The sequence below is a fragment of the Nerophis ophidion genome, linkage group LG01 (genome assembly GCF_033978795.1).
Source record: "Nerophis ophidion isolate RoL-2023_Sa linkage group LG01, RoL_Noph_v1.0, whole genome shotgun sequence".
In the NCBI taxonomy this organism is placed as follows: domain Eukaryota; kingdom Metazoa; phylum Chordata; class Actinopteri; order Syngnathiformes; family Syngnathidae; genus Nerophis; species Nerophis ophidion.
The window spans coordinates 58755743-58827533 of record NC_084611.1 but is presented as its reverse complement, the minus strand read 5'-3'; the positions used below and the strand labels follow the sequence as shown (position 1 = coordinate 58827533).

The window sequence follows — 71791 nt, the reverse complement described above, 5'->3', positions numbered from 1 at the left end:
GTTCGTTTTTCTCAAACAGACATTTATTTTAGCCACGCCGCCTTCTCCTTAACAACGATGCCAACACAATGCCAAAATAATGCAGTCAGAACTAATGAATAAGAAAAAACAGAACTTACAATTAAAAGGGGCGGTATAGCTCAGTTGGTAGAGTGGCCAGCAATTTGACGGTTGCAGGTTCGATTCCCGCTTCCGCCATCCTAGTCACTGCCGTTGTGTCCTTGGGCAAGACACTTTACCCACCTGCTCCCAGTGCCACCCACACTGGTTTAAATGTAACTTAGATATTGGGTTTCACTATGTAAAGCGCTTTGAGTCACTAGAGAAAAGCGCTATATAAATATAATTCACTTCACTTCACAAAAGAAAAAACACATTATTTTCACATACATTATCACAAAGAATCATACCTCATTGGCCTCACAAACTCCAAGGGAATAAAGTTTCTTTTCAAGCCGAGACTCCATTAACCTCCTCCATCAAATGTTTGCTGTCTCATACTGCTTCCCTTATTCCGTCACATATTCATTGTCCCCTCAACAATGTGACCAAACAGGAACAAAAAATATGTTCCTCTCCAATTTACATGAGTTTTGTAACAAAAATAAAGTTAGCATATACAGTGGGGCAAAAAAGTATTTAGTCAGCCACCGATTGTGCAAGTTCTCCCACTTAAAAGGATGACAGAAGTGTGTAATTTTGATCATAGGTACACTTCAACTGTGAGAGACAGAATGTGAAAAAAAAAATCCAGGAATTCAAATTGTAGGAATTTTAAAGAATTTATTTGCAAATTATGGTGGGAAATAAGTATTTCGTCAACCATTCAAAGCTCTCACTGATGGAAGGAGGTTTTGGCTCAAAATCTCACGATACATGGCCCCATTCATTCTTTCCTTAACACGGATCAATCGTCCTGTCCCCTTAGCAGAAAAAAAGCCCCAAAGCATGATGTTTCCACCCCCATGCTTCACAGTAGGTGTGGTGTTCTTGGGATGCAACTCAGTATTCTTCTTCCTCCAAACACGACGAGTTGAGTTTATACGTAAATGGATACATGGATGACACACCAGAGGATTGGGAGAATGTCATGTGGTCTGATGAAACCAAAATAGAACTTTTTGGTAAAAACTCAAATCACCGTGGGAGGGGGTGGGGGCGTGGGGGTCAACCCACATCTGCGGCCCTCTCCAAGGTTTCTCATAGTCATCAACATTGACCTCCCACTGGGTTGGGAGTTTTTCCTTGCCCTTTTGTGGGCTCTGAAACGAGGATGTCGTTGTGGCTTGTGCATCCCTTTGAGACACTTGTGATGTAGGGCTCTATGAATAAATATTGATTGGTTGATTGATATGACTCTGGGTTAAACGGTTGCAAAATTAGCTCAAAAAGCTTGCACTTTAATGTTAGCATGTTTACTCTTGAGGTTAATTGTATTCAATATTTGCAGTACATATAACCTACTTACAGTTTAACTAATTATGTCAAGCATGTGTTAAATCCAAAGATTATTATCAAGGCTAAATAAGCTAAATATAAAAAATAGTACTCATCAAATATACTGCAAAGAAGGAAAACATAAACACTGTTAAAAATACATACAATTAAACTGTGCTAAAATAAATACATTCTAACTTCATTTTTATTCAAAATACCGCTTCAACATTTTAGTCACAATTTTTGCTCTCATTAAACTTCTCTATGGCTTTAATATTGTCATTAATTCCACAAGTGGTGGAAAACTAATTTACCACAGCTGAACATTTTTTGGGCAACCCAACAATGAGCCCCAGCCTTATGGGTAAGAAACGCTGGTCTAAATAATATGTAATGATGTATTTTTTAGTCAAAATTCTGCTGTAAAGACCTATCTTCAAGCCACTTTTTGGCTGCCTTGGAAAACAAGCTGTTTCGAAAGGCTGAATTGAAACTCAAGCTAACTAAACTTTCGTCCCCATGTTTATTAAGCGAGAAGCTTTTCGCAAGGTTCTGAAAAAAAAAATCTTATTTTAAGAATATTCAACTTTTGAGCAACATATACTACAAACCCTGTTTCCATATGAGTTGGGAAATTGTGCTAAGCCAAGCCACATTCAGCATGTGTTACAACAGCGTGGCTTCGTAAAAAAAAAAAAGAGTGCGGGTACTTTCCTGGCCCGCCTGCAGTCCAGACCTGTCTCCTATCGATAATGTGTGATGCATTATGAAGGGTAAAATACGACAGGGGAAATCCCGGACTGTTAAAATGATAAATAAATGGGTTGTACTTGTATAGCGCTTTTCTACCTTCAAGGTACTCAAAGCGCTTTGACACTACTTCCACATTTACCCATTCACACACACATTCACACACTGATGGCGGAAGCTGCCATGCAAGGCGCCAACCAGCACCCATCAGGAGCAAGGGTGAAGTGTCTTGCTCAGGACACAACGGACGTGACGAGGGTGGTTCTAGGTGGGATTTGAACCAGTGACCCTCGGGTTGCGCACGGCCACTCTCCCACTGCGCCACATAACAGATTTAGCCCTTTAGCTAGTCCTACACCCCAGTCTACTGGGCACAACGCTTTAGTCATAGGGGACTCCATCACCCGAAACGTAAAGCTTAGCAAACCAGCCACAATTAAGTGCCAGAGCACCTGACATTGAAGCTAATCTTAGGGAGCTAACTCGCAACAGGCCTTGTAAACACGTACGACAGGCTAATCGCACCACTAGTCATGCAAACATAGTTGTACACGTTGGTTCCAATGACACTAGGATAAGACAGTCAGAGATTACAAAGGGAAACATAGCCAGGACTTGTGATCTCGCTAGAAAGATGTCCAGGCATCGAGTAATTGTCTCTGGCCCCCTGCCTGCGAGAGGCAATAATGAGAGATATAGCAGATTAGTCCCGTTTAATAAGTGGCTGGCTAGCTTCTGTAGACAACAGGGACTAACGTATATTGAAAATTGGCCCTCTTTCTGGGGCAAACCTGGTTTGCTGATGAGAGACGGCCTTCACCCTAACCAGGAAAGCGCTATCATCTTGTCTAGAAACATAGATTTCTGTTTGAGTCACACTTGACTAACTTCACTAGAGCAGGCAATTACAGAGCCTGCTAGTCAGGGTGAGGAGTCAGTTAAATTAGAACTAGCCAGCGCCAGGCTGGATAATCCCTGCAAACATAGCAATTATCTTAGAACAGGGGTCTCAAACTCAATTTACCTGGGGGCCACTGGATGCAGAAATTGGTTGAGGATGGGCCGCAAGAAAAGATTTCTTAAAAAATCTAACATGCACTTTTTAATGAATTCACCTTCTATGAAGGGCTTTCCCGCCCTAGCAACATACTTGCCAATCCTCACGATTTTCCCGGGAGACTCCTGAATTTCAGTGCACCCCCCGACAATCTACCGGTGCAACAATTCTCCCGAACTTTTCCCAATTTTCACCCGGCCGACATTATCAAGGGCTGCCTTGACTGCACTGCCTTTAACATCCTCTACGACAGTGGTTTTTCAGTGATGTACCCCCTGTGAAAATGTTTTTAATTCAAGTACCCCCTAATCTGAGCAAAGCATTTTTGGTTGAAAAAAAAGAGATAAAGAAGTAAAATACAGCATTATGTCTTCAGTTTGTGATTAATGAAATTGTATAACAGAGCTAAATATTGCTCATTTGTAGTGGTCTTTCTTGAACTATTTGGAAAAAAAAGCTATAAAAATAATTAAAAAACTCGTTGAATAAATAAACAAATGATTCAATTATAAATAAAGATTTCTACACATAGAAGTAATCATCAACTTAAAGTGCCCTCTTTGGGGATTGTAATAGAGATCCATCTGGATTCATGAACTTAATTCTAAACATTTCTTCACAAAAAAAGAAATCTTTAACATCAATATTTATGGAACCTGTCCACAAAAAGTGTAGCTGTCAACACTGAATGTTAGATTTTTGTATTATTTTTCCACAGTTTATGAAGTTACATTCGTACTTTATTGAAGTACTATTCAATAAAACATGGATTTATGAATTGCTGCTGTTTTTTTTAGAATGTTTTTAAAAAATATCACTTGTCTCTTGGCATACCTTGGGGGGTTGGTGATAGCACGGGTGTGTATATTGTAGCCCGGAAGAGTTAGGGATTCTTGGTAATTGTTCTGGTGTGTTTATGTTGTGTCACGATGCGGATGTTCTCCCGAAATGTGTTTGTCATTCTTGTTTGGTGTGGGTTCACAGTCTGGCACATATTTGTAACATTGTTAAAAGTTTTTTTACGGCCACCCTTAGTGTGACGTGTGTAGCTGTTGATCAAATATATCTTGCATTAATACACGTGCGTCTCACATGGCCAGATGCAACATACAACTGGGCTTGCACGCTGTCAATTCAGGATGTAGGTGGCGCTAAAGGCAGTACCATTATGGCACCTCCTGAATATTGTTGATCTGGTAAAAAATGACAGGGGCTTCGAGAGAATTGGTGCCCTGAAATTCAGGGGTTCCCGGGGAAAATTGGGGACGTTGGCAAGTATGACACTGTCAAGCGCCGTTCATATTAAACTCGCTGGCTGCACCAACATTAAATTGTCATATCAAAGCGCGGGCCGCGTAATAACGTCTCGCAGGCCGCATGTTTGAGACCCCTGTCTTAGAATAATACACAACTCACATAATGTTTTTTCTGCTATGAATGTGTCAGAATTGGACATGCGTTCTACTGAGGTGACACATTATGATGCGTTCAGTTTATCGCAGCACCAAACAAACAATCCGAAAATACCCATCATATCAATTCCTAGATATGGTCGTAATTATTTTAAGTGCACTACGCATAATAAACGCAACATTATTAATATTGCTCGTACGGATAATTTGATCTAAAACTCCTTAAAACAGTCCACTACCTTTAATATGGGCTTTTTAAACATAGGATCATTGTCTACCAAAACGTTATAAGTTAATGAGGTCATTAGAGACAACAATCTTGACGTCATTAGTCTCAGCGGAACCTGGCTTACACCAGACAACTTTTTTGCACTAAATGAGAATTCTCCTCTTAACTATACGAATGCGCATATTACACCTAAAAGGGGTGGGGGGTCGCACTAATATACAACGAAAAATTTAACCTTAGTCCTAACCTAAATGATAAATATAAATCGTTCGAGGTGCTAACTATGAGGTCTGTCACACCGCTGCCTTATCAGTGAATTCTCAGAGTTTGTTGCTGTTCGAGTGACGCACGCTGATAATATAATTATAATGGGGGACTTTTATATCCATATGAATAAACCATCGGACCCACCGTGCGTGGCGCTCCAGACTATAATTGATAGCTGTGGTCTTACACAAATAATGAATGAACCCACACATCCAAAGGTAATATGATAGACCTAGTAATTGTCAGGGGTATCACCGTCTCCAAAGTTATGATACTCCCGTATACTAAAGTAATGTCCGATCATTACCTTATAAAATTCGAAGTTCAGACTTATGTTCGGCAAGCTAATAATAATATTTGCTATAGCAGCCGGAACATTAATGCTGCCACGACGACTCTTGCTGGCCTACTGCCCTCGGAAATGGCACCATTCCCAAATTATGTGGGCTCTATTGATAACCTCACTAACAACTTTAACGACGCCCCGCACGAAACCATTGATAGTATAGCACCGCTGAAGTTAAAAAGGGCTCCAAAAAGGCGTACCCCATGGTTTACAGAAGAAACTAGAGCTCGTAAATTATCATGTAGAAAGCTGGAACGCAAATGGCGCGCGACTAAATTTTAGGTTTACCATCAAGCATGGAGTGATAGTTTAATAACTTATAAATGCATGCTTACCTTAGCTAAAGCAAAAGTTTACTCAAATCTCATCCGCCTTAATAAAAATGATCCTAAGTTTTTGTTTAGTACAGTAGCATCGCTAACCCAACAAGGGACTCTTTCCAGTACTCCACCCACTCGGCGGATGACTTTATGAATTTCTTCAATAAGAAAATTGAACTCATTAGAAAGGAGATTAAAGACAATACGTCCCAGCTACAACTGGGTTCTATTAACACAGATACGACTGAATATACGGCAGATACTGCCCTCCAAAATAGTTTCTCTCGTTTCGATGAAATAACATTAGAAGACTTGTTACAACGTGTAAATGGAATAAAACAAACAACATGTTTACCTGACCCACTTCCAGGGAAACTTATCAAGGAGCTCTTTGTATTATTAGGTCCATCAGTACTAAATATTGTAAACGTATCACTTTCCCCGGGCACTGTTCCCCTAGCATTCAAAAAAGCGGTTATTCACCCTCTCCTTATAGGCCTACTGAAACCCTCTACTACCGACCACGCAGTGATAGTTTATACATCAATGATGAAATCTTAACTTTGCAACACATGCCAATACGGGCGGTTTAGTTTACTAAATTACAATTTTAAATTTCCCGCGGAGTTTCCTGTTGAAAACGTTGCGGAATTATTGACGCGTGTTTGTGATGTTATTGGTTGGAGGGCACATATTAGCCAGCACCACTTGTGGCTAAAAGTCGTCTCTTTTCATCGCGCAATTAGACAGTATTTTGGACATCTGTGTTGCTGAATCTTTTGCAATTTGTTCAATTAATATTGGAGAAGTAAAAAGTAGAAAGATGGAGGTGGGAAGCTTTAGCCTTTAGCTACACAAACACACGGTGTTTCCTTGTTTAAAATTCCCGGAGGTGAAGCTTTACTATGGATCAGAGCGGTAAAGCGAACATGGTTCCCGACCACTTGTCAACCGGCAGGTTTTGGTGAGAAAATTGTGGCAAAAAAGTCACCTCTTACAGGAGATCAGCGGAGCTCGCGCCGTCCATGCAGCTGCCGTGACTTCCCTCAGAGACTGGCATCAACACACCCGTGGACACACCCCTCCAAATATCAGGGACTATTTAACTCACTAAAACACTAGCAACACAATAGAAAGGTAAGGGAATTCCCGGAATTATCCTAGTAAATGTGTCTAAAAACATCTGAATCGCTCCCAATGCAATCGCCTTTTTTTTTAAACATTATTTTATTTTTTATTTTTTTCTAGTCCTTCACTATCAATATCCTCATTCACGAATCTTTCATACCTGCTCAAATTAATGGGGAACATGCCGCTTTCTCGGTCCAAATAGCTCTTGATGCTGGAGACTCACATTAAAAACAATGTGAGGATGTGAGGAGCCCTCACACTGGTGACGTCATCGTCTGCTACTTCCGGTAAAGGCAGGGCTTTTTTATTAGCAACCAAAAGTTGCGAACTTTATCGTGGATGTTCTCTACTAAATCCTTTCCGCAAAAATATGGCAATATCGCGAAATTATCAAGTATGACACATACAATGGATCTGCTATCCCCGTTTAAATAAGAAAATCTCATTTCAGTAGGCCTTTAAAAGACTTAACCTCGATCCTGACCTCATGGTAAACTACCCTTTATTTTGAAAATCCTCGAAAAAATTGTTGCAGTGCAGCTGAATGAACACTTAGCGTCTAACAATCTCTGTGAACACTTTTAATCCGGTTTCAGGGCAAATCACTCTACGGAGACAGCCCCAAAAGTGACTAATGATCTATTGCTAACGATGGATTCTGATAAATCATCTATGTTGCTGCTCCTCGATCTTAGCGCTGCTTTCGATACCGTCGATCATAATATTTTATATGAGCGTATCAAAACACAAATTGGTATGTCAGACTTAGCCGTCTTGGTTTAACTCTAATCTTACTGACAGGATGCAGTGCGTCTCCCATAACAATGTGACCTCGGACTATGTTAAGGTAAGAAGTAGAGTTCCCCAGGGTTCGGTTCTTGGCCCTGTACTCTTCAGCATATACGTGCTGCCGCTAGGTGACATCATACTGATGGATAATGATGACTCCTCCCTCCCCCAACCACCTGAGACAACCCCAGTGTGTCTGTCTGCAGAGCAGGTGAATGCAAAGCTAAATAGGTTACACACAGGCAAGGCCGCGGGTCCTTACGGTGTGAGCCCCAGGGTGCTCAAATCCTGCGCCCCACAGCTGTGTGGTGTGCTCCAGCACATCTTCAACATGAGCCTTAGACTGCAGAAAGTCCCCACACAGTGGAAAACATCATGCGTGGTCCCCATCCCCAAGTGCACGCGACCCAGCACGTCAAAAGACTACAGATCGGTGGATCTAACCTCCCATATCATGAAGACCATGGAGAGGTTGGTCCTGGTACAACTCCGCCCTAAAGTCAAGCCGCACCTGGACCCACTCCAATTCGCCTACCAGCCACGACTGGGAGTGGAGGACGCAGTCATCTACCTGCTGAACCGAGCCCACACCCACCTGGACAAGCCTGCGAGCAGTGTGAGGGGTCATGTTTTTTGACTTCTCCAGTGCTTTCAATACTATACGGCCTGGACTACTGGGTGTGAAGTTGGAGAAGATGCAGGTGGAGGCCCCCTTGGTGTCCTGGGTTGTAGATTACCTGACTGACAGACCACAGTACGTTCGACTGCAGGACTGTGTGTCTGACAGGCTAGTCAGCAACACTGGGGTCCCACAGGGTACAGTCCTCTCCCCCTTCCTCTTCACCATTTACACCACCTATTTCCACTATCAGTCAGAGTCCTGCCACCTTCAGACGTTTTCTGATTACTCTGCGATAGTGGGGTGTATTGAGGATGGTGATGATGAGGAATACAGGGCACCGGTGGAGGACTTTGTCACATGGTGTGGAAAGAACCACCTCCAGCTCAATGTGACGAAGACCAAGGAGGTGGTTGTGGACCTGGGAAGGAGGAAGAGTACCCCTGTTTCCATCAGGGGGGTCGATGTGGACATGGTTGAGGATTATAAATACCTCGGAGTACATATCGACAACAAGCTGAATGGGTCAAAACACGCTGAGGCCCTCTACAAGAAGGGACAAAGCCTCTTCTACTTCCTCAGGAGGCTAGGATCCTTCAACGTCTGTACAAAGATGTTGAAGATGTTCTACGAGTCGGTGGTGGCGAGCACTTTCTTGTATGCCGTGGCTTGCTGGGGCAGCGGGCTGAGAGTGAGGGACGCAAACAGACTGGACAAATTGGTAGAGAAGGCCAGTAACGTGGTGGGAGTGGAGCTGGACTCTCTGGCGGTGGTGTCAGAGAGGAGAAGTCTAGCAAAACTCCTAGCCATAATGGACAACACCTCCCACCCTCTACACTCAGACCTTGCGGAGAGAATGAACACGTTCAGTGGAAGGCTCAGACTCCCAAAATGTAACACGGAACGACACAGGAGGTCCTTCATACCGACAGCCATCAGACTGTATAATACATATGTTCCTTCTTGACTGCACTTACTGTAAATTTAGAATATATGTAGAATATATTTATATTATTCATATATTATATGTCATATATTATTTATTATTATTGTTATTATTGTTTATTGTGAGCGAACTGAGGTGCTGAAATTCCCCCAGGGATCAATAAAGTACTTGCTATTCTATTCTATTCATACGCAAATACGGTGTTAGCTTTCACTCTTATGCTGATGACACCCAACTCTACATGCCACTAAAGCTGACCAACACGCCGGATTGTAGTCAGCTGGAGGCGTGTCTTAATGAAATTAAACAATGGATGTCTGCTAACTTTTTGCAACTCAACGCCAAGAAAACGGAAATGCTGATTATCGGTCCTGCTAGACACCGACTTCTATTTAATAACACAAATTTAACATTTGACAACCAAACAAGGCGACTCGGTAAAGAATTTGGGTATTATCTTCGACCCAACTCTCTCGTTTGAGTCACACATTAAGAGCGTTACTAAAACGGGCTTCTTTCATCTCCGTAATATCGCAAAAATTCGCTCCATTTTGTCCACTAGCTGAGATCATTATCCATGCGTTTGTTACGTCTCGCATCGATTACTGTAACGTATTATTTTCGGGTCTAGCATTAAAAGATTACAGTTGGTACAAAATGCGGCCGCTAGATTTTTGACAAGAACATGAAAGTTTGATCATATTATGCCTGTAGTGACTCACCTGCACTGGCTTCCTGTGCACTTAGGATGTGACTTTGAGGTTTTATTACTTACGTATAAAATACTACAAGGTCTAGCTCCAGCCCATCTTGCCGATTGTATTGTACCATATGTCCCGGCAAGAAATCTGCGTTCAAAGGACTCCGGCTTATTAGTGATTCCCAGAGCCCAAAAAAAGTCTGCAGGCAATAGAGCATTTTCCATTCGGGCTCCAGTACTCTGGAATGCCCTCCCGGTAACAGTTCGGGATGCTACCTCAGTAGAAGCATTTAAATCTAATCTTAAAACTCATTTCTAAACTCGAGCCTTTAAATAGACCCCCTTTTTAGACCAGTTGGTCTACCGTTTCTTTTCTTTTTCTCCTCTACCCCCCTCTTCCTTGTGGAGGGGGTTGGGGGGTGGGGGGACAGGTCCGTTGGCCATGGATGAAGTACTGGCTGTCCAGAGTAGGGACCCAGGATGGACCGCTCGTCCAGAGTCTGGACCCAGGATGGACCGCTCGCCCGTGTATCGGCTGGGGACATCTCTGCGCTGCTGATCCGCCTCCGCTTGGGATGGTTTCCTGCTGGCTCCACTATGGACGGAATTCTGGCTACTATATTGGATCCACTTTGGACTAGACTCTCACCGTTATGTTGGATCCACTATGGATTGGACTTTCACAATATCATGTTAGACCCGCTCGACACTAATTGCTTTCGGTCTCCTGGGGGGAGGTCAAAGGGGGTCATCATTGTCACTGTCACCGACGTCCCACTGGGTGTGAGTTTTTCCTTGCCCTTATGTGGGCTCTGTACCGAGGATGTCGTTGTGGTTTGTGCAGCCCTTTGAGACACTTGTGATTTAGTCCTATATAAATAAACATTGATTGATTGACTATGGACTGGACTTTCCAAATAGACCAGACCTGGGCAAATTAAGGCTCGGTGGCCACATGCAGCCCTTTGAGCTTTTCAATGTGACACGCCGGATATTCCCGAATAATTATTTTAGTTTATTAAGATGGAAAGTGTAGCTGCCATTATGATGTGCAGTCATGTTTTTTAATGACCGTAAGTCTTCAACTATACTAAGTCTTTCAATGCTTGGAATATGCGTGATATACTATTTACTATGGTCATCTAATGAGTTACTATGGTCATCTAATTAGTTACTTTGGTCACTTTGAGATATATCAGATTGTAGGTGGGTTTTTTTTTTACCATTCGCGTTCATATTTCACTATGTTTGTTGCATTTTGGTTGTGTTTCGGTTGATTGTAAAATACAAACCCTGTTTCCATACGAGTTGGGAAATTGTGTTAGATGTAAAAATAAATGGAATACAATTCTTTGCAAATCCTTTTCAACCCATATTCAATTGAATCCACTACAAAGACAAGATATTAAATGTTCAAACTCAAACTTTTTTTTTTTTTTTGCAAGTAATAATTAACTTAGACTTTCATGGCTGCAACATGTGCCAAAGTAGTTGGGAAAGGAAATGTTCACCACTGTGTTACATCACCTTTTCTTTTAACAACACTCAATAAACGTTTGGGAACTGAGGGAACTAATTGTTGAAGCCTTGAAAGTGGAATTCTCTCCCATTCTTGTTTTATTTAGAGCTTCAGTCGTTCAACAGTCCGGGGTCTCCGCTGTCATATTTTACGCTTCATAATGCGCCACACATTTTTGATAGGAGACAGGTCTGGACTGCAGGCGGGCCAGGAAAGTACCCACACTCTTTTTTTAACAAAGCCACGCTGTTGTAACACGTGCTGAATGTGGCTTGGCATTGTCTTGCTGAAATAAGCAGGGGCGTCTATGAAAAAGACGGCGTTTAGATGGCAGCATATCTTATTCCAAAACCTGTATGTACCTTTCTGTTTTAATGGTGCTTTCACAGATGTGTAAGTTACCCATGCCTTGGGCACTAATGCACCCCCATACCATCTCAGATGCTGGCTTTTTTTTTTTTTCCCAAGATGGCGCTGCTGTAGTGGCTGCTGTAGGCAGGAGCTCTGTGCTCTTGTGTCATCCTTTTTTGCTTTTTGGTACGGGACTTTTTGGGACTGTATGACAAGAGGTGCCACTTTCGTGACCTCTGTGGTGCTTTTTTGGGGGACTTCTGGATCTGCCTCCCGGGAGCCTTTTGGCCATGGAGACCAGCTGCTGGGTGTCTGCCACACCGGACTCTGTTTGGAGGGACTGGAGGAGATGCGGATGAGGGGACAGGACTGCAGAGCTGGCACTGAGCGCTGGGACGGAGAGTCTTCGCGGCGTCTTGGCTGGGTGAGCAGGTGTCGGACACCTCAGTCACCTTGGACGTATCCTCGCTCATCCATGCGGACTGGACACTGGCCGAGAGTGGAGTCGGCTGTCCTGGTTGCTTTGTTGGGTCTGCTCCTGTCTCTGGCCATGCTCCCTCCTCCCCAGCAGACGATGGCGCGGAACACCGCAGAGGCCACCACAGTGGATATGTTTCTTTAACTTTTTATTCATAGCTGTATGTAGAAGTGTCTGGTTGTATCTGCTGCTTTAATGTCTTTAATGTCCTCTGTGTTCTTTGATGTTTCCCTCTTACACACATGTAAGAGGGATGTGTACTATGGCTATGAGTTGTTGTTTTTTCCCTTGGCCTCAGTCTGCACCTCCTCTCCAGGGCCCAGGCTAAGACCGATTTTTATTTTATTTTAATCTTCTATTTTTTTCTCCCATCCCCGCCCTCCCTTGTTTACCTGTATCTCATCTTTTTTGTAAGGGGCGCTGGAAGCCGGCAGACCCGTCAGCGATCCTGTTCTGTCTCCCTGTAATGTTTGTCTGAACTTTAGGAATTTGATGCTAGCAACACATGACAAAGAAGTTGGGAAAGGTGGCAATAAATACGGGTAAAGTTGAGGATTGCTCATCAAACACTTATTTGAAACATCCCACAGGTGTGCAGGCTAATTGGGAACAGGTGGGTGCCATGATTGGGTATAAAAACAGCTTCCATGAAATGCTAAGTCATTCACAAACAAGGATGGGGCGAGGGTCACCAATTTGTAAGCAAATTGTCGAACAGTTTTAGAACAGCATTTCTCAATGAGCTGTTGCGAGAAATTTAAGGATTTTACCATCTACGGTCCGTAAAATCATCAAAAGTTTCAGAGAATCTGGAGAAATCACTGCACGTAAGCGATGATATTACGGACTTTTGATCCTTTAGGCGGTACTGCATCAAAAACCAACATCAGTGTGTAAAGGGTATCACCAGATGGGCTCAAAAACACGTCATAAAACCACTGTCAGTAACTACAGTTGGTTGCTACATCTGTAAGTGCAAGTTAAAACTGTACTATGCAAAGCCAAAGCCATTTATCAACCAACACAAAAAAACGCTGGGCACGAGCTCATCTAAGATGGACTGATGCAAAGTGGAAAAGTGTTTTGTAGTCTGACGAGTCCACATTTCAAATTATATTTGGAAACTGTGGACGTGGTGTCCTCCGGAACAAAGAGGAAAATAACCATCCATATTGTTATAGGCGCAAAGTTCAAAAGCCAGCATATGTGATGGTATGGGGGTGTATTAGTGCCAAGGCATGGGTAACTTACACATCTGTGAAGGCACCATTAATGCTGAATGGTCCATACAGGTTTTGGAGCAACATATGTTGTCATCCAAGCAACGTTATCATGGACACCCCTGCTTATTTCAGTAAAACAATGCCAAGTCACGTGTTGCCACAGCGTGGCTTCGTAGTAAAAGAGTGCGGGTAATTTCCTTGCCCGCCTGCAGTCCAGACATGTCTCCCATCGAAAATGTGTGGCCCATTATGAAGCGTAAAATACGACAACAAGACCCCGGACTGATGAACAACTTAAGCTGTACATCAAGCAAGAATGGTAAAGAATTCCACTTTCAAAGCTTCAATAGTTTCCTATGTTCCCAAACGTTTATTGAGTGTTTTTAAAAGAAAATGTGATGTAACACAGTGGTGAACATGCCCTTTCCCAACTACTTTGACACGTGTTGCAGCCATGAAATTCTAAGTTAACTATTTGCAAAAAAAAATAAAGATTATGAGTTTGAACATCAAATATCTTGTCTTTGTAGTGCATTCAACTAAATATGGGTTGAAAAGGACTTGCAAAACATTGTATTCCGTTTATATTTACATACAACACAATTTCCCAACTCATATGGAAACATATGAGTTTGTACATGTACCCACATTAGTAGTTGGATGTACATAACCTTAAACAACACATCTCTCTTTGAAAATGTAAAAATAGAGATAAAGGCACCATATAATATAAAAAAAACACTGACACTGATACTATTAATGAACAAAAACACAGATATATGTCTTTAAAATATATAGATAACGTTTATCTAGAACATTTTTATTAGATATTACAAAATACAATTCACACCCCAACTGTTTTAACAAAATCAATGAGTAATCAAGATTAATGATCATATCAACATTGATGAAAATAATCATATTATTTTGCCCATAATCATGCAGTCCTATGTGTAAGACTAGTCCAAAGTGACATATTAAAGAATTTGGGTATTATCTTCGATCCAACTCTCTCATTTGAGCTACACATTAAAGAGTGTTACTAAAACATCCTGATTTCATTTCCGAGATATCGCTAAAATTTGTTCGATTTTGTCCACCTCCGACGCCGAGATCATTATTTATGCATTCGTTACGTCTTGTCTCGATTACTGTAATGTATCATTTGGTCTGGTCTCCCTATGTCTAGCATTCAATTATTAAAGTCTGCACCAAATGCAGCGGCTAGACTTTTGACAAAAACAAGAAAGTTTGATCATATTACGCCTATACTGGCTCACCTGCACTGGCTTCCTGTGCACTTAAGATGTGACTTGAAGGTTTTACTACTTACCTATAAAATACTATGAGGACTAGCTCCATCCTGTCTTGTTTATTGTATTGTACCATATGCACCAGTCAGAAATCTGCGTTTAAAGATTTTATACCAAAATGGATACATAGATGATACAGCAGAGGATTGAGAGAATGTCATGTGGTCAGATGAAACCAAAATAGAACTTTTTGGTATAAATTCAACTCGTTGTGTTTGGAGGAAGGAGAATACTGAGTTGCATCCCAAGAACACCACACCTACTGTGAAGCATGGGGGTGGAAACATCATGCTTTGGGGCTGTTTTTCTGCTAAGGGGACAGGACCATTGATCCGTGTTAAGGAAAGAATGAATGGGGCCATGTATCGTGAGATTTTGAGCCAAAACCTCCTTCCATCAGTGAGAGCTTTTGAATGGTCTTTCACAGTTGAAATGTACCTATGATGAAAATTACAGACCTCTGTCATCATTTTAAGTGGGAGAACTTGCACAATCGGTGGCTGACTAAATACTTTTCTGCCCTACTGTATGTATATATATACACAGTATTCATACAGTGAAAAAAATAAGTATTTGAACACCCTGCTATTTTGTAAGTTCTTCCACTTAGAAAAATCATGGAGGGGTATGAAATTTTCATGGTAGGTGCATGTCCACTGCATGAGAGAACCTAAAAAGAAAATTCCAGAAATCACAATCTATGATTTTTTTAACAATTTATTCGTGTAATAAAGCTGAAAAAAAGTATTTGAACACCAACATAAATATTTGGTAGAGTAGCCTTTTTTTGGAATTACAGAGGTCAAACGTTTCCTGTAGTTCTTTACCAAGTTTGCACTGCAGGATGGATTTTGGCATACTCCTCCACACAGATCTTCTCTAGATCAGTCAGGTTTCTGGGCTGTCGCTGAGTAACAGACTTTCAGCTCCCTCCAAAGATTTTCAATTGGATTTAGGTCTGGAGACTGGCTAGGCCACTCCAGAACCTTGATATGGTTCTTATGAAGCCACTCCTTGGTTTTCCTGGCTGTGTGCTTTGGGTCATTGTCATGTTGGAAGATCCAGCCAAGAGTCATCTTCAATGATCTGACTGAGGGAAGGAGGTTTTTGGCCAAAATCTCACAATACAGGGCTGCATTCATCCTCTCCTTAGTACAGTAGTCATCCTGTCCCATGAGCAGAAAAACACCCCCAAAGCATGATGCTAGCACCCCCATGCTTCACAGTAGGCATGGTGTTCTTGGGATGGTACGCATCAGTCTTTTTCCTCCAAACACGCATAGTGGAATTTTGACCAAAAAGGTCAATTTTGGTCTTATCTGTCCACAAGACTTTCTCCCATTACTGCTCTGGATCATCCAAATGGTCATTGGCAAACTTAAGACAGGCCTTAAAATGTGCTGGTTTAAGCAGGGGAACCTTCCGTGCCATGCATGATTTCAAACCATGACGTCTTAGTGTATTACCAACAGTGACCATGGACACAGTGGTCCCAGCTCTTTTCAGGTCGTTGACCAAGTCCTGCCGTGTAGGTATACTGTGCACGCACGCACACACATATATATATATATATATATATATATATATATATACATATATATATACACACATATATATTCACATATACATATATATATACACACATATATATATACACATATACATAAATATATACACATATACATAAATATATACACATATACATAAATATATATATATATATATATATATATATATATATCCATCCATCCATTTTCTACCGCGTATTCCCTTCCGGGGTCGCGGGGGGCGCTGGCGCCTATCTCAGCTACAATCGGGCGGAAGGCCGGGTACACCCTGGACAAGTCGCCACCTCATCGCAGGGCCAACACAGATAGACAGACAACATTCACACTCACATTCACACACAAGGGCCAATTTAGTGTTGCCAATCAACCTATCCCCAGGTGCATGTCTTTGGAAGTGGGAGGGAGCCGGAGTACCCGGAGGGAACCCACGCATTCACGTGGAGAACATGCAAACTCCACACAGAAAGATCCTATATATATATATATATATATATACATACACATATGTATATAAATTTAAAAAAAGCTTCCAAACCATAAACATCTTATAAGTAGGCGAAGCATTGGCTGCTGTGAAGCGAAAAATTCGGCCGCCATCTTAGTTTAGTTTAGTCTTTATTTGAGGGGACAATGCACATAAACATTAAGCTCAAAGACAGATATGTTCTGTACCAGATTATAGCTAAATAGGTAATCTCCACCTGCATTCCCTGGCTACCTGAATTAAAGGGATACAAAAATCATACCATATCACATAATCAAATCTTGAAGTGGGGATGAGGAGCAAATGAGCAGCCTAAACTGACAGTTGACAGGTGGAAAACAAAGATGCCGGGCTGGTGTTCAGTGCTTTCCTGCTCAAATGAGCGGACTGTTGAAAATAGTAACCGGGTGATTACTTTTCACAAGTAAGATTTAACATTAACGTACTAGTGGTTGTATTTTGTGAAAAGAATATTACCACAGAGTTAAGGAGGAGCAAAGATCTTCAATAGTACTGAAATCGTAGCCACTAGCAAACAAAAGTAGGACCATAATAGAATTGCTTGTCAATGAAATTAATTAAATATAAAAATGTCATACTTGAATAACAAAGTTGAAATAAATGATGAAGCTAAAGATTGTAAAAGCCAACAGGGGTAAAAGTTAGCACCACAGTCCAGATTGTGACTGATAAGTTAGCTAACTAGATAGTCTAGCCACTGTCCATCTGATTGTCTTGACCCAGCCACCAATGACTGTGATGCATACTCATTTTAGGCAACGTATAAGACAATACATTCTTAACAGTATAATTTTTACCAAGGATTAAGTCTTCAAATAACAATATTCAAATACAAACATATGTTAGGTAAGACAGAATTTGGTTTTACTCTGAATCCGGTGAAACAGATTGGTGGTTTTAGCTGATATAAAACCACATACTTAAACATATGTTTATGTTTAAGTATTTTATTCAAGGACAACATTGCAATAAGAATCGTATGTTTAATGTACAGTAACATTTTTATTGTTAAAATAAAGCCAACAATGCCATTTTTTGTGGTACTCTTTATTTAGAAATACATTTGGTACCGGTACCAAAATATTGGTATCAGAACAACACTAATATATACACATATACATATAATATGTAGTTTGTTTGAACTACTGTAAAGCTATATGACAACACAATAACCATTGCCAACAGGTAAGAAAGGTGGATTTTTATTAAAATAACTTATTTAGAGTCACGTTTATTCAACTAGGAAGTGTTTTTCTTCCTTTTACATGGGTGTCTCCCAGGAAATAAGATGTAAAAGAGTTGTCATTACGAAAAAATATGTCTCAGCTTTTATTTACAAAAGCTATTATACTTTTCACACGTTCTTGTAGTCAGACAATATTTTCGATATATTAGATAGAATTCCAAAAATATTTCATCTTATAAACTATATTCACTCAACATCAATTGCACTGGTCGCCCGGGTGGGGTGGCGGGGGGGTTCCCCCACATCTGCGGTCCCTTCCAAGGTTTCCCATTGTGCGGAAGTTTTCTTGCACTGATGTGGGATCTCCTTGTGGCTTGTACAGCCCTTTGAGACCACTTCTAACTAAGGGCTGTATAAATAAACGATTGATTGATATTGTCTAAGAGAACATTTGAAATAAGAAGACATAATGAACCTATTTATTCAAACTATTAGTCACAATTTGCCATGGGTTATAAATTCTTTTATGGTTGACTGTATATTATATCACTATAATGAATAGTAATCAAAATAATATTGCCCAGAGTTCAACTTCGCACAGTTGCTGTTGTGTTGATGCAGCTCTGGGAGTGCCTCTCCTGTTTGCACTCAATATGTTGTTAATCAACTAATAAATGTCACACATTTCTCAATGAAAAGTTCATAAGGCCCATTGCTGTTTCAAACGTGACAGTATGGCATAAGTGGCTTACTTGTGTGTCACGATTTTGGAATGGTGTGAGGCTTGTTCTTCTGGTTAAATTCTTCCAACTAGGACAGAAAGCACACAGATACAAACAATGTAAATAAAAATAATTTCATAAGAAAAATGTACTGCAGATTATGGAACAAAACTTTTCTTGAAACTAGAGACTCTCTATTTGTTGAAAAAATTCCAGAAATGTCCATAAATGACAATACACAAAATTGCGGTAAACTAAAAAAATAGTGGTTTATAAAAGCGTGTTTGCGACTACCTTCAAAAATGTGGTTGTACTGTATTCTTACATATTTGGCAGACATCCCTCTTCAATTTGGTATGAAATTAATACGCAGACTTAAAGCATTGTGATCGAAAATTACATGTAAAAACAGCTGTGTAAACCGGATCACAGATCACTCTGAGACAGCAGATATACAGTAGCTGTAATAATTAATAAAAGACAATGTTTTTGATATCAAATTTATTTAGATTCTTTTTTAAATACATTACACATATATTTAATATCTATATAAGTACACATACTTCAGAACTGTATACATATATAGTTTTAAATATATATATATGTATACGTAATATTTGAATGATGATAAATGAATGTGTTATGACAGTTGCAGATGTCACCAATGTGGCGGCTTGAGGAAACACTCGATTGCTTTGCCAAACAAATCTTTAATGGTGAAATGCCAACATGAGAATGCTAAATAGGAAGTGCTTAAAGTTTAATGGCTTTTAAATATACTGAGACTAAGTCTAAGTGTATTGTGTCCTACATGGTGTTTTTCAAACTGCACCATTTTTCCTCAGAATTTTCAACTAACTAGAAGTGTTTTGCCAAGGGGATTATTTACGATATGTAAATTTTCAGAATGTGCTTGTTCTATTTTGGCTAAAATTAGACTAAGAATTTTTTTTTGAACTTGTCTTTATTTTTAAATTATGCAATGATTGTAACCAGTCCGGCCCTCTGGTAATAGATTTTCCTTTATGCGGTCCCTGAGCTAAAATATGTTTGACACCCCTGCATTTTAGACTGTGCGTGGACACTTGTACTTCACACATAGGCGTGTAAAAACAAAACAATAAAACAAACCAGCCAAGATAGGCTCCAGCGATCCCTTGCGACCCCACAAGGGACAAGCTGTAAAAAATGGATTAACTATTTGAGAAATAACACTTATTTAGTGCATGGAAATGTAGTATGTGGTGGTGTGGTTTTCGGTCGAGGATTTTGAGCGATTGTTTGCAAAGTTTCCAATGGCCTCGGTGGTTTTACTTGCCGGGAACCAACAACATATGGAATAATGGAAAAAAACTAGACAATCATTGCATTGAAATAAGCTTGAGCTGCGTCCAGTGTCAACACATGCCTGATAACCTTTAAAAATGCTATGTTAAACTCTGGCACATCCGTTTAAATTTTTTTGTGTGTTTTTTTTAAAGCTACATGTTTTGTTGAAAATGACGCCCAGGTAACAATATTCGAACATCCATCCATCCATCCATTTTCTACCGCTTATTCCCGTTGGGGTCGCTGGTGCCTATCTCAGATACAATTGGGCGGAAGGCTGGATACACCCTGGACAAGTCGCCACCTCATCGCAGGGCAATATTCAAACATTTTGTAATATTTCCCTTTTACAGTTATGATGTTTTATACAAAGTAGATTGTTGATGTTTTCTTAATATTTAATGTGTGACAAGTCATGTTGCCAACTCAGCATCTTTTCCCCAAATATAAATAACTGTCATCTGCATACATCTGGATATTAACCTCCTCACATACAGATGGCAGATCGTTTATATACAGTACCGTATTTTCCGCGCTATAAGCCGCACCTAAAGACCACACATTTTCTCAAAAGCTGACAGTGCGGCTTATAAACCGGTGCGCCTTATATATGGATTAATAGAAATATTCATTTTCATAAAGTTTAGGTCTTGCAACTACGGTAAACAGCCGTCATCTTTTTTCCCCGTGGAGAGGAAGCGCTTCTTCTTGTACGGTAAGCAACCGCCAAGGTAAGCACCCGCCCCCGTAGAAGAAGAAGCGCGCGGCTAATACGATTAATTTCATTTGTGTGTTTCTGTAAAGACGACCACATAATGGGTAATGCTAAGAGACACGCGTACAACAACAACAGCGACACTGATTCTGATGACTTCGATGAGACGGAGCCCGCCATTTTTGATGCCATATTCGCCCAACTTTTTAATTCAGACACCGAAGAAGAAGAATTCGAGGGATTTATGGATGAGGAATAACTTCAGAAAGTGAGCTTTAAATGTTTATTTTGTGTGCTGTGACATTAACGTTCGAGGAACATTGAGTTATTGATGTTGCTATTGCTCTGCAATATTTTGAGTGTTACTATTGTTGTGATTGCACATTTGCGCATTATATTTTGAGTGTTACTATTGTTGTGATTGTACATTTGCGCATTATATTTTGAGCGTTACTATTGTTGGGATTGCACATTTGCACACTGGTTTGTATGTAATATATTATTAAAGTTTGACTGACATATCTGACTGTTTTTTTGACATTCCCTTTAGTGCCACGTAGGCACAGCTTATGACCCGGTGCGGCTTATAGGTGAACCAAGTGGCGGCTTATGACGTGGTGCTGCTTATAGGTGAACAAAGTTTTTAAATATGCCATTCATTGAAGGTGCGGCTTATAACCCGGGGCGGCTTATAGCGTGGAATATACGGTACATGTCTGCTCTTGAATGGGATTGTGCTGAAAATTTAAAATTTCTGCTCTGGGACTAATAAAGTCAAAGAATGACAAACGAATGAACACACGAGAGCCGTTGTTAGAGCTTTGTGGCACCCCAATATCAATAGCAGTGATACTGGATGTAGTGTATTCGATACAGACAACTTGGGGTCGACCAAATAAGTATGACTTAATCGAGGCCAAAGGATCTGTCGACAGTTTAAACATTGTTTCTTTTTTTAACTAACGTGACTGATGGTATCGACTAACTAACGAAAGGCTAAGAATATGGCTCCAACGTCAAACCCCGTTTCCATATGAGTTGGGAAATTGTGTTAGATGTAAATATAAACGGAATACAATGATTTGCAAACTTATTTTCAACCCATATTCAGTTGAATATGCTACAAAAACAACATATTTGATGTTCAAACTGATAAACATTTTTTTTTTCTGCAAATAATTATTAACTTTAGAATTTGATGCCAGCAACACGTGACAAAGAAGTTGGGAAAAGTGGCCATAAATACTGATAAAGTTAAGGAACGCTCAACAAACACTTATTTGGAACATCCCACAGGTGTGCAGGCTAATTGGGAATAGGTGGGTGCCATGATTGGGTATAAAAGCAGCTTCCATGAAATGCAAAGTAATTCACAAACAAGGATGGGGTGAGGGTCACCACTTTGTAAGCAAATTGTCGAACAGTTTTAGAACAACATTTCTCAACGAGCTATTGCAAGGAATTTAGGGATTTTACCATCTACGGTCCGTAAAATAATCAAAAAGTTCAGAGAATCTGGAGAAATCACTGCACGTAAGCGATGACATTACAGACCTTTGGATCCATCAGGCGGTACTGCATCAAAAACCGACATCAGTGAGTAAAGGATATCACCACATGGGCTCAGGAACACTTCATAAAACCACTGTCAGTAACTACAGTTGGTCGCTACATCTGTAAGTGCAAGTTAAAACTCTACTATGCAAAGCAAAACCCATTTATCAACAATATCCTGGAACGCCACCGGCTTGGCTGGGGCCGAGCTGCTCACCTAAGATGGACTGATGCAAAGTGGAAAGGTGTTCTGTGGTCTCACGGGTCCAACATTCAAATTATATTTGGAAACGGACGACGTTATGTCCTACAGAACAAAGAGGAAAATAACCATTCGGATTGTTATAGGCGCAAAGTTCAAAAGCTACCATCTGTGATGGTATGGGGGTGTATTAGTGCCCAAGGCATGGGTAATTTACACATCTGTGAAAGCACCAATAATGCTGAAAGGTCCATACAGGTTTTGGAGCAACATATGTTGTCATCCAAGCAACGTTATCATGGACGCCCCTGCTTATTTCAGCAAGACCAGTGTTACAACAGCGTTGCTTCGTAAAAAAAAAAAAAGAGTGCGGGTACTTTCCTGGCCCGCCTGCAGTCCAGACCTGTCCTCCATCGAAAATGTGTGGCGCATTATGAAGCGTAAAATACGACAGCAGAGAACGACTGAAGCTCTACATAAAACAAGAATGGGAAAGAATTCCACTTTCAAAGCTGCAACATTTAGTTTCCTCAGTTCCCAAACATTTATTGAGTGTTGTTAAAAGAAAAGATGATGTAACACAGTGGTGAACATGTCCTTTCCCAACTACATTGGCACGTGTTGCAACCATGAAAGTCTAAGTTAATTATTATTTGCAAAAAAAAAGTTTGAGTTTGAACATCAAATATGTTGTCTTTGTAGCATATTCAACTGAATATGGGTTGAAAAGGATTTGCAAATCATTGCATTCCGTTTATATTTACATCTAACACAATTTCCCAACTCATATGGAAAAGGGGTTTGTACACCCCCATTATCAAGGTTTTGTTTTCTTGTTTCTGTGCGAAGGCAGCAAGCCGTTTCGGTCGAGTGATTTGCCTGAAACCCAAACTGCATGGGATGTAGAAGGCCTTAATCGTCCAGGTGTTCTGTGAGTTGTTCAACGACCACTTTTTCTATTGTTTTTGATATAACGGGGAGAAGTCTAATTGGTCTGTAGTTGAAGTCTTTATGTCCTTCTTTATGAACTGGAATGATAATGGATGTTTTTGATGTGGTAGGGAAAGTGTTTTCAGTTATTGATTGATTTATCAAGATTCAAAATTCAAGATTGTTTATTGACATATGCAGTTAGACAGTTTGCCGTACAATGAAAATCTTACTTTGCTAGTCCACCCTTCAACAAGTCACACGGTACTTAGCTAAAAATAAAAAATAAAAATGTATATACATGGCACAGTAAGTTCATAACATTATTGCACATTCTTATTGACAGTCAACAGTATAAGTATGGAAGTGACCTTGGGTCACAGCAGCAGTTAAAGTGTCTTCAGTGATCAAAGGTGAAAAGTGTCTACAGTGATGGTTCACAGTTCGGGGGTGGTCAAGGTACCTGTCTTTTGTTCAAAAAGACAAAATAAAAATGGGGGGGGGGGATAGCATTCACAAGATAGCATTCAATCTGTTCAATGCTGTTATTAGAGCTCTTTATTTGTTTTAAGAAAGTGTCCAAACTGTGTATATTTCTATACTGTGAGCTTGATGTGGAAAGGATTTTGTTTACTTTAGTTTCATTTCTTAATTTTAAACTTACTTTATTCTGATTAAATGCTAATTGTTTGCATTGATTTTGAGATAATTTTTTATTAAGGGTTTGTACAGACTGGATGAAATGTTCTTTTAAAATGATTACTGATGTCCAGACTAACAGTAGTGCTATTATATTAACATATTTAATGTTTTTGTGTTGTTGCTTGTTTGCCCTCTTCCAGTGAGTTTGTCAATATTTCTAATGTTCCCTTTTTCAGCTTTGATTCATTCTAAGAAACAATCAGTCCAGGCCTTCCAGAGCAGCATTGTGACGTTGTTTCTTAAACTTTTCAACATCATACAATCCTTATTTAAACCTGTTTTAGTAGCTCTTTTGAAGGCTGAATCTCAACGTTTCATTAGAGTCCAAATTGTTTCATTAATCCAAGGTATTTATATCTTAGCACTTTTATTTCTGGGTTGTGTCTTACTGTATTTACAGATAATTTATTTGTTTTTGTCATTAGGCAATCGCAGATATGTTGTTTTTTTTATGTGATAGGTTTATTAGTAAAGACCAAATCGAGTGAGTGTGGTATTCTATTCGGACTGTTTATCATTTGTGTCATGCAGAAGCCATTTATAATATCCTTAAGTTTCATTTCGCGCAACTAATTTAACCAGTCCACGATCGGATCAATTATTTTATACTGTGCTGTTTGAAGATGTCAAAATAAACTCAGAAAATGTCTTCAGCAGTGGGCGGCTGGCATTTTACAATAAACTTGAAATTATACTTGCCAACCCTCTCTATTTTTCCGGTAGACTCCCGAATTTCAGTGCACCTCCCGAAAATCTCCCGGGGCAACCATTCTCTCGAATTTCTCCCAATTTCCACTCAGACAACAATATTGGGGGCGCGCCTTATAGGCACTGCCTTTAGCCTCCTTTACAACCTGTCGTCACATCCACTTTACCTCCATACTAACAGCGTGCCGGCCCAGCTTCATATTATGTGCGGCTTTTATGCCAACACTTAAGCGAATGCATGCATACTTGATAAGACAGCCATACAGGTCACACTGAGGGTGGCCGTATAAAAAGCTTTAAATATGCGCCACATGGGGAACCCACACCAAACAACAATGACTAACACATTTTAGGAGAACATCCACACCGTAAAACAACAGAAACACAAAAGAACAAATACCTAGAACCCCTTGCAGTACTAACGTTTCCGGGACGCTACAATATACACAAAACCTCTCTCTCATATTCTCAGGGTTCTTTGCACTCATTCCAATTTTTCGTCATTTTTCTGAGCCATCTCTCTCGTTCGGCACTCCAAAAGTCCTAGTTCCTATTACCTGTTTACCTTTTTTAAATGACTTGACTAAAACACAACAAAAGGCCAACTTTGTGTTTATTGGAGGAAATGTTAACTGCCAAAAATCTTGTTTTAATTTCTATGCCCCATCCTCTACCGTTTGACCAATTAGAAGGTCTGTGAGTGTGTCACATCCAGGACGCCAGTTACACACCGCTACCTTCATCTAGCTACTGCCACTGGTAAAGCTAAAAGGCAGCATTAGGATTCTCAACTTATTCATGACAAAGCCAGAAACAAAACGAGGATTTGTATCAGGTTGCCTTTGAAAGGGGTAGCAGATTTTTTTCATCTCACGACAAATTTGCTAATTTCCTTCTTGATAGGCAGGTAAGGCATAAGGCCAAAATGGACATTTTGTATTTAAACTATATTGTGTAATACAGTCTATGATCTTGTATAACAAACCTATTACTATTGTGCAAAGAATGCTAAGTGTGAGGCAATGTTCCCCCGAAGGTGCGCATCTGCGCAATTGCACAATGCTCCCGATTTACTTCCGTGCACGGAAAATCTATGCAGCACACAAAATCCGAATCCAACCTGAACTCTAAACAAAATGAACACACTATCCTCTGTACCATTTTCAATAAGTGGTCACAACAGACATTGACGACATCAGTCGAGACGTTATAAGGAGGGGAAGGAGGTGATCTGCATCAACAATCATTTTATTGAGAAAAAATGATTACTGTCGGTTGTAATTACACCAAAACAACATCAGCAACAAAACTACTTTCATGCAAAACTGATCACTTTCTGTCTTAATCACACCAAAACAAACAAACTTTAGGTTGTATTGACAGCAACCGCTTGCTTTCTTTCATGCACACTCAAATCAGCCAGTGATGTGTTCACGACCACAGAAACAGTCGGACAAGTCAAAGACCACACACATACTAATAGGTCCTTACAATGTGAAACAGTTTACACGCAGACAATATCATTAACAGTGTGTTATGTGTTCATGTTGCGGCTTTGCAGGTTAGCTTTTAGCAGTGCTTCTCAAATATTTTGTGTTACGCCCCACCTCAGAAGAAAAAAATATCAGAGGTGGGACCAAGTCCTTGTTTTGCAAGTCACAAGTAAGTCTCAAGTCTTTGACCTCGAGTCTCGAGTCAAGTCCCAAGTCAAGACAGGCAAGTCCCGAGTCAAGTCCCAAGTCAAGACAGGCAAGTCTCAGGTCAAGTCCCAAGTCCTGCATTTTGAGTTTCGAGTCATTTCAAGTCTTTTTAACCACAGACTAATACATTTACTACACAGATTGTGTATGATTTTAAAACACTGTATGTATTTACAGTTTAATAAAAAAATTGTGCTGACATTGCACTTCGTAATAGTACTATTAACCAGTTATTTTAAACATTTAACTCATTCCTTTACAGAATGAACACATTTGAAAAAACAAGTACAACTATACTTATTTGCACAAAGGTGTTAACATTGTATTTCCAAGGCATATAGCATTGGAACTAGTTCCACAGCAGTTTCTATCCTGTTCTTACCTTATCTCATTGATCTCATCTCATACTGTATGTGTGTTTATGTGTGCGTACACATGAAAAACATAACAAATACATGAAAATAACAAGGAACAGAGTTGTACTCTTTAGAATTCACGGCCCTATGGAAAATTAACCAGCCGCCACTGATGATGCATTCTCATTTTAGGCAAAGTATAAGACAATACTTTCTTAACAGTATAACTGTAATCAGGATAAGTCTTCTAGTAACAATATTCAAATATTAACTTTGTTGGGTAAGACAGAATTTGCTGTTATTCTGATTCCAGTGAAACAGATGTGGTTTTAGCTGACATAAAGACTTTCAGGTGTTTATATACGTTTATGTTTAAGTTGGCAGACACTTTTATCCAAAGCAACATACATGAAAAATACATTTAAAACAATCACTGTAAACATGATCATTTAAGGGAAGAATGAAATAGAAAATATTAATACAAAGTGTCAAGACAGAATAAACTCTCTGCTGTTGCAGTAACAGAAACACAGTCTATAAGCTATATAGATATCTAATGTATTCATACATTGTTTATGTAGAATATATGCATGTACGTATAACCTAATCATATTGTTTCTTCAACTTAGAAATAGCTGACCGTTTTTTCCCCTTCACTGGGATTATTATTGCCAGTTTTGATCTTGGACGTCTTGTTATTTATAGCATATAAGAATATTCTATTATTTTTAAGCAAACTATGAACACGCCCAAAAATTTGTTCTTTATCATAGTTACACGTATGACAAAAAAGCGCGTGAATATCAGTGGTATTCAGTGAGGTAATATGAATTAAATGTGCTGACAGTTCACTGCTCCTGCCAAATGAATTGCCCTGAGTGGAGCGGATTACCACTCCAAGGTGGCGGCCTCTCGTCACGTCAGCGGCAATAGCGCTCGATGCTGCGTCTACTTATAAGATGTCTATGGTTATAACGTTAGCAGTGAGTTTACAGCCTCACTGATTTAACTACACAGCAAATAAAAGTTACGTTACACGGCCTATAAACGTTAGCTTACATTCAAAACTTACCCTTCTTTGTGCAACTTCAAATGTCGAACGAAGTTGGAAGTTGTTGCGTCTCCGTCTGTAATCTACGAACGAACCGCAGGCTTTGCATACGGCTATTTGTTTTTTGTTGACCAAGTCATAGTTTTTATACCCGAACAAAACAATTTTTGGCATAACTTTTCCTCACTGGCGTGTTGTTTGAGAGCTTTTTCGTTGGTTTTCCTGCAATTTGATTGGCTGAATGCTGTGTGACGAAAATAACGTGGATGTAATTTGATTGGCTGTTGTTCTGACAGGTAGCGCACACACTGTCATCGCACACACGCTGACAGACATGGACAGATACGGAGCGCTCCTGAATAACTTTAATCGTTGGGTTTTGGGGAAAGTAGCAAGTCATGTCAAGTCAAAAGGCTCAAGTCCAAGTCAAGTCACAAGTCATTGATGTTGAAGTCTTAAGTCGAGTCGCAAGTCTTTTTACATTTTGTCAAGTCGAGTCTAAAGTCATCAAATTCATGAGTCGGGTCTGACTCGAGTCCAAGTAATGTGACTCGAGTCCACACCTCTGGAAAATATATTGTGCCCCCCCACTCTCCACCGTGACAATAAATTATATAATTTGTCCATAAAACTGTTATAACTATACCTTTGCTTAACATTTTAATCTTATTAACATTAAAGGAAACAACACACCGGTCTTTCCTCATCTCCCATCGTGGTTACAGTTACTGCTACATGCGAGTCGTCATATTGACCGGTAGTGGGCTCTTCCTCGGTGGCTACATCAACATAGTATTGGATCTGGCTCGTTTTTATCAGAAAGAGAGCAGAATGATCAAACGTAATAATTAAAAAAAAAAACATTGTACCAACCTTTTTTTTCAGTTTTGCTTTAATTTCCTCTTCTGTTGGTGGCCGTTTCTCCTTTTGTGGATGATAAACCTCTTTGTGTTTCGTGCCATGCGGAGGCTCCATCATCTTTGGAAGGTCACTTGTTGGTTGTGTTTGTTTTAGTATCCCTTGTAGCTTTTTCTTTTTTTTAGCTTGGAATTTATCAGAATGGTGTGAAAGTTCGACTGTTTGCAGGCAACCCAAGCCAGTGTTTAAGCCAAACTGACATTCGCTTAAGGAGAGGTCTGGATTCTTAGAGACCTTTCCATGCAAGTGGTAGATATGGTGGCTTAATTCAGAGTCTGCGGAAGCAATTGTGGGGTGGGAGTGGTCTGTGTACAATGAGTAAGGAAAAGAGAACATGGACCGGGAACCATGAGCCAGTGTCCAGGAAGAACTGTTGTCACCGTTGAAAGAAGTATTGAATTGAGAATGCTCAGGCAAACTGTTACCTGAAACAGTATTACACTCATGGTTGGAATGTGCATGATGGGTTTCATCAAAGGTTTGCAGATCTCGGTTGCTGCCAGCAATCTTCTGTACTGGTGCATCATCATGGTAAGAAAATAAAGAAAGTTCCTCTCTGCTCTTCCTTGAGTCGCTGCACTCAAAAAAGGACTTTTCTCTGTATAGATCCATTGAATTCCTGCTGTTGGAGATCTGCATGCGAGAAGGACTGTGACTACTACTAGTACTGTCATGCTCCACTATGCTGGTGGCCACTGGACTTCTCTCATTCCTTTTCCCATACAGTCTCTCTTCAGTCCGGTCTGTTAGTTTGCTCAGCTCTTCAGTTTCCAGGCTCAAGCCCAGAGTGTTTAGGATGTTCTGAAGCAGTTCACCCCTCCTATCAACCTCTGCCGGTTTTTCTTTTTCCTTTTTGTTCTCTATTGTTGGGAGAGATTCGGATCGATCACTGAGGCTTAAAGAGCACTTTTGTCTGTCTTTTCTGTTCCTGTTGTCATCAGACAGTGAGTGTATCTCACAGGAGGACTGTTCATAAGTGGACCGCTCTGTTCCCTCTGGCATCAGAGTATAATTGTTACATTCATGGTTCTCACTGCCAATAGGAACATCCAAAACACCCTCCCGAACAACTTTGCGCTGGTTTTCGGGTAGCTTATTGGGCCGAGACCTCTGCGTCACGCCCGGGCTAGTCTTTATGTGATGCTGGGTGAGGTTTGTGCGTCCTGGCAGGGGGGAGAACACGTCAGCAAAACGCTCCTGCAAAGTGGGCACATCTGCTCTATGTGACGGCGTGAGATGATTATCACAGCGTAGAGGGAAGGGCTGAGAAGCGGGGGGAACCTCCAGACACAGCTCCTCGCTCTCCGCTACCGCCGTTACCATGGAGACAGGCTCCGCCTCCCTCCATCCTTTTAGGAGGTTGAGGTGGTATATTTTTGTTGCCCCGCCCTGGTCAGACCGCCTGACCTCATAATCCACGTCACCTACTCGTCGTGTGACCACAAAGGGTCCTTGCCACTGAACGAGTAATTTGGAGCTGGATGTTGGGAGTAATACAAGTACTTTCTCTCCCGGTGAAAATTGTCTGAGTTGCGTCTCCCCATTATACAGGCGCTGCTGACGTTCTTGGGCTTGAAGCAAACTCTCACGTGACAAGTGCCCCAATGTGTGGAGTTTCGCTCTCGAGTCCATGACGTATTGAATTTCATTTTTACTGGGGCTTGGACCTTCCTCCCAGCTTTCTTTAACTAGGTCCAGCACACCGCGCGGTTTCCTGCCGAACAACAGTTCAAATGGGGAAAACCCCGTGGAGGCCTGAGGAACCTCCCGCACTGCAAATAACAGGGGATCCAACCATTTATGCCAGTTTAGTTTGTCCTTGTGTACGAACTTCCGGATGATGGATTTCAAGGATCTATTCAGCCGCTCTACCAGCCCATCAGTCTGCGGGTGGTAAACGCTGGTCCGAATGGATTTGATCCCCAATAATCCGCACAGCTCCTTTAACGTTTCTGACATAAAGGACGTGCTCTGGTCAGTCAGAATCTCTTTCGGGATTCCGACTCGGGAGAAAACTTGAAACAGTGCCTGCGCGACACTCTTTGCAGAGATGGAGCGCAGCGGTACTGCTTCGGGATAGCGCGTTGCGTAATCCACCAGGACTAGCGCAAAGCAATAACCCTTGGTGCTTGGTTGAAATGGTCCGACGAGGTCCATGCCAATTCGCTCAAATGGGACCTCTATGAGTGGCAATGGCCGCAAAGGCACCCGAGGGGTGGCCGCTGGGTTGACTAGTTGACAGCCTGGGCAAGCCGTGCACCAGCGGCGCAAGTTTCCCCGGATGCCTGGCCAATAGAAACGGGCCATTACCCGGTTGAGTGTTTTATTATACCCCATGTGACCGGCCATCGGGTTGAAATGTGCCGCCTGGAAAATCATTTCCCGACGTCTTTTTGGCACCAGCAATTGGGTCAGTTCCTCTCCTGTCTGGGTGTCCCGACTCACTCTGTATAATCTGTCACTAATTATTGCAAAGTGAGGGAAACCTAGCGCAATCTCCGGGCGAACCAGCTGCCCATCAATTGACATCACTTGGTCCCAGGTCGTGCGCAGAGTGTCATCTCGAGACTGCTCAAGTGGAAAATCATCAATGGGGCGACATTGAGGAACCGGAGAAACCTCTTGCGAAGTCCCCACCGACTCCCCTGCCTCCTCCCTCCCAGCAGCGTCGACGTCATTGGGTTTAATGTTCACAGACCCGTCTTCTGAATGGAAATCTTCGCTGTCATCGTTGACAATCTTACTTAGCAGTTCGATGTTGACTCCACTGTTGAGTAAGCTTAGGAAGCACTCAAAGCCTTTGTTGGCGTCACTCTCCTCCTGGTCTGGTGAAGTAACACTTGAACTGGGAGGAGGCGTTGCAATAGATGGTGGTCTGGGAAATAATGGTGCAGCAAGAGGTCTAATGTCCGTGTTATCAGGAACCTGGCAGAAGATCATAATTACAGAAATGTTACTTATAAATGATTGAATCATACCAGCGTTAAAGTAGTCTTTAATTGTACAACAAGAGTTTTGAAAGCACCATTAACTTGTCACAATGCTACAGTTTGGAATGGGGAGACCTTGTTCTGGTTAGCATTTTGGATATGGCAAGTGGTCACTTTAAATTTTGTTTATAAACTATGAGCAAAACCGTTATTACCTTAGACTAAGTAAATGCAGTCATTATTGTTGGTTTGTCAGCTTATTAATGAGTGAGTTAGTCAGCAACATAACTCAAAAACCTAATGGTGGATTTTCATGAAACTTTAAGGATTGGATTTTGGGCATGTTCCATATCATTTCTACAATGTTACCTTATGTTTCTGTGTGCGCTAGCAATCTTACACAGACAAAGCTAGAGGATGACTGACAGAGGCTTCTCTCCGTTTCCTTCATTCAGCTATATATTAAGTCATGGTCATTAACACATATCCCTTCGTGCTAATATTGTATTTAATTAAATTCTCCATCTGAAAAGCTAGAGGCTTATTGTGTGAAGCCGCTTTTCGAAGTTAATAATCAGCCCTATTATGGCAAATTAAATACATTTCTTAATAGCCTAAGTATCATTATCAAGTATTAGGCTTAACCTTTTACACAACAAGAAAGAGCAAGCAGAAGAAGCCATGCTAATAGCTAAGTTAGCTGTTAAACGAGCTTGAAGAAGAATAAATAAGTGCATAGAGCAAGGCTGAGCGGTATACCGGTATTTAAAAAAAAAAAGATAAATATTTGAGATAATACCACCATACCGGTATCATTTGATGTGCCTTTGTTACGGCCATTGCGGCGCAAGGGCACCATAGCTGAAGGGTCTGGCACATGTCTGGAGTCTCTACCGCGCGTTGCCTCCAGCGACCCACCGTCACATTCTCCTTCACGCACAGCCGACATGCTCACACCGTAGCTCTGACGGCTCCTCTTTTTTAACCAGAGGCAACAAGCCGATGAAAAGATTCAACAAAACAGCCGTCAAAACTGCCACTGCTAACTGCTATAGCTAACAAACACAGTTCAGCTGAAACCCTCGCTGACGTCACAAGTCGCTTGACACAAAAGGCGCACACACACACACACACACACACACACACACACACACACACAGCTGTCATAAACTTCTCTCAACTGCATATGACATTTCCCAAAGGTTTTTTTAATAACACATTAATTACTTTCCCTTTTAATTAATTACATTTATTAAAAAGTAATTCAGTCAGTAAATAAATTAAGTTTATTGGTTAAGTAACAAGGGACTATATAAATGACTTTTTCAAAGTAATTTAAAAAAAAAAACTGATAGTAACTAATGTGGTGTTAAGTTTAAACTAAACATTTTGCATGTTTTGTTTAAAACACTGTTATATATTATATTTCGCGATTCGGCCTAAAAATACCGGGATATCAGTTTTGGTCCATACCGCCCAGCCTTAGTGCTCAGTAAAGTTTAAGAAGGGTTGATGGAACCACATTACTGCAGAAGGTACACTGATATTAAAAAGTAGTTTAGAGTTGGCGAGAGGAAATATAGTAACAACTGTTGCCGTGTCAACGTTGTCGGTCAGTATACGACACTTAAAGGAGCCTTGTGTAATAATTTAATGTCAAGTCATCATTAAATTGCACTGATATGTCAAAAGCCATTATTAAATCATGTTATGTTCGAATACCTCTATAAATGATAACAGTAGTTCAGCCGGGATGTGCTAATTTCAAAATTAGATTTACAGCCCCGAAATCTTGTTATTGTTTAATTTTGATGCTCCGCCCTCTACCGTTTAAACAATTAGAAAATATGTGAGTGTGTCACATCCAGGTTGCAAGCAGCGCACCACCCTCTTCGTTGAACTACTGCCACCAGTAAAGTTACTAAACATGTCGGACCTTAGTAAATCTAAAAAGCGTCGGTTGGATTCTCAACGTATTCATGAAAAAGTCATGAACAAAACGAGGATTTGTATCGGGATGCTTTTGAAAAATGAAGGCGATTGAAGGTAGAAAATATTTTTTCATCTGACGCCTAACCTGCTAATTTCCTCCTTGATAGGCAAGTAATACATTTACATTTTGTACTGGCTCACCTGCACTGGCTTCCTGTGCACTTAAGATGTGACTTTAAGGTTTTACTACTTACGTATAAAATACTACACGGTCTAGCTCCATCCTATCTTGCCGATTGTATTGTACCATATGTCCCTGCAAGAAATCTGCGTTCAAAGGACTCCGGCTTGTTAGTGATTCCCAAAGCCCAAAAAAAGTCTGCGGGCTATAGAGCGTTTTCCGTTCGGGCTCCAGTACTCTGGAATGCCCTCCCGGTAACAGTTCGAGATGCCACCTCAGTAGAAGCATTTAAGTCTCACCTTAAAACTCATTTGTATACTCTAGCCTTTAAATAGACTCCCTTTTTAGACCAGTTGATCTGCTGTTTCTTTTCTTTTTCTTCTATGTCCCACTCTCCCCTGTGGAGGGGGTCCGGTCCGATCCGGTGGCCATGTACTGCTTGCCTGTGTATCAGCTGGGGACATCTCTGCGCTGCTGATCCGCCTCCGCTTGGGATGGTTTCCTGCTGGCTCCGCTGTGAACGGGACTCTCGCTGCTGTGTTGGATCCGCTTTGGACTGGACTCTCGCGACTGTGTTGGATCCATTGTGGATTGAATTTTCACAGTATCATGTTAGACCCGCTCGACATCCATTGCTTTCCTCCTCTCTAAGGTTCTCATAGTCATTATTGTCACCGACGTCCCACTGGGTCATTATTGTCACCGATGTCCCACTGGGTGTGAGTTTTCCTTGCCCTTATGTGGGCCTACCGAGGATGTCGTGGTGGTTTGTGCAGCCCTTTGAGACACTAGTGATTTAGGGCTATATAAGTAAACATTGATTGATTGATTGATTTTCTTATTACTTTTAAGAAATGGAAATGGACATTTCGTATTCAAACTATATTGTCCAATACTGTCTATGACCTTGTCTAAGTACCCCGCCTTCCGTCCGATTGTAGCTGAGATAGGCACAAGCGCCCCCGTGACCCCAAAGGGAATGAGCGGTAGAAAATGGATGGATCGATGGATGGACCTTGTCTAATAAAAGCTAGTATGTTCGTGCAACAAATGCTTAGGAGCAAAGCACCATCACTAGCCTGGTCAATGACATATAGACATACAGGCGGGGGAAATGTGTGCCCGTTAACCTGGAATGTCGATGTGTCATCCAACTGACAGGGTAAAATATATTTTCGACAAATAAAACTTATGTGAATACAAGTTGTGTCAGTGCCTACTTTGTTCTCAATATGCAAATATGCTGAGGTAATTAGTTCCAACATTAGCACGGCTAATTGCGGTTTCAGGTACTGTATGTGCATCAACCACATATTGGGTGGTATTTGCTTGGCACAATATACAGAAATGCATTACTTGTAATGATTTTCTACTTTGTGTATTGACATGGTAGTAGGCTATATGATTATGGGTAATGTGGTTTTTGCTTAACGTGGTTGGCTCATAGAATTGCACTCTGCACTGAAAGATGGTGATGTGCGAAGATGGAAGTGAATGCAGTGCATCAGGTTGGATGCAACATGGGAGTTATGCTGAACGAAATGTGGCGATAATTTTAGTATTGGGCTTGGCTTGCCATCAAAGTAGGCCAATGCAATATATATTATATATATATATATAATTATTTTGATGGTGGTCCGTGTGGTCAAACTAGACATTTTAGCAGGGTGATGCCAACAATCTGTCCAGACTCCTGGCAAAAATATCACTGCGTAACTTTACAAATACATTTGGCTTATTGACATCTGCAAAATTTGGCATAATTACTTAGTAAAAAATCTTACAAGAAGCATAAACAAGAGAAACCTGCAGGGTAGGACTTGTCGATTGCCATTTGAAGTTCCTTGGAGTAGAATTCGAATTCGGATTCGGCAGCGAATTTGGCAACCTCAGTCATGGAGAGTGGGAGGGGACTACAGAATTCTTTACCCTGATTGCGGTACCATTTCTGGCCACATTATTACACATGGCACCTTTAAGAGGAGAGTGGATAGAGCCATAACTGGTGGTGCCTAAACCAACGGTAATTTCAGTATATAATCGATATGAGAGTGATTTGATCACGATTTTTATTTTCTCAAAATATTTTCTGTTTTTTTTGTTAATATTTAAAAAAAGATGATAATTCCTTCGACAGAGGAAGACTAAGGGTAAAACATATTTTAAATAAATAGTAGGAAGTAGTTTTTGCGTTTGTATAGTTATTTAGTACTATTGACTTTGTATTGATAAAACATTTGTATGTAATATAAGAGAATAAAGAATTTGTTAAAATATTCTGCTAGTATTGTAAAACTGTAAATAGCAATCATCATAAATGTATTGAAATATTTACAGTTAGTACATATGCTTGGTCTATCTCCCTAGTGGAAAATCAGTTTTGAAAGCAAAATCCCCGATTTAAAGATTCATAATCAAAAATGGATAAATAGAACAGAAGCATGTAATGAGTAAAAAACCTCAAGTGTAAATACTAATTATGAAAAAAACATAAGTGGATAACTTGTAAGTAAGATGCTTTTTGTGCAATTTAAAACTTAAGTGGCTGTGGGAAACTTGAAGAAATTTACATTTCTCAAACCAAAAAAGAATACAACTACACCACCATTGGCTAGCTTATGTTACCTTTGGCGGCTTATGTGACATTTATGAGTCCTCAACTTTCACAATTTTTCATTATATCGAATAGAAATTGGTCCTCGGGCTTAGAAATTGGTCTGGCATTTAGGCTTGTCACTCACTGCTGATACGCACATACTCAAAAGGAGTCCAGAGAAAAGCAACTGACAGTTTGTTGAAATGTTATGATACGATATAAATTCAATGATAGCTATCTAAGTAGCTATCATAAGCTAGCAACACAAGGAGCTAAATGCTATTTTAAGGTGTAAGGTGATACTGCTTGTGCGGATGTTAAAACAGCAAGTGAGATTTCAATGCCTAGGCTCGTACTATAAAAAGGTTAAATTTTTTTTTACAAACCCAGTTTCCATATGAGTTGGGAAATTGTGTTTGATGTAAATATAAAACAGACAACATATTTGATGTTGAAACAAATAAAAAAATGTTTTCCAAATAATCATCCATCCATCCATTTTTCCACCGCTTATTCCGTTCTGGGGTCGCTGGCGCCTATCTCAGCTACAATCGGGCGGAAGGCATTAACTTTAGAAGTTGATGCCAGCAACACGTGACAAAGAAGTTGGGAAAGGTGGCAATAAATACTGATAAAGTTGAGGAATGCTAATCAAACACTTATTTGGAACATCCCATAGGGGTGCAGGCTAATTGGGAACAGGTGGGTGCCATGATTGGGTATAGTTTAAGAACAACGTTTCTCAAAGTGCAATTGCAAGCAATTTAGGGATTTCAACATCTATGGTCCATAATATCACGAAAAGGTTCAGAGAATCTGGAGAAATCACTCCACGTAACAGCATGGCCGGAACATTGAATGACCGTGACCTTCGATCCCTCAAACGGCACTGTATCAAAAACCAACATCAATCTCTATAGGATATCACCACATGGGGTCAGGAACACTTCAGAAAACCACTGTCACTAAATACAGTTTGTCGCTACATCTGTGAGTGCAAGTTAAAGCTCTACCATGCAAAGCGAAAGCCATTTATCAACAAAATCCAGAAATGCCACCGGCTTCTCTGGGCCCGAGATCATCTAAGATGGACTGATGCAAAGTGGAAAAGTGTTCCGTGGTCTGACAAGTCCACATTTCAAATTGTTTTTGGAAATATTCGACATCATGTCATCCGGACCAAAGGGGAAGCGAACCATCCAGACTGTTATCGACGCACATTTCAAAAGCCAGCTACTGTGATGGTACGGGGGTGCATTAGTGCCCAAGGCAGGGGTAACTTACACATCTGATAAAGCACCATTAATACTGAAAGGTACATACAGGTTTTGGAACAACACATGCTGCCATCTAAGCGCCGTCTTTTTCATAGACACCCCTGCTTATTTCAGCAAGACAATGCCAAGCCACATTCACCACGTTTTACAACAGCGTGGCTTCGTAAAAACAAATAAAAAAATAATTAAAAAAAAGAGTGCGGGTACTTTCCTGGCCCGCCTGCAGTCCAGTCCTGTCTCCCATCAAAAAAGTGTGGCGCATTATGAAGCGTAAAATAGGACAGCGGAGACCACAGACTGTTGAACGACTGAAGCTCTACATAAAAAAAGAATGGGAAAGAATTCCACTTTCAAAGCTTCAACAATTAGTTTCCTCAATTCCCAAATGTTTATTGAGAGTTATTAAAAGAAAACGTGATGTAACACAGTGGTGAACATGCCCTTTCCCAAATACTTTGGCACATGTTGCAGCCAGGAAATTCTAAGTTAATTATTATTTGCAAAAAAAAAAAAGAAGTTTATGAGTTTGAACATCACATATCTTGTCTTTGTAGTGCATTCAATTGAACATGGGTTGAAAAGGATTCGCAAATCATTGTATTCCGTTTATATTTACATCTAACACAATTTCCCAACTCATATGGAAACGGGGTTTGTATAATTATTGGATATTAGATTATTTAAGACCCGGTGGATACCCCGGTGTATTAATACGCAGAGTATTAAGAGTTAAGTTAGGTATGAGTTCGGATTTACTCTAAAAATTGACTAATATTGTGCCGTAGGAACGGAACATGTTTGTAACCTAAGAATCACTTGTGGTCGACTCCATTTTCCAACACAATTAACAAACAATCAATAATTGTTTTAATATTGATAGCCTTTGGTGCAGATTAACAAACCATAAATTATTGTTGTAATTGTGATAGCCTTTGGTGCTAAGTAGCACAATGACATTCAAATACAAATACTGTACCGCTTGGTGGAAAGGGAGCTCAACCATGACTCATAGAAATGTTTTACAAATTTAAGCATCGTTTGCATTTTACTTTAACATTACAATTGTATTGATTGATAGTGACAAATGTACTAACCGGGTGGTTTGATACAAAGACACTGGGATGACCATTTATATACTTCAGCAGGGCTTTCACCCGTCGCTTCAGAGGGTGATGGTCTTCCAGCAATTCTTGATCTGATCCGCGGATTGGAGCCTCTCTTGCAACAGGTGGCTTAACCATATTGCACTGGGTGAACATAAATACAAATATTAATAAATCACGAGGAACTTAAGACAGCTAATAGGCCATTGTCTAAGTCTTACCTTTAACACAAAGCTGGGACATTGTTGCTGCTGCAAAAATGTATTTACTCTGCTCCTGAGAGTTGAGGCTACACAATCTGGTCCGGGTTGTTCCTTCTCACTCAGTTTCATCTTCTTCGGAGCAATAGGAGCTTTCTTTCCAAAAATGTGTTCCTCCAGGTGTCGAAGTAAAATCCTTTTTCTCGTCAGCTGTGGATCAGATTTCGAACGTTCCCCACCGGAGTGCAAAGTTTCTGCATCATTGCAGTCAAAACTACCAGGAGCGTTTGCTGCAATGTGAATGTATGTCTGGTAAACTGGATCCATTCTTTTATTCAAGTCTCTCTCAACAGTATGTCTGGTGCGTTCTATGAAGTGGAAACAGAGGTGGAACATGATCATGAATTAAGTGTACATGCAAAATGCTCCTTTCACTTACCCTCTTCATTGAGTAGTCTGCTCCCCTACCGTGCTACGTTCAAAGTAACCTCAAACGAGTACAAATAGTACAGTAAATAGAACACAACAGTTGTAAGTAGTACAGAGCAAATTACACTCGATGTTTAGCTTGGGAGCTAACACCTATCTGACCGTTAACGGGGATTAAATGTCCGTTTCGTATTCCAGCAAAATAATATGTTTAGGCTAAACACATCTTATTCCCGGTTAAATTTTCGCTTTAAAACGTGTAACGTGAATGTGAACATTATTTGGGAAAGAACGTTCACGGGCGATTAAAGCTAGCTTTATAGGAACGGACAACACGAGACTGCTTCGTTGGTCCAGTTGGAGCGTTAACTATGTCACAGCGTCCCCTACTGGATGGAAGAATTCACGCGCAGCTTCATCCTGGACAATATTCATGACACATTTGTGCTTTGTTTTAAAGATGTGATATTTGGATTTACAATGTATGGAAAAAAATTAAAAGGAATTTTACCTTTTACCTGAGTTTCATTTTTGGTTATTTCCGCTGGTGGTGTGCCTCCGGATTTTTTCAAGGCAAAAAATGTGCCTTGATTGGCTCAAAAAAGGTTGAAAAACACTGATCTAGATCAGTGGTTCTCAACCTTTTTTCAGGTATGTACCACTTGAGAATTTTTTTTAGATTCAAGTATCCCTAATCAGAGCAAAGCATTTTTGGTTGGAAAAAAAGAGCAAAAGAAGTAAAATACAGCACTATGTCATCAATTTCTTATTTACTAAATTGTATAATAGTGCAAAATATTGCTCATTTGTAGTGGTCTTTCTTGAACTATTTGGAAAAAAGATGTGAAAATAATCAAAAACGTGTTGAAAAATAGACAAGTGATTGAATTATAAATAAAGATTTCTACACATAGAACTAATCTTTGGCTTAAAGTGCCCTCTTTGGGGATTGTAATAGAGATCCATCTGGATCCATCAACTTCATTCTAAACATCCATCCATCCATTTTCTACCGCTTATTTCCTTTGGGGTCGCGGGGGGCGCTGGTGCCTATCTCAGCTACAATCAGGCGGAAGGCAGAGTACACCCTGGACAAGTCGCCACATCATCGCAGTCATTCTAAACATTTCTTCACAAAAAAAGAAATCTTTAACATCAATATTTATGGAACATTTCCACAAAAAATCTAGCTGTCAACACTGAATATTGCATTGTTGCATTTCTTTTCACACTTTATGAACTTACGTTCATATTTTGTTGATGTATTATTCAATAAATATGTTTATAAAGGACTTCTGAATTGTTGCTATTTTTAGAATATTTAAAAAAAATCTCACATACCCCTTGGCATACCTTCAAGTACCCCCAGGGGTACGTGTACCCCCATTTGAGAACCACTGATCTAGATAACAGAAATATAGGTACACTGAGTCTTAAGTCTGTGCGTGAGGCTGTAGCTAGCATCACCAGCGCATTTGTGCGTCTTGAATGGCAAGAAATTGCACAGTCAAATATGTCTTTTCATGTAGGAGATATATATAGTAATATATACGGCATACATAAAACAAAACAAAAAATACATGAAAAAACGCCATGAGACACCAAAGCACAACAATTTGATTTATTTTCATCAGCCCCTTAAGTCATCCAAAAGCAATGCAATTATAAAAGAAGACTGCTGATTAGACGATCAATCTGATATTGTTTTGTCTTATTTTCATTTTGTTTTGTGGGGCGGTATACCTCGGTTGGTAGCCAGCAACTTCAGGGTTTCAGGTTCGATCCCCGCTTCCGCCTTCCTAGTAGCTACTCTTGTGTCCTTGGGCAAGACACTTTACCACCTAATCCCAGTGCCACGCAGATTGGTTTTTAAAAAATAAATAAATAAATAAATAAATATAAGTAACTTTGATTTTGGGTTTCACATTGTGAAGCGCTTTGAGTCACTTAAGAAAAGTGCTTCAATTAGATTCAATATTAATTCTTGGGGGTCACGATTCAATTCAAAATCTTTTTTTTTTTTTTTTAATTCAACACGATTTTCGATTCAAAAACGATTTTTTTCCCGATTTAAAAGGTTTCTATATTCATTCAGTACATAGGATTTCAGCAGGATCTACCCCAGTCTGCTGACATGCAAGAAAAGTAGTGGATTTTTGTAAAAAGCTTTTATAATTGTAAAGGACAATGTTTTAAAACTGATTGAAATAATGTAAATTTGTTTTAACTACAAACCCCATTTACATATGAGTTGGGAAATTGTGTTAGATGGAAATATAAACAGAATACAATGATTTTCAAATCCTTTTCAACCCATATTCAATTTAATGCACTACAAAGACAAGATATTTGATGTTCAAACTCATTAACCTATTTTTTTTTTGCAAATAATAATTAACTTTCATGGCTGCAACACGTGCCAAAGTAGTTGGGAAAAGGCATGTTCATCACTGTGTTACAACACCTTTCTTTTAACAACACTCAATAAACGTCTGGGAACTGAGGAAAGTAATTGTTGAAGCTTTGAAAGTGGAATTATTTCCCATTCTTGTTTTATGTAGAGCTTCATTCGTTCAACAGTCCGGGGTCTCCGCTGTCGTATTTTACGCTTCATTATGCGCCACACATTTTCCATGGGGGACAGGTCTGGACTGCAGGCGGGCCAGGAAAGTACCCGCACTCTTTTTTACGAAGCCACGCTGTTGTAACACTTGTCTTGCTGAAATAAGCAGGGGCGTCCATGATAACATTGCTTGGATGACAACATATGTTGCTCCAAAACCTGTATGGACCTTTCAGCATTAATGGTGCCTTCACAGATGTGTAAGATACCTACAGTGGGGCAAAAAAGTATTTAGTCAGCCACCGATTGTGCAAGTTCTCCCACTTAAAATAATGACAGAGGTCTGTAATTTTCATCATAGGTACACTTCAACAAATTCACATTGTAGGAATTTTGAATAATTTATTTGTCAATTATGGTGGAAAATAAGTATTTGGTCACTTCAAACAAGGAAGATCTCTGGCTCTCACAGACCCGTAACTTCTTTAAGAAGCTCTTTTGTCCTCCACTTGTTACCTGTATTAATGGAACCTGTTTGAACTTGTTATCTGTATAAAAGACACATGTCCACAGCCTCAAACAGTCAGACTCCAAACTCCACTATTGCCAAGACCAAAGAGCTGTTAAAGGACAGCAGGAAAAGAATTGTAGACCAGCACCTGCATCAGACTGGGAAGAGCGAATTTACAATAGGCAAGCAGCTTGGTGTGAAACAATCAACTGTAGGAGCAATTATCAGAAAATGGAAGACATACAAGACCACTGATAATCTCCCTCGATCTGAGGCTCCACGCAAGATCTCATCCCGTGGGGTCAAAATGATCATAAGAACGGTGAGCAAAAATCCCAGAACCACACGGGTGGACCTGGTAAATGAGCTGCAGAGAGCTGGGACCAAAGTAACAAAGGTTACCATCAGTAACACACTACGCCGACAGGGATTCAAATCTTGCAGTGCCAGACGTGTCCCCATGCTTAAGCCAGTGCACATACAGGCCCGTCTGAAGTTTGCCAGAGAGCACATGGATGATACAGCAGAGGATTGGGAGTATGTCATGTGGTCAGATGAAACCAAAATAGAACTTTTTGGTATAAACTCAACTCGTCGTGTTTGGAGGAAGAAGAATACTGAGTTGCATCCCAATAACACCATACCTACTGTGAAGCATGGGGGTGAAAATATCATGCTTTGGGGCTATTTTTCTGAAAAGGGGACAGGATGACTAATCCGTGTTAAGGAAAGAATGAATGGGGCCATGTATCGTGAGATTTTGAGCAAAAACCTCCTTCCATCAGTGAGAGCTTTGAATGAATGAATGGTTTATTTTGAGCCATGCAAACAAAACAAGAGAATGACATAAAATACAAAAGAAATATAAAGATACATTATTTTTACACCTACATTGAAAACATTACATGTGACTAATCTTTTGTAGATGTCAAGATTGGCTCAAAAGGGAGTGGGAAGTAGTAAACTTATTAGGTCCCACCCCCATACATATACAATATATATATATACAATATATAATACAATAATATATATAATATAATTCAATTCAGTGGTTGCTGCTATATATTGTCTATATAAAATACATTTAAATTCACACACACTTACATATATACATATGTACACACACATATGTACACAACACACACATATATACACACACACATATATACAATTTATATATATATACATAAATATATATATATATATATATATACACACATATATACACATAATCACATACATACACACATGCATATACCCAAAATACACACACACACACACACACACACACACACACACACACACACACACACACCTAATATAAATACGATAAATTTAATAGTATATATAATATACACTTTTGTCTAAACATTATTAACAGTTTATGGTGCCTATGGGAACAAGCTTTCATTTTGACTGTGATATTAGTGGTTAAAAGTGGATCTGTGGCTGTGGAGCTACTGCCCCTGATCAACAGGACCTGAGGACCACTCTTGCTATGTGTCCTATGCTGTGCATTAAAAGAGACGAGGGGAGCCCCCTGCCAGAGGAGTTATCCACGAACATAAGATCCCCCACTCGCCTGCCCTGTACTCCAGACAGTGTACCCAAATCCCTTTTCTTAGTTTCCATCGGCACCAATTCTTTAGTCAGAATTCATATTTGTTTTTACATTTGCAGAAAATTAGTATTACTCAAATTGCATATAGGATTGTTTGTACACACACACACACACACACACACACACGCACACACACACACACAAACACAAGTCAATGTATTCCTCTTGTTGATACTAATTAATATAGTTTAGCTAGTTGGGTGATGTCATAGAAGTAATAATAATAATGATAATATCAACAATGACTAAACAATAATAATATCGATAATGATAACAATAATAATAACAATATGAACAATATCAGTAGCAATGACAATAAATGATGACAATAATACATATAAAATAATGAAGATGATGATGATGATGATAATAACAACAACAACAATAATAATAATAATCATTATTAGCCAGGCTTCACGGTGGCAGAGGGGTTAGTGCGTCTGCCTCACAATACGAAGGTCCTGCAGTCCTGGGTTCAAATCCAGGCTCGGGATCTTTCTGTGTGGAGTTTGCATGTTCTCCCCGTGAATGTGTGGGTTCCCTCCGGGTACTCCGGCTTCCTCCCACTTCCAAAGACATGCACCTGGGGATAGGTTGATTGGCAACACTAAATTGGCCCTAGTGTGTGAATGTGAGTGTGAATGTTGTCTGTCTATCTGTGTTGGCCCTGCAATGAGGTGGCGACTTGTCCAGGGTGTACCCCGCCTTCCGCCCGATTGTAGCTGAGATAGGCGCCAGCACCCCCCGCGACCCCGAAAGGGAATAAGCGGTAGAAAATGGATGGATGGATTATTAGCCAGTGATGGAGTTTAACACTTAGGCATCCATGTTCACATTCATATACATTGCCCATACCATTTTTTTGTATGTTGTTTTGAACTGATGGACATTTGGACATTGCTTGAGCCCCACATCCAATCCGTTCCAAAGTTTCACTCCACGCACAGACACACACAAACTTTTCCTCGTAGTTCTTACTGTTGGAATAGTAAAGATACTACACCCCCTTAGATTATGAACTCCTTCTCTGTGTTTGAAATGTTTTTGAATATTGGCAGGTAGAACCTTTTTGTTTGCTTTAAATAGTAACTGAGCTTTATTAAAATCAACTAGATCAGGCAGTTTTAATAATTTAGATTGTAAAAATAAAATATTTGTGTGGTCACAATATCCCACCTTGTGTAGAATTCTTATTGCACGTTTTTGGAGTGTAACCAGGGGATGTAGTGAAGTTTTGTAGTTGTTACCCCAGATTTCTATGCAGTAATTTAGATATGGCAAGACCAATGAACAATACAATAAATGCAGAGCTGTGTAATTTAAGAAGAATTTGGATTTATTGATAATAGAGATGGTTTTGGAGATTTTGCTTTGTATATGTCTTATGTGTGGTTTCCAGCTTAATTTACTATCAATAGTGACTCCTAAGAATTACATTTCTGACACCGTTTCTAGAATCACGCCATCTATATTTATTACTGGTCCTGAATTGGAATAGCCGAATAACATAACATTTGTTTTCTTTAAATTAAGGGATAATTTGTTTATATCTAACCATGTTTTTAATTTTGCAAGTTCATTATTTAGGGTGGATACAAAATTTGTATAATTATCGTTAGAATAGAAAATATTAGTGTCGTCTGCGAATATGACTAATTTTAATACATTTGATACTGTAAATATTTCATTGATATATAAGTTAAATAACTTTGGACCAAGAACGGATCCCTGTGGAACCCCACAAGCAATGTCCAAATGCCCAGATGTAAACTCGCCCATCCTCACAAACTGCTGTCTTTGTGTTAAATAGCTCCTTATCCAAGTCAAAGCTACTCCCCTTATTGTTGCGATCTGCTGCTCAGATCTACACTATTTATTTTTCCATTTTGTATATTTCTCTGCCTCTTATTTCCTGTTTGCTTTGTCACCATGGTCACTCATCAGTCCACCTGCTAGTCTCGCCCCGCACACCTGCTACTAATTATCACCCACCTATTTAAGCCAGTCTTCTCTGTTCATTCGGTCTGGGTTCATAGTTTGCTTTCACGCCACTGTACGTCTGGATTTTGATCATTTTTCTATTCTCGCTAGCTTCTCACGCTACGCCACTTGTTTTGTCCAGTTTATATACTGATGATTTGTTTTCTCTTTTGTGCCAACGTGCTATTTAAGTTTGTCTATTTTTACTTCCTAGTTTTCATACTAGCGTTTTTGGTTTGCCTTTTTATTAGCTCCAGTATTTCTGTTCAGAGCTCCCTTTTTGTTAAATAAATATTTTAAGATCCTACCTTTGTTGTGTTCACGTCAACGTATCCTCGAGGGAATCGAACCCGGCATCACAATGCCCACCAGTCCTCACAGTATGAACCCAGCAAGAAATTCCTTCGCGATTGACAGCTGGAAAGAGAACGCCTTTGATATATCTGTCTTTTGTTGGGGGGGGAATACTGTTGCGATCTGCTGCTCAGATCTACACTATTTATTTTTCCATTTTGTATATTTCTCCGACACCTTATTTCCTGTTTGCTTTGTCACCATGGTCACTCATCAGTCCACCTGCTAGTCTCGCCCCGCACACCTGCTACTAATTATCACCCACCTATTTAAGCCAGTCTTCTCTGTTCATCCTCGAGGGAATCGAACCCGGCATCACAATGCCCACCAGTCCTCACACTTATTCCATATCTGTATAATGTTTTCAGTAATATTTGATGATTAATGGTGTCAAATGCTTTACTCAGATCCATGTAAATTCCAGCTGCATATTTCTTACTATCTAAGCTATTGGTTATCTCTTCTACTGCATCAATTATTGCCATAGATGTTGACCTTGCTGTCCTAAAACCGTATTGACTTTCGTTAATTATCTTATGTTTATATATACATTTCTCTAATCTAATGTTAAATAATTTCTCTAAGATTTTGGAAAACTGCGGGAACAAAGAGATAGGTCGGTAGTTTGTGAAGATGTGTTTGTTCCCATTTTTATATATTGGTATTACCTTTGCCATTTTCATTTTATTAGGAAATTGTCCTGTTTGGAAGGACAGGTTAAATATGTAAGTTAGTGGTTTGGTGATTGAATGTATGTTTTTTTTTCACAAGTGTCATATCTATGTCAAAACAATCAGTAGATGTTTTATTTTTGCAATTATTAACAACATCTATTATTTCCTCTTCAGTTACTCCCAACAGAAACATAGTCATTGGATTCATTTCAATCAGTGACTCCATTTCATTGCTGCTATAATCAGGGATTTTGGCTGCCAATTCTGATCCAACATTTACAAAGAAACTGTTAAAACTCTCCACAACATTATTCATATTATGATTATCTTGGTTGTTATCAGTGAAATAGCTAGGATACGAGTTATTTTTTGATTTGGTTTTAATTATAGTGTTAAGTATTCCCCACACCTCCTTAGTGTTGTTCTTATTCCTATTTAATAGATTGATATAATATAATTTCTTACTAGTCCTTATTATATCAGTCAATTTATTTTTATGTTTTATATCTATGTTCAGAGACTTCAATCAGTTTCTTTGTATATTCATTTTTGGAGCCAGGTTTTACATTACTTAATTTGATGAATTGACTATATAAAGTGTTTTTCTTTTTACAAGCGTTTTGTAAACCCTTGGTTAACCATGGGCACTTTAAAGTTGTGTTGTTGTTTCTATTTTTTTTTATTGGACATTTTTGATTATATATTGAATTAAATATATCTATAAATGATTCAAAGGCACTATCCATATCCTTTTTATTGTATACGCAATCCCAGTTTTGCATTGTTAGGTCCTGATTTAACAGATTGAAAGAGTTTTCTGTTCTAACTCTTTTGTAAGTATATTTTTGCTGTGAATTCAGGTCTGTACTGGTCTCATCATTATAGACTGTGAATACAGGCAAATGATCGGTTATGTCACAGACCATTACTCCACTGATGTTAGAAGACTGCATATTATTTGTGAAGATGTTATCGATGAGGGTTGTATTGTGCAATGTTATTCTAGTCGGTCTTGTAATGGTTGGGTATAAACTCATACTGTGCATCCTGTTAATATAGTTTTCTGTTGCTATGTGGTTATTTGGATTCATGAGATCAATATTATAATCCCCACAAATAAATATTGTTTTATTACCTATTTCTGAGAAAGTTTTTTCAGCCCACTCAGTAAATAGTTCCACATTTGAACCTGGTGACCTGTATATACAGCTAACTATGATATTTTTCTTCCTTTCATTAATGATTTCTATTGATAAGCATTCAACTATATCATTTACTGATACAGTCATGTCTTCTAATATTTCGTATTTATATTTCTTATGAACGTACATAGCGACTCCTCCACCCATTTTATTTGTTCTGTTAACAAAGTTTAAATTATAATCCTTTATCTCAAAATCTATGCCTTTTGCTTCATTAAACCATGTTTCGGATATAGCAATTATGCTAAATGGATTCACAAAATGTTGTAAGTGGTCTTGAATTGCACTGGAATTTGCATACATGCTTCTACTGTTAGAATGGATGACTGAAAATGTGCCTTTTGATTTTATTGAGTTATTATATTCCTTTTCTGAATAGTATTTGCAGTTAATGGAGTCAGATGATGGAAACATATTATCTGGATCGAGATGATATTCCAAGTCTAATGAATTGTGATCAGTATACTCAGATGATTTTAGCTCAAAAAGCTCGGAATCTAGAATCCTTTGATGTATTGTTAAATTGTTGTCTGTAATATCAGAGGACTGATTGTATGACATTGAATGAACTTGTTGATGTACTTTTTAACTCTCCTTGTCCCACTAATTCACATATATATTCATATCTCTTCAGTTCCTGTATGTCTCTAACAACCAGCACTTTTGCTTGTTCAGGTGATCCGTTCAGTTTTATGAATATTTTACAGTTTGTGACCCAAGTATTCTGCATTTTGTTTTGTTTCCTTAAGTGCCTGGCTTTTTTTGCAATATCTGCATTCCTTTTGATCAGGTGATCATTCAAATATATGTTGGTGCCTTTTAGCTTTCTCCCTTGTTTCATTAGTTCAGTCTTTCTTTTTCCTGTTGACGGACCTCAGGATGACTGCAGGCATGACGTCCCTCTTCGCAGGCAGAGGATGACACGCTTCGATTGAGTTCTTGTCCAGATGAATGTCTCTGGAAGATAGAAAGTCCACAACCTGCTCCTCCACAGAGCCAGCCTCCGGGTCCCCAGATGCACTCTCGCTCCCCGCAGCATGTGCATATGAGCGGGGTTTAACTTTTAGCCCTGTCACAATCACATCATTCAGTCTAGAATACTGCTCCAGTTCTTCCACTTTCCTCTCCAACTCGCCAATCTTCTTATCCCTCTCCTGGATGCACATACGGAGCTCCGTGACTTCATCCACGAGTTTAAGAATTATATCCTGTTTAATCCGTATGTCATTTACGTCTTGTGATAAAAACTGTAGTGACTTTTTAATGTCCTCGTTTTCCTCCGCCGCTGGGGTTCTCTTCGGTCCCATGACGACGAGCCCTTAAGACCCCACAGTCTGGTTAAAGATGATATTTGGCTGCTCAGCGATGTGTCGACAACTTCTGCGTCTTTGTTAGCAACTTTGAAGATGAAACGTGGCTGGGTCTTCCAGCATGACAATGATCCCAAACACACCGCCCGGCCAACGAAGGAGTGGCTCCGTAAGAAGCATTTGAAAGTCCTGGAGTGGCCTAGCCAGTCTCCAGACTTCAACCCCATAGAAAATCTTGGAGGGAGTTTAAAGTCCGTGTTGCTCAGTGACAGCCCCAAAACATCACTGCTCTCGAGAAGATCTGCATAGAGGAATGGGCCAAAATACCAGCTACTGTGTGTGCAAACCTGGTAAAGACCTATAGTAATCGTTTAACCTCTGTTATTGCCAACAAAGTTTATATTACAAAGTATTGAGTTGAATTTTTGTTACTGACCAAATACTTATTTTCCACCATAATTTACAAATACATTCTTTAATATTCCTACAATGTGAGTTCCTGGATTTTTTTTCACATTGTGTCTCACAGTTGAAGCGTACCTATGATGAAAATTACAGACCTCTGTCATCATTTTAAGTGGGAGAACTTGCACAATCGGTGGCTGACTAAATACTTTTTTCCCCACTGTATGCCTTGGGCACTAACGCACTCCCATACCATCACAGATGCTGGCTTTTGAACTTTGCGCCTGTACCAATCCGAATGGTTATTTTCCTCTGTGTTCTGGAGGTCACCGTGTCCTCTGTTTCCAAACATAATTTGAAATGTGGACTCGTCAGACCACGGAACACCTTCCCACTTTGCATCAGTCCATCTTAGGTGATCTCGGGCCCAGCTAAGCCAGCGGCGTTCCTTGGTGTTGTTGATAAATGGCTTTTGCTTTGCATAGCAGAGTTTTAACTTGCACTTACAGATGTAGCGACCAACTATTGTTACTGACAGTGGTTTTATGAAGTGTTCCTGAGCCCATGTGGTGATATCCTTGACAAACTGATGTCGGATTTTGATGCAGTACCGCCTGAGGGTTCAAAAGTCCGTAATATCATCGCTTAAGTGCAGTGATTTCTCCAGATTCTCTGAACTTTTTGATGATTTTACGGACCGTAGATGGTAAAATTCCCAAATTCCTTGCAATAGCTGTTCGACAATTTGCTTACAAAGTTGTGACCCCCACCCTATCCTTGTTTGTGAATTACTTAGCATTTCATGGAAGCTGCTTTTATATCCAATCATGGCACCATCTGTTCCCAATTAGCCTGCACACCTGTGGGATGTTCCTCATAAGTGTTTGATGAGCATTCCTCAACTTTATCAGTATTTATTGCCACCTTTCCTAACTTCTTTGCCACTTGTTGCTGGCATCAAATTCTAAAGTTAATGATTATTTGGAAAACAAATCAGTTGAACATCAAATATCTTGTCTTTGTAGTGCATTCAACTGAATATAGGTTGAAAATGATTTGCAAATCATTGTATTCCGTTTATATTTACATCTAACACAATTTCCCAACTAATTGAAACGGGGTTTGTGTGTGTGTGTACATATATATTTATATATCAACCCCCTGCCGCTGTTTTCATAATTTCTCAACTATTTGTATATGTTGCAATTTATAAATAAAAGTTTATAAAAAAATAAATAAACATCCATTGCTTTCCTCCTCTCTAAGGTTCTCATAGTCTCATAATAATGTTTTCATTATTTCTCAACTGTTTGTATATGTTGCAATTTATAAATAAAAGTTTATAAAAAAAATAAACATCCATCGCTTTCCTCCTCTCTAAGGTTCTCATAGTCTCATAATAATGTTTTCATTATTTCTCAACTGTTTGTATATGTTGCAATTTATAAATAAAAGTTTATAAAAAAATAAATAAACATCCATTGCTTTCCTCCTCTCTAAGGTTCTCATAGTCATTATTGTCACCGACGGCCCACTGGGTCATTATTGTCACCGATGTCCCACTGGGTGTGAGTTTTCCTTGCCCTTATGTGGGCCTACCGAGGATGTCGTGGTGGTTTGTGCAGCCCTTTGAGACACTAGTGATTTAGGGCTATATAAGTAAACATTGATTGATTGATTGAAATACAAATTATTCATGGTCAGCTGACATGTTCAGGTAAAGCCTGTGAGGTTAAGGACAACCGCCCTTTTTTTTTTAATCATCATTCATTCAATGACATTTAACATCTGCTTCTTTAAACAAAACTGGTCCACTCACCCGTGATCTGCGTAATACATGTGGTATTATTTGTTTCAGATATGCTTAACAAGCATAGACATTGACTGAATATAAATCACTTTTTTTTTAACGCCTTTTCCTGAACACTCATTCACATCATAAATTTTACAAATGTATAATTTTTTCACTTCCTGTGTTTGTGAAAGAAAAGGAAGGTGTTGAAAACAAAAAAATCAATAAGCTAATAGTTTAAAATGACATCAAATAGCCTGCAATGTTTAAAATAAGGCAAAAAATAAGATAAAAATGAAGTAATATATATATATATATATATATATATATATATGTATATATATATGCATACATATATATGTATATATATATACATATATATATAAATATATATATGTATATATATATATATTTATATATATATATATATATAAATATAAATGTATTTATATATATATATGTATGGGCAGCACAGTGGTTAGTGCGTCTGCCTCACAATACGAAGGTCCTGAGTAGTCCAGGGTTCAATCCCGGGCTCGGGATCTTTCTGTGTGGAGTTTGCATTTTCTTCCCGTGACTGCGTGAGTTTCCTCCGGGTACTACGGCTTCCTCCCACTTCCAAAGACATGAACCTGGGGATAGGTTGATTGAAAACACTAAATTGGCCCTAGTGTGTGAATGTGAGTGTGAAATTGTCTATCTGGGTTGGCCCTGCGATAAGGTGGCAACTTGTCCAGTGTGTACGCCGCCTTCCGCCCAATTGCAGCTGAGGTAGGCACCTGCGCCCCCCGCGACCCTAAAGGGAATAAGCGGTAGTAAATGGATGGATGGGTTATTGGAGCAATGGGACTATCTTTATTTGTTTTTGGAAAGAGTGTCAGAACTTTGTATATCTCTAGACTGTGAGCTTGATGTGGAGAGGATTTTGTTTCTTGAACTTTTAAAAATCATACAATCCTTATTTAAACCTGTTTTCGTAACTCTTTTGAGGGCTGAATCTCAGCGTTTCATTAGAGTTAAAATTAATTAATTGACGCCCCTGCTTATTTCAGCAAGACAATGCCAAGCCACATTCAGCACGTGTTACAACAGCGTGGCTTTGTAAAAAAAAAGAGTGCAGGTACTTTCCTGGCCCGCCTGCAGTCCAGACCTGTCTCCCATTGAAAATGTGTGGCGCATTATGAAGCGTAAAATACGACAGCGGAGATTTCGGACTGTTGAACGACTAAAGCTCTACATAAAACAAGAATGAGAAAGGATTCCACTTTCAAAGTTTCAACAATTAGTTTCCTCAGTTCCCAAAACGTTTATCGAGTGTTGTTAAAAGAAAAGGTGATGTAACACAGCGCTGAACATGCCCTTTCCCAACTACTTTGGCACATGTTGCAGCCATGAAATTCTAAGTTGATTATTATTTGCAAAAAAAAAAAAAGTTTATGAGTTTGAACATGGGCTTCACGGTGGCAGAGGGGGTAGTGCGTCTGCCTCACAATACGAAGTTCCTGCAGTCCTGGGTTCAAATCCAGGCTTGGGATCTTTCTGTGTGGAGTTTGCATGTTCTCCCCATGAAAGCGTGGGTTCCCTCTGGGTACTCCGGCTTCCTCCCACTTCCAAAGACATGCACCTGGGGATAGGTTGATTGGCAACACTAAATTGGCCCTAGTGTGTGAATGTGAGTGTGAATGTTGTCTGTCTATCTGTGTTGGCCCTGCGATGAGGTGGCGACTTGTCCAGGGTGTACCCTGCCTTCCGCCCGATTGTAGCTGAGATAGGCGCCAGCGCCCCCGAAAGGGAATAAGCGGTAGGAAATGGATGGATGGATGGAGTACGAACATCAAATATGTTGTCTATGAGGTGCATTCAACTGAATATGGGTTGATAGGATTTGCAAATCATTGTATTCCGTTTGTATTTACATCTAACACAATTTCCAAACTCATATGAAAACGGGGTTTGTAGTTACAATGCAATATGCCATGGAAATACAATTTTGTGCAAATAAGTACAATTGCACTGAGTTTATTCTTTAAAGGAATGAGTTAAATGTTTAAAACGATTGCTTAATAGTGCTATTATGAAGTGCAATGTCAGCACTATTTTTTAATCCTGCAATTTATAATGCACTTGTTTTAATAAATAAATAAGTTTTACAACCATACACAATCCGTGTAAATATAGTAGTCTGTGGTAAAAGGACTTGAAACTCAAAATGCAGGACTTGGGAATTGACCTGAGACTTTTCAGTCTTGACTTTGGACTTGACTGGGTACTTTCCTGTCTTTACTCAGGACTTGAGGGCAAAGACTTAAGACTTACTTGTGACTTGCAAAACAATGACTTTGTCCCACCTCGGCTGTGCTGTCTGAAGATGTCAAAATAAACTCAGAAAATGTCTTCAGTAGTGGGCCAGCGGCTGGTATGCTACATTAATCCATCCATCTTGTGCCGCTTATCCGCTGTCGGGTCGCGGTGGCAGCAGCCTAAGCAGGGAAACCCAGACTTCACTCTCTCCAGCCACTTCGTACAGCTCTTCCGAGGCGTTCCCGGGCCAGCCGGGAGACCTAATTTTACCAACGTGTCCTGGGTCTTCCCCATGGCCTCCTACCGGCCGGATGTGCCCAAAACACCTCCCTAGGGAGACGTTCGGGTGGCATCCTGACCAGATGCCCGAACCACCAGATGCTTCTCTCGATGTGGAGGAGCAGCGGCTTTACTTTGAGCTCCTCCTGGGTTACAGAGCTTCTCACCCTATCTCTAAGGGAGAGCCCCGCCAACCGCGGAGGAAACTCATTTTGGCCGCTTGTACCCGTGATCTTGTCCTTTTGGTCATAACCGAACGCTCATGACCATAGGTGAGGATCGGAACATAGATCGACCAGTAAATTGAGAGCTTTGCCTTCCGGCTCAGCTCCTTCTTCACCACAACATATCGATACAGCGACCGCATTGCTGAAGACGCCGCACCGATCTGCCTGTTGATTTTACAAACCACTTTTAAATCACTCGTGAACAAGAATACGAGGTACTTTTAACTCCTCCACAGTGGGCAAGATCTCCTCCCCAACCCGGAGATGGCCCTCCCTTTTCGGGGCAAGAACCATGCACTCGGACTTGGAGGTGCTCATTCTCATCCCAGTCGTTTCACAGTCTGCTGCGAACTTATCCAGTGAGAGCTGAAGATTCTGGCCAGATGAAGCCTTCAGGACCACATCATCTGCAAAAAGAAGAGACCTAATCCTACAGCCACCAAACTAGATCCCCTCAACGCCTTGACTGCGCCTAGAGATTCAGTACATAAAAGTTATGAACAGAATCGGTGACAAGGGGCAGCCTTGGCGTTGTCCAACCCTCACTGGAAACGTGTTCTGCTGGCAATGTGGACCAAGCTTCGACACTGATTGTACAGGGAGCAGACCGCCACAATCAGACAGTCCGAAACCCCATACTCTCTGAGCACTCCCCACAGGACACGGTCGAATGCCTTCTCAAAGTCCACAAAGCACATGTAAGCACACTGGTTGGGCAAACTCCCATGCACCCTCAAGGACCCTGCCGAGAGTATAGAGTTGGTCCACAGTGCCACGACCAGGACGAAAACCACCCCATTCCTCCTAAATCTGAGGTTCGACTATCCGGCGTAGCTTCCTCTCCAGTACACCTGAATAGACCTTACCGGGAAGGCTGAGGAGTTTGATCCCACGATTGTGGGGACACACCCTCCGGTTCCTCTTCTTAAAGAGAGGGACCACCACCCCGGTCTGCCAATCCAGAGGTACCGACCCAATGTCCACGCGATGCACACCCAGCCTGATGCCTCTCACTGCGTGCAACGCCAGTGTGGAAGAGAGTCCAGCCCCTCTCGAGAGAACTGGTTTCAGAGCCCTTGCTGTGCATTGAAATGAGTCCAACTATATCCCGTTGGAACTTCGCCACTTCGCGCACTAGCTCAGGCTCCCTCTCCCCCAGTGAGGTGACGTTCCATGTCCCAAAAACTAACTTATGTAGTAGAGGATTGGACCGCCAAGTGCCCTGCTGCCCATGTCACAACGCACCTGACCTCTATGGCACCTACCATGAGTGGTGAGCCCATTGGAGGGGATACCCACATTGCCTGTTCGGGCTGTGCCCGGCAGGGCCCCATGGGGACAGGCCTGGCCACCGGGCAATCACCATCATGCCCAAACTCCGGGCCTGAATCCAGAGGGGGGCCCCGGTGACCCGCGTCCGGGCGAGGAAAATCTGAGTCTTGGTTTTTGCATCTCCATAGAAGTCTTCGAGCTGCTGTTTGTCAGACCCCTCACCTAGGACCTGCTTGTCGTGGGAGACCCTACCAGGGGGCATGGAAGACCCTGGACAACCTTGCTCCCAGGATCATTTAGACATGCAAACTCCTCCACCAAGATAATGTGGAAGAGTGGAAAGGAGAGGTGGTATGCTACAATTAACTTTAAATACATTTCTGGGAACAATGTGATTTTAATTCCAACACACTCAAAATTGTTCACAATTAAAATAGTTTAGTGGAGGGGGGGACTAGTGGTGTGCCAATAAAGAGAAACGGCTCAGAAAAAGGCAAAGACAGCAAAGAGCTTAGAAATGATGAAAGGTTTTGTGATAATTTAAAACTGGAAAAAAAAGACGGACATTATGGTGAAATGTTTGCACTGTCAAGCAGATTTGACATTTCACAATAGCACAACTTCAATGATGCAGTGCATTACCAGAAACCAAACATAATTTTATACATTTGACTTGCGGAACAAATGTTTTGCTAAACACTGTTTGTTGATGCTAACAAGTTTGTTCTTAATCTCAAACATCCAATTAATATCATTACAAATGTGTATTTTTGTTCAGTTTGGTCCTTTATTATCAATGACCTGGTTGAAGGCTACACGCCTTAAATAATACAGCGATGCTTCCATTTTAAAAGTGTGATTTCAATGTTATGTGATAAGAGACAAAAATGGCCATTAGAAAAATCCTTGTTTATTTCAACTATTTTCCCTAGAAGTCATATTGAAGTTAAAAAGTGTGTTTTATTTGATTACTCGATTAATCAAACTGAATCAATAAATTACTCGATTATTAAAATAACCGGTAGCTTCCAAAGGGCACGCACACTCAAATCAGCCAATGATGTGTTCACGACCACAAAAACAGTCTGACAACTCAAAAGACCATACATATACCGGTACTAACCATTAGGGCGTTATCATGTGAAACAGTTTGCACGCAGACAAGCAATATCATTACCCTGTGTGTTGTGTGTCCATGTTGTGGTTTTGCAGGTTAGCTTATAGCAGTGCTTCTCAAATATTTTGTTTTATGCCCCACCTCGGAAGAAGAAAATATTTTGCGCTCCCCCCACTCTCCACTGTGACTATAAATTGTATAGTTTGTCTGTAAAATTGTTATAAGCATATCTCTGCATAACATTTTAATCTTATTAACATTTAAGGAAACAACACCAGTCTTTCCTCGTCTCCCATCGTGGTTACAGTAACTGCTGCATACGCGTCGTCACATTGACAGGTGGTGAGCTCTTCCTTGGTGGCTACATCAGGATAGTATTGGATCTTGCTCGTTTTTACCAGAAAGAGAGAAGAATGATCAAATATAAAAAATTTAAAAAAACAATATACCAACCTTTTTTTTCAGTTTTGCTTTAATTTCCTCTTCTGTTGGTGGCTTTTTTACCCTTTATTGGATGATCAACCTCTTGGTGTTTTGTGCAATACAGAGATTATCTTGGGAAGGTCACTTGTCATTTTGGTTTTGGTATCCTTTCACTACTTCCCAGATAGTTGTAGCTTTTTCTTTTTCTTTTTCTTTTTTTTAGCTTTTGATTGACCACAACGGCGTGACAGTTCGACTGTTTGCAGGCAACCCGGGTCAGTGCTTGAGCCAAACTGACATTCCCTCATGGATAGGTCTGGATTCTTATAGACATGTTCATGAGAGTGGTAGACACGGTAGCGTAATTTATAGTCTGCGGAAGCAATTGAGGGGTGGGAGTGGTCTGTATACGATGAGTAAGGAAAAGAGAACATGGAACCGGAACCATGATCATGTGTCCAGGAAGAACGGTTGTCACCGTTGAAAGAAGCATTGAATTGAGAATGCTCAGGCAAACTATAACCTGAAACAGTATTACACTCCTGGTTGGACTGTGCATGATGGGTTTCATCAAAGGATTGCAGATCTTGGTTTTTACCAGCGATCCTCTGTACTGGTGCATCAGTACTGTACTGTCCGTATGTGGACTGCTCTGTTCCCTCTGGTATCAGAGTATAATTGTTACATTCGTGGTTCTCACTGCCAATAGGACCATCTAAAACACCCCTATAGGGCCGAGACCTCACCGTCACGCCTGGGCTGGTCTCTAGGTGATGATGAGTGAGATCCGTACGGCCTGGCATAGGGGAGAACACGTCAGCAAAACGTTGCTGCACAGTGGCCACATCTGCTCTCTGGGACGGCGTGAGATGATTATCACAGCGGAGAGGGAAGGGCCGGGGGGAGGGAGGGACTTTCGGACCCAGCTCCTCGCTCTCTGCTTCCCCCATTACCATGGAGACAGGCTCAGGCTCAGCCTCCCTCCATCCTTTTAGGAGGTTGAGGTGGTATATTTGTGTTGCCCCGCCAAGGTCAGACCGCCTGACCTCATAATCCACATCACCTACTCGTCGTGTGACCACAAAGGGTCCTTGCCACTGGATGAGTAATTTGGAGCTTGACGTTGGGAGTAATACAAGTACTTTCTCTCCCGGTGAAAATTGTCTGAGTTGCAACCCCCTGTTATACAGGCGCTGCTGACGTTCTTGGGCTTGAAGCAAATCCTCACGTGACAAGTGCCGCAATGTGTGGAGTTTCGCTCTCAAATCCATGACGTATTGAATTTCATTTTTACTGGGGCTTGGACCTTCCTCCCAGCTTTCTTTAACTAGGTCCAGCACCCCGCGTGGCTTCCTGCCGAACAACAGTTCAAATGGGGAAAACCCTGTAAAGGCCTGAGGAACCTCCCGCACTGCAAATAACAGGGGATCCAACCATTTGTGCCAATTTGGTTTGTCCTCGTGTACGAACTTCCAGATGATGGATTTCAAGGTTCTATTCAGCCGCTCTGCCAGCCCATCAGTCTGTGGGTGGTAAACGCTGGTCCGAATGGATTTGCTCCCCAATAATCCGTACAGCTCCTTTAACGTGCGTGACATAAAGGACATGTCCTGTTCAGTCAGAATCTCTTTCGGGATTCCAACTCGGGAGACAACTTGAAACAGCGCTTGCGCGACACTCTTTGCAGAGATGGAGCGCAGCGGTACTGCTTCGGGATAGCGCGTTGCGTAATCCACCAGGACTAGCGCAAAGCGATAACCCTTGGTGCTCGGGTGAAATGGTCCGACGAGGTCCACGCCAATTCGCTCAAATGGGACCTCTATGAGTGGCAATGGCCGCAAAGGCACCCTATGGGTGGCCGCTGAGTTGACTAGTTGACAGTCCGGGCAAGCCGTGCACCAGCGGCGCAAGTCTGCCCGCATGCCTGGCCAATAGAAACGGGCCATTACCCGGTTGAGTGTTTTATTATACCCCATGTGACCGGCCATCGGGTTGAAATGTGCCGCCTGGAAAATCATTTCCCGGCGCTTTTTTGGCGCCAGCAATTGGGTAAATTCCTCTCCTGTCTGAGTGTCACGGCTCACTCTGTATAATCTGTCCCTAATTATTGCAAAGTGAGGGAAACCTCGCGCTATCCCCGGACGAACCAGCTGCCCATCATTTGATATCACTTGGTCCCAGGTTGCGCGCAGAGTGTCATCTCGAGACTGCTCAAGTGGAAAATCATCAATGGGGTGACATTGAGGAACCGGGGAAACCTCTTGCGAAGTCCCCACCGACTGCCCTTCCTCTTCCCCCCCAGCAGCGTCGACATCATTGGGCTTAATGTTCACGGACCCGTCTTTGGAATGGAGATCTTCGCTGTCATCGTTGACAATCTTACTTAGCAGTTCGATGTTGACTCCACTGTTGAGCAAGCTTAGGAAGCACTCAAAGCCTTTGTTGGCATCACTCTCCTCCTGGTCTGGTGAAGCAAAACTTGAACTGAGAGGAGGCGTTGCAATAGGTGGTGGTCTGGGAAATAATTGGGCAGCAAGCGGTCTAATGGCCGTGTGATCAGGAACCTGGCAGAAGATCATAATTACAGACATGTTACTTATAAATGATTGAATCATAACAGCGTTGAAGTAGTCTTTAAATTGTACAAGAGTTTTGAAAGCACCATTAACTTGTCACAACGCAACAGTTTGGAATGGGGAGACCCTGATCCGGTTAGCATTTTGGGTAGAGATGGGCATGTTATCACTGTAAATTTCCTTTATTAACTATGAAAAAAATATTACCTTAGAGTATGTAAATGCACTCATTACTGTTGGGTTTGTCAGCTTGTTAATGAGTAAGTTAGTCAGCAACATAACTCAAAAACTTAATGATGGATTTTCGTGAAACATTCAGAAAATAGGATAAGAAAGAACTGATTGGATTTTGGGCCTGATCCATGTCATTTCAACTATGTTACCGTATGTTTGTGTGTGCTAGCAATCATACAGAGAAAAAAGCTAGTGGACGACTGACAGAAGCTTCCCTACGTTTCCTTCATTCCGCTACAGATTAAATCAAGGGCAAAAACACAGACCCCCTCCTGCTAGTATTGTGTTGTTTTTTTAATTCTCCAACTGACAAGCTAGAAGCTAATTGTGTGAAGCCACTCTCCGGAGTTAATAATCACCTCCATTATGGCAAATAAACTACATTTCTTAATAACCTAAGCATCATTATCAAGTATTAGGACGAGGCTAAACCTTTTACACACCAAGTAAGAGCAAAGAGAAGAAGGCATGCTAATAGCTAAGGTAGCTGTTAAACTAGCTTGAAGAAGAATAAATAAGTGCATAGAGTAAGGCTGAGTGGTACACCAGTATCAAAGTTAATACCAGTATTTTTTTTAAAACAGATATATATTTGAGACAATACCGCCATATCGGTATCATTTGATGTGCCTTTGTTACGGCTGTTTGCGGCCGGTGCGGCGCACAGGCACCATAGCTGAAGAAGGGTCTGGCACATGTCCGAAGTCGCTTCCACGCATTGCCTCCACCGACCCCCCGCAACATTCCCCTTCACGCACAGCGCTGTAGCTCCAGCAGCTCCTCTTTTTTAACCAGAGGTATTAGGCTGATGAAAAGATTTAACAAAACAGCCGTCAAAACTACCACCGCTAACTGCTAAAGCTAACAAATACAGTTCAGCTAAAACCCTCGCTGACATCACAAGTCGCTTGACACAAAAAGCACACACACGCGGGTGCCGCTTTCATAAACTTCTCTCAACTGCATATGACATTTCTTAAAGGTTTTTTAAATAACATTAAATACTTGCCCTAGTAATTAATTATATTAATTAAAAAGGTAATTCCATTACTAAATAAATTTGTTTTTTTGAGAGTTCAGAGGGGTTAGTGCGTCTGCCTCACAATACGAAGGTCCTGAGTAGTCAGGGTTCAATCCCGGGCTCGGGATCTTTCTGTGTGGAGTTTGCATGTCCTCCCCGTGAATGCGTGGGTTTCCCTCCGGGTACTCCGGCTTCCTCTCACTTCCAAAAACATGCACCTGGGGATAGGTTGATTGGCAACACTAAAATTGGCCATAGTGTGTGAATGTGAGTGTGAATGTTGTCTGTCTATCTGTGTTGACCGTGCGATGAGGTAGCTACTTGTCCAGGGTGTACGATGCCTTCCACCCGATTGTAGCTGAGATAAGCACCAGCACCCCCCGCGACCCCAAGGGGAATAAGCGGTTGAAAATTGGATGGATGGGTTACGAGTGACTATAAATAATGACTTTTTCTAAGTAATTTTCAGAAAACTGATAGTAACAGTAATGTGGTAAGTTTAAACTAAATATTTTGCAAGTTTTGTTTAAAACAACTTTATATATTATATTTCGCGATTCGGCCTAAAAATACCAGGATGTATCAGTTTTGGTCCATACCGCCCAGCCCTAGTGCTCAGTAAAGTTTAAGAAGGGTTGATGGCACCACATTACTGCAGAATGTACACTAATATTAAAAAGTAGTTTAGAGTTGGCGAGAGGAAATATAGTAACTGTTTCCGTGTCAACATTGTCAGTCAGTATATGACACTTAAAAAAGCCTTATGTAATAATTTAATGTCAAGTCATTAAATAGCACTGATATGTCAAAAGACATTAAAGGTCTACTGAATCCCACTATTACCAATCACGCAGTCTGATAGTTTATATATCAATGATTAAATATTAACATTGCAACACATGCCAATGCGGCCTTTTTAGTTTACTAAATTGCAATTATAAATTTCCCGCGAGTTTTTTGTTGAAAACGTTGCGGAATGATGACGCGTACGCGTGACGTCACGTGTTGGAGGGGACATATTAGCGCAGCACCAAACACGGCTAAAGTCGTCTCTGTTCATGGCGTAATTACACAGTATTTTGGACATCTGTTTTGCTGAATCTTTTGCAATTTGTTCATTTAATAATGGAGACTATAAAGAACAATGCTGTTGGTGGAAAGCGGTGGATTGCAGCTGTCTTTAGCACCGAGACACATCCGGTGTTTCTTTGTTTGTTGTGAAGCAGAGCGGTCAAGCGAACATGTTTTCTCTACGTCAACCAGCATGTTTTTGGATGGGAAAATTGTGATATTAAGTCTTACCGGAGAAATCAGTGGATTATGGGACTTCCTCCTGCAGTAGCTGTCAAAAAAGGCAGCTGTGAGCTTGGCTCCTCAGCTTTCTCTGAGACACTGCGTGTTCACCGCAGCCATCCGACCTCAAGGTATGTCTTTAGAATCTCACTAAAACGCTATTAAAACAATGAGCAGATTAAGGGATCTCCCAGAATTATCCTAGTAAATGTGTCTAATTACATCTGAAACGCTCACACTGCCGCCACATTTTTTTTTTTCTTCTTTCTAGTCCTTCTCTATCAATATCCTAATTCACGAATCTTTCATCCTCGCTCAAATTAATGGGGAAATTGTCGCTTTCTCGGTCCGAATTGCTCTTACTGCTGGTGGCTCCCATTATAAACAATGTGAATATGTGTGGAACCCTGCAACTCGTGACATCATGCGCACATACTTCCGGTAAAGGCAGGGCTTTTCTATTAGCGACCAAAAGCTGCGAACTTTATCGTCGATGTTCTCTACTAAATCCTTTCAGCAAAAATATGGCAATAATGCAAAATAATCAAGTATGACACATAGAATGGACCTGCTATTCCGGTTTAAATAAGAATATCTCATTTCAGTAGGCCTTTAAGAAATCATGTTAATTTCAAATAACTATATAACTGATAACAGTAATTCAGCTAGGATGTGCACATTTCAATATCAGGTTTACAGCCCCGAAATCTTGTTATCGTTTAATTTCGTTGCTCCGCGCTTTACCGTTTAAGCAACTATAAAGTATGTGAGTGTGTCACATCTTGGTTGCAAGTAGCGCACCGCCCTCTTTGTTGAGCTACTGCCACTGGTAAAGTTACTAAACATGTCAGACCTCAGTAAATCTAAAAGGCGTCGTTACGATCCTCAATTTACTCATGACAAAGCCAGGAACAAAACGAGGATTTGTATCGGGACGATTAAAGGCAGAAAAATATTTTTTTTATCTGACGCCAAACTTGCTAATTTCCTCCTTTATAGGTAAGTAAGACATTTACGTTTTCTTATTACTTGTAATAAATGGAAATGGACGTTTCGTATTCGAACGATATTGTCCAATAGTCTATGACCTTGACTAATAAAAGCTAGTATGTTCGTGCAGCAAATGCTTAGGAGCGAAGCACCATCACACTAGTGTAGTAGCATGCCAGCGTGGTCAATGACACATTGACATATAGGCGGTGGAAATATATGCCCGTTAGCCTGCATGTCGATGTGTCATCCAAATGACAGGGAAAAATATATTTTGGACAAATAAAACCTATGTGGATACAAGTTGTGTCAGTGCCTAATGTGTTCTCAATTCTCAGATATGCCGAGGTAATTAGTTCCATCATTAGCACGGCTAATTGCGCTTTTTTAGTACTGTATGTGCATCAAACACATATTGGGTGGTATTTGCTTGGCACAATATACAGAAACGCATTACTTGTAATGATTTTCTACTTTGTGTATTGACATGGCAGTAGGCTATATGATTTATGCGTTATGTGGTTTTTGCGTAACGTGGTTGACTCATAAAATTGCACTCAGCACTGAAAGATGGTGATGTGCGAGGACATCAAAGCAGGCCTACGCAATATGTAATATATTATTATTCATATAATTATTTAGATGGTGGTCCGTGTGGTCAAACTGAACATTTAAAAAGGGTAATGCCAACAATCTGTCCCGACTCCCGGCGAAAAAAAATCGCTGCGTAACTTTACAAATACATTTGGCTAATCGACATCAGTAAAATTTGGCAAAATGACTTAGTGAACAATCTTGCAAGAAGAATAAACAAGAGAAACCTACAGGGTAGGACTTGTCGATTGCCATTTGAAGTTCCTTGGAGTAGAATTCGGATTCAGCTGCGAATCTGGCAACCCCATTCATGGAGAGTGGGGAGGGGACTACACAAGTTGGACCCTGATTGCAGTACCATTTCTGGCCACATTATTACACATGGCACCTTTAGGAGAGTGGATTGAGCCATAACTGGTGGTGCCTAAACCAACGTTAATTTCAGTATACAATCCATATGAGAGTGATTAGATCGTGATTTTTATTTTCACAAAACATTTTTTTGTTAATGTTTAAAAAAAGATAATTCCTTTGACAGAGGAAGACTAAGGGTAAAACATGATTTAGAATAGAATAGAATAGATTTAAATAAATATTAGAAAGTAGTTTTAGCGTTCGTATAGTTATTTGATACTATTGACTTTGTTTTGATAAAACAATTATATGTAATATAAGAGAATAAGGAACTTGTTAAAATATTGTGCAATTATTGTAAAACTGTAAATATTCATCATAAATGCATTGAAATATTTACAGTTAGTACACATGATCAGTTTCGTTATCGAGCAATGTCCCTAATGGATAATCAGTATTGGCAACAAAATCCCCGATTGGAACATTCATAAATAAAAATGAATAAGTAGAACAAAAGCATGTAATGAGAAAAAGCTGAAATGTAAATACTAATTATGAAAAAACATAAGTGGATAACTTTTTGTACACTAGTTCCTGGTGGTTTTGGCACAGTGGGCAGGTGCCAGATCATGCTGGAAAAGGAAATCATCATCTCCATAGAGCTTTTCAACAGATGGAAGCATGTATTCCTCTAAAATCCCTTGGGACACAGCTGCATTGACTCTAGACTTGATGAAACACAGCGGACCAACACCAGCAGCTGACATGGCTCCCCAAACCATTGCTGACTGTGGGAACTTGCTCCTCTCCAGACTCTAGCGCCTTGACTTCCAAATGAAATACAAAACTCGCTTTCGTCTGAAAACCGGACTCTGGACCACTCTGCAACTGTCCAGTGCTTCTTTTCCAGAGCCAAAGTCGGACGCTTCTTCCGTTGTCTTGAGTTCAGGAGTGGCTTGACCTTGGGAATGTGGCTATTGTAGCTGTATCTGTTGAAAAGCTCTATGGTAGGGGTGCCCAAAGTGCGGCCCGGGGGCCATTTGCGGCCCGCAGGTAATTTTTTTAACGGCCCCAGAGCACATTTTAAAAATACGATTGAAACATTTTTAAAACGTAAAAAGTGATATAAAGGAGCAAACGGGTGAAATGTAACAAGAAAATGTTGCAATATTTACTCTAATAACACAAAGCTGCCATGCAGGCTGTTTCTTGCTTTAAAAAATAATGAATCAAAATCAATGTCATGAACTATTGACCTATTCAAGGCTCCAATTACGTCACATTAAATATTCCACTTTGAGATATTTTTTTGGGGAGTATGTTGCATATTTTGTGTTTGCCATATAAAAAACTGAGCTGTTTATTTTAAAGAAGGGCCTAAAATTAACAAACAAAAAACATAAACAACAATAAAATGTATAATTGACGGATAAATCTGAAGTTGATCTTGAGATTATTGTGTTAAAAGTAAACAGTAAAAAAAAATGATAATTTAACATTTTAGTGAATAGGACCCTTTTGGATCCTCAATCATTTTAGTGTGATTTGTTTTTAAGTGTCATTGTTCAAAAAATAATAATAAATTTAAATCAATGGTGTTATTGGTTATTGAGTTTTTTAAGGCTCCAATTATTATATAATCTCAAATATTCTACCTAAAAAAATATGGGGGGATAATATTGCATATTTTGTGTTTTTTTCCATCAAAAAACAGGGTTTTCTTTGACAAAAAGAGCATACAACTTAAATCTTTAAAATCATTATATTGACAGATGGACCTAATGTTGATCTGGAGATTTAAAACTTGAATAATAATAAAACAAAATACTGAATTATGACACATTTTTAATAATTTTTGGACCAAAACCCTTTGGGGTCCCCGAGATCAAGCCTGAGTGGAGGTCTACATGTATATTGGTTATACATATATCGTATTGGTTTTTAAAATAAGAAAAATTCCAAATGGCCTCCATTTGCTTTGATTTTTCAAGTGGAAAAAGTTTGGACACCCCTGTTCTATGGAGATGATTTATTTTCCAGCATGATCTGGCACTTGCCCACAGTGCCAAAACCACCAGTAATTGGTGTACTGACCATGGCATTACTGTCCACAATTGGCCTGCCAACTCCCCTGACCGGAACCCCATAGAGAATTTGTGGGGTATTGAGAAGAAGAAGCTGAAAGACACCAGACCCAATCATGCAAATGAGCTAAAGGCCGCTATTGAAGCATCCCGGGCATCTATAACATCTCAGCAATGCCACAGGTTGATTGCCTCCAAGCCCCGCCACATTGATGCAGTAAGCCGTGAAAAAGGACCAACCAAGTACTGAGTGCTTTAATTGACATTTTTAAATGTTTGATTTTGTTTTGCGGCTAAAAATCTGTTTTTTTTTACTTGGTCTGAGGAAATATTCTATTTTTTTGAGATAGGATTTTTTAGTTTTCTTAAGCTGTATGCCATAATCAGCAGTATTAAAATGATAAAAGGCTTGCAATATTTCAGTTGATGTGTAATGAATCCAGAATGTATGACATTTACATGTTTTTAGTTGCATTACAGAAAATAAAGGACTATCACAATAATAAAATTTTCTGAGACAGTCCTGTACAACACCACCGGCTATCTTATGTTACCTATAGTGGCTTATGTAACGTTCATACGTCCTCAACTTTCACAATTATTCATTTTATTAGTCCTCTGGCTGAGGAAATTGTCTGGCATTTAGGCTTGTCACTCAATGCTGATACACGCAGGGAGAGTGTGCTCAAAAGGAGTCCCAAGAAAAGCAACTGACAATTTGCTGAAATGTTGTAATGATACAATATAAATTCAATGATCGCTATCTAAGTAGCTATCATAAGCTAGCAACACAAGGAGCTAAATGCTAATTTAAGGTGTAAGGTGATATTGCTCGTGCGGATGTTAAAACAGCAAGTGAGATTGTAATGCCTTGGCTGGTATTATCAAAAGGTAAAATAATTTTTTGACAATTACTGTTTCAAAGAAAAAGGAAATCTGGGGCCCAGAATTAATTGTAAGTATGCAGTAATGCTCTCCTCTGTTACATTGGAAAACAAAATGCTTAGCCCAACTACAAACACCAGAAGCCTCAATATTATAAACTTATGAGAGGGACAAGCGGTAGGAAATGGATGGATGGATTTGTTTGGAAAAAAAATGTGGGCAAACTGTGTAATGGCCATTTTTATGATTTGCCATTGAATTCCAATGTCTTAAATTACAAAGTTATCTTGCAGAAGTTGCAGTGTGCTTTATATCAATTGTTTACACGTGACAAATAGAACCTCAAATTCGCCGATAGTGGAGGAAAGCACAAAATTTACACCCTAAAAAATCAATACATTTTATTTATCTGAGACAGAAGTTTATTATGCATGTATTTATCATAAGCATACCGTTAAAATAGTTCTAAAACCTTTCATTTTTGTATTTAAGACTTTTTACGAGACTTTTAATAAAATGTAAGACATTTTAATAGTTTATATTTGAATTATTGGATATTACACTATTTTAGATCCGGTGGATACCCTGGTGTATTAACACGTTGAGTATTAAGAGTTACTTTAGGTATGAGTTCGGATTTACACTAAAAATTGACTCATAATGCACCGTAGGAACGGAACTTGTATGTAACCTAAGACTCACTTATAGTCGACCCCATTTTCCAAAACGATTAACAAACACTTATTGTTGTAATTTTGATAGCCTTTGGTGCAGATTAACAAACCACACTTGTAATTTTGATAGCCTTTGGTGCAAAATAGCACAATGACATTTAAATACAAACCAATACTGTACCACTTGGTAGAACGGGAGCTCAACCATGCGATAGATGGCGATAGAAATGTCTTGCAAATTTAAGCATAGTATGCATTTTATTCTAACATTACAATTGTATTGATTGATATGGACGAATGTACTAACCGGGTGGTTTGATACAAAGACACTGGAATGACCATGTATGTACTTCAGCAGGGCTTTCACTCTTCGCTTCAGAGGGTGATGGTCTTCCAGCAATTTTTGATCTGATCTGCGGATTGGAGCCTCTCTTGCAACAGGTGGCTTAAACATATTGCACTGGGTGAACATAAATACAAATATTAATAATCACAAGAGACTTAAGACAGCTGATAGGGGATTGTCTAAGTCTTACCTTTAACACAAAGCTGGGACATTGTTGCTGCTGCAAAAATGTATTTACTCTGTTCCTGAGAGTTGAGGCTACAGAATCTGGTCCGAGATGTTCCTTCTCACTCAGTTTCATCTTCTTTGGAGCAATAGCAGCTTTCTTTCCAAAAATGTGTTCCTCCAGGTGTCGAAGCAAAATCCTTTTTCTCGTCAGCTGTGGATCAGATTTCGAACGTTCCCCACCAGAGTGCAAAGTTTCTGCATCATTGCAGTCAAAACTACCGGGAGCGTTTGCTGCAATGCGAATGTATGTCTGGTAAACTGGATCCATTCTTTTATTCAAGTCTCTCTCAACAGTATGGCTGGTGCGTTCTATGAAGTGGAAACAGAGGTGGAACATGATCATGAATTAAGTTTACATGCAAAATGCTCATTTTACTTACCCTCTTCGTGGAGTAGCCTGCTCCCCTACCGTGCTACGTTCAAAGCAACATTATTAGTCACCTCAAACGAGTACAAATAGTACAGTAAATAGCACAAAACAGTTGTAAGTAGTACAAAGCAAATTACATGTTTAGCTTGGGAGCTAACACCTATCTGACCGTTAACGGGGATTAAATGCCCGATCCGTATTCCGGCAAATTAATATGTTTAGGTTGAACACATCTTATTCCCGGTTAAATTTTCGCTTTAAAACGTGTAACGTGAATGTGAGCATTATTTGGGAAAGAACGTTCACGGTCAATTAAAGCTAGCTTTATAGGAACGGACAACAAGAGACTGCTTCGTTGGTCCAGTTGGAGCGTTGACTACGTCACAGCGTCCCCTACTGGTTTGAATAATTCACGCGCAGCTTCATCCTGGACAATATTCATGACACATTTGTGCTTTGTTTTAAAGATGTGATATTTGGATTTACAATGTATGAAAAAAGAAAGAAAAGAAAACAATTTTTTACCTTTTACCTGAGTTTCGTTTTTTGGTGATTTCAGCTGGTGGTGTGCCTCCGGATTTTTTCAACACAAAAATGTCCCTTTGCTCAAAAAAGGTTGAAAAACACTGATCTAGATAACAGAAATATAGGTACACTGAGTCTTAATTCTGTGCGTGAGGCTGTAGCTAGCATCACCAGCGCATTTGTGCGTCTGGAATGGCAATAAATTGCACAGTGAAATATGTATTTTCATGTAGGAGATACATATAGTAATATACAGTATATATAAAAACAAAAAAATAAATACATTAAAAAACGCCATGAGACACCAAAGCCCCTCAATTGAATTTGTTTTCATCAGCCCCTTAAGTCATTCAAGAGCAATGCAATTATAAAAGATCAGATTAGACGATAATTCTAATATTGTTTTATTTTATTTTTTGTTTTGTTTTGTGGGGCGGTATAGCTCGGTTGGTAGAGCGGCTGCTTGTGCCAGCAACTTCAGGGTTGCAGGTTCGATCCTCACTTCCGCCATCCTGGTAACTGCTCTTGTGTCCTTGGGCAAGACACTTTACCCACCTGCTCCCAGTGCCACCCACACTGGTTTAAAAAAAATTACATAAAATGACTTAGATATTGGGTTTTACAATGTAAAGTACTTTGAGTCACTTAAGAAGAGTGCTATATAAATATAATTCACTTCAATTCACTTTGCGACCTCATTATACTATTGGCTAAGTTTTATATTCATAAAGGTACATTTTTCAATTCCCGACCTGTTTTTTGTGCCTTTAAAAAAGATTTAAAACTCTATGTTAAAGCTGTGAAAACGATGATGCTGTGTTCCAAATTTAAATTATTTACTGAACTTGTGTGAGCCTATGGCTTTGCATATATATATATATATATATATATATATACATATATGAAATCCCTTGGCGTTGTTTTGTACTGTTTTTGTACTTATTTTGATTATTTCTCAACTGTTTGTAAATGTTGCAATTTATAAATAAAGGTTTATTAAAATAAATGAATAAAAAATTATTCACGGGCAGTTGACATGTTCAGGTAAAGCCTGGGAGTTTAAGGACAACCGCACTTTTTTTTTTTTTTAATCATCATTCATTCAACGACATTTAACATGTGCTTCTTGACACGAAACTGGTCCACTCACGCGTGATCTGCAGAGGTACACCATCCTACACATGTGGTATTATTTGTTTCAGATATGCTTAAAGGCCTACTGAAATTATATTTTTTATTCAAACGGGGATAGCAGGTCCATTCTATGTGTCATACTTGATCATTTCGCGATATTGCCATATTTTTGCTGAAAGGATTTAGTAGAGAACATCCACGATAAAGTTCGCAACTTTCGGTGCTAAGAGAAATGCCCTGCCTCTACCGGAAGTCGCAGACGATGACGTCACATGTTTGATTAGATTAGATAGTAGATTAGATAGTATTTTATTTATTCCGTCAGGAGAGTTCCTTCAGGAAAATTAAAATTTTCATCACAATCCCATTCAAGATCAGACAAACATTACAGGGAGACAGAACAGGATCGCTGACGGGTCTGCCGGCTTCCAGCGCCCCTCACAAAAAAGATAAAAAGATGAGATACAGGTAAACAGGGGGGGGGGGGGACAATTGAAGATTAAAATAAAATAAATAAATCGGTCTTAGCCTGAGCCCTGGAGAGGGGGTGCAGACTGAGGCCAAGGGAAAAAAAACAACTCATAGCCATAGAACACATCCCTCTTACATGTTTGTAAGAGGGAAACATCAAACATCAAAGAACACAGAGGACATTAAAGATATTAAAGCAGCAGATACAACCAGACACTTCTACATACAGCTATGAATAAAAAGTACAAGAAGCATATCCACTGTGGTGGCCTCTGAGGTGTTCCGCGCCATCGTCCGCTG

General features: G+C 40.1%; 2 protein-coding genes across 2 annotated transcripts; both read right to left on the bottom strand.

The window, feature by feature from the left end:
- Window positions 1-18146: 18146 nt before the first annotated feature.
- On the bottom strand, window positions 18147-40058 carry LOC133557636 (uncharacterized). The gene is made up of 5 exons (XM_061908280.1): window positions 39692-40058; window positions 39274-39620; window positions 39044-39196; window positions 28989-31958; window positions 18147-18956 (listed from the first exon to the last, which is right to left on the bottom strand). Exons 2-5 carry the CDS (start codon window positions 39577-39579, stop codon window positions 18906-18908), a joined length of 3480 nt encoding a protein of 1159 aa, XP_061764264.1. The 5' UTR covers window positions 39580-39620; window positions 39692-40058; the 3' UTR covers window positions 18147-18905.
- A 14018-nt stretch (window positions 40059-54076) lies between these two features.
- Window positions 54077-69733, bottom strand: LOC133557629 (uncharacterized protein K02A2.6-like). The gene is made up of 4 exons (XM_061908268.1): window positions 69372-69733; window positions 68954-69300; window positions 68725-68877; window positions 54077-60276 (listed from the first exon to the last, which is right to left on the bottom strand). The coding sequence occupies exons 2-4, from the start codon at window positions 69257-69259 to the stop codon at window positions 57886-57888; spliced, it is 2850 nt and encodes a 949-aa protein (XP_061764252.1). The 5' UTR covers window positions 69260-69300; window positions 69372-69733; the 3' UTR covers window positions 54077-57885.
- Between the last annotated feature and the right edge of the window lie 2058 nt (window positions 69734-71791).

Excerpts from the sequence above, each read along its gene's own strand:
- LOC133557636 (XM_061908280.1), bottom strand. The coding sequence starts at position 39,579 with ATGGATCCAGTTTACCAGACATACATTCACATTGCAGCAAACGCTCCT. Across the intron at positions 39,197-39,273 it reads GTCCCAGCTTTGTGTTAAAG|TGCAATATGGTTAAGCCACC; the intron begins GTAAGACTTAGA and ends ATGTTCACCCAG. Across the intron at positions 31,959-39,043 it reads TCTTTGTATCAAACCACCCG|GTTCCTGATAACACGGACAT; the intron begins GTTAGTACATTT and ends ATCTTCTGCCAG.
- LOC133557629 (XM_061908268.1), bottom strand. The coding sequence starts at position 69,259 with ATGGATCCAGTTTACCAGACATACATTCGCATTGCAGCAAACGCTCCC. Across the intron at positions 68,878-68,953 it reads GTCCCAGCTTTGTGTTAAAG|TGCAATATGTTTAAGCCACC; the intron begins GTAAGACTTAGA and ends ATGTTCACCCAG. Across the intron at positions 60,277-68,724 it reads TCTTTGTATCAAACCACCCG|GTTCCTGATCACACGGCCAT; the intron begins GTTAGTACATTC and ends ATCTTCTGCCAG.